A 70273-nucleotide genomic window follows, 5' to 3' on the forward strand; every position below is an offset into this window, starting at 1 on the left:
AGCTTAATAAAAACAAAAACTGGCTGTGGCTTAGCTAAGGTTAAGCCCAGGATGCGAAGCATACTAGCCTTTATTTTAACGCGACAGCGTTAAGGAGCTCGTGTCGCAGAAAAGCCGGTGTCGTCGGCGTCGGCTCAGGCGTGCGGCGCTTGCTCAGGCGCACATTTCGTTGTCGCGCCGAACGCTGCGTTGCTCGACGCTCACCGCGTCCGATGCGGGGCGCGTAGTCGCTGCGCCGTAGCAAAGCCACCTAGAAACAGTCTCTGTAGCACGCCGCAACCTTCGCTTCTCATTCCAACGAGCAGCTCTGTCTCCAGGAGTTATCTCACTTCGTGAGTGTCTAGCAGAGGCAAGCGCAGCTGCTTATATGCCGCCGCGACGCCGCGAGCGACGGCGCGAGTTGGAGCCCCGTTTCTTCTCTGTCGTGACGTCACGGTGTCACGTGGTATTGAAGGCGACACCAGGGGGGGGACACTCCTCGGTTCCAGTGGCGCAGGAAATTGGCGCCATCTGTGTACAGGGCGACGCAAAAATCCGTTTCCCTTGCATGGCCTCGTAGATCATCGCGCGCACGCGCGCCGATCCAGGTGGCCAAGCCCTTCCCCCCGCTAGGCTCCTCTCCCTACGCCCTCTCTCGTAATACACTCTCAACTCCCTCACCTTCGACTGTCTACGCGCCGCGCCGCCGTGCCATCCCCGCCGGCCCGGCTGCTGCTTAGTCCGCTACGTAACGCTTTATTTTTGTTATCTACTGTCATCGAGATACGTGCGCTGCTGTGCGTTTACCGACGTGGCTAGTTTAGTCAGTTCTGTGTTCCTCGGTAGCTGTGTGCTTGTGCTCCGCGATGTTTCACCCGTTTCACGACTCGTACCGCTCGTGCATCGTGCAGTGGTGCACAAATACCTCAAAAACAAGCCCTGCAAGTTTGTTCCGGGTGCCCAAAGACAACAGGTGAGCGCTCAGACCCAAGGACATCAGAAGGCGCATGTACACGAACACAGCCCTGTCCATTTGTGTACTCCATGAGGCTCCGGACGTCGTTGCGCCTTGATTGTGCTACACTTGCCTCTTCCCGGTAGAGAAAGCTGACAAATAGATGTTCCTCCTCATTGTCACCTGGTCTGTGACTTGTGTTTTTCTGTGCCAAGTCTCATTCTGCAACTTCAGTAACTTGCCCAGCTTTCCATACCGCCCTCAGTGCTTTTTCTGTGTATCACGTTCTACAAACCAACTAACAGCTGAAAAATTACTGTTAGTGTTTGTGTACTATCTCAGTAACCCCCGATGGGAAAACCGCGCGAACAACCTTCATGTGTAGGCATGATACGCTTTTTTTTCCTCTGGAAAGCATGAGCATTGCAAGTGTCCTACATGCAGATTTTTGCAGTTCATGTTTATTATACAAGGGACAGCCCAGTAGGTACGACTTAGTGCCTTAAGTGACGTAATTTTACTGCTAAGCATTGCATTCGGGTAGAAAGAAGGGTCGTGTTGGCTTGTTTTACCTGGTCTTTGATTGAGGAATACGCCTTTCTGCGAATGTTTTCTATGTGCTGCTGCAAAAGCCGACTATCTCCTGTTCCCTTGCCACCTTTACTCAAGTTGCGACCAAGTGCGAAATAATGTGATAATGTTTGTTTCAGTTTTTAGTACGATGTTATTTTTTTCTGCCATGTTTTTTTCAATTTGTTCAGTAGTAATGAACATGTCAAGCATTTCATATATTTTCGTGCAGATCTATAAGTGAGCTTTCTTTTGGTATGGCTCTCAATCAAACAATGTTAGCATTTTATTCTATCTTTCAGGTGTTTTGCGTGTCCTTGTTTTTGCCATTACTAGTGAGTTTTCCCTTTTTATAGTTGTCATGACTACGTCATACACGTCGTCCAATTTTGTGCAATATCTTAGTGCACATATCAGGAGCTCGTCTACATTTAGGTCTTGAGGACGTTATATAAAAATGTTGTTTTTATATGTGTGTACATGGAATGGCCTTCGCGTTTTCTAGCGCTTTCACTGCACGCTTTCTTTTGTTATTTCACCATCTGTGAACTTTTGTCTTTAGTACTCTTGTATATGTCATGCACCTCTCACTTTTGCTCATTTTTGGAGCGTGTATCACACCACGTTGTAAGAAAAATCTCTTTTCGGAAACGAAGTCAATAAAGCGAGGCTAAACATCTGTTGTGTTGGAAGTAGAATTTTTTTTATGTCCCGCCACATGCTGGTATAATATAAGTATGGGCAAGACTGCGTGCGTGCCAATGCATAGCCCACGGCGCACCACGCGCCAGCTCGCAAGCAATGCCAATGCGCCGCGTAGCGCGCGCATTGCTTGCGAGCTGGCGCGTGGCGCGCGGTAACAAGCGCGCTATAAAAAAGAAAAAACGCGCCGCTTACGGGTAAAAACAAAAAAAAAAGTGAGCGGCGCGCGCCACATGGGGGAAAGAGAGAAAGAGAGTGGAGCGGGTCGGCATAATAAAAACAAAAAGGAAAGAAAAACGTTTGGGAGAGGAGGCGCCGCGCGGCTGCTGTTGCTGTTGCCATGGCAACGTAAACAATCATGTGCGCCGCCATTTTGCCTAATGCGTCGCCCCTTCATTAGGGCCGTAACTGAAGGGGACCTTGGCGCTAGCGTCGAAAGAGCGTCTGCTCAAAAACGGCCAATGGGATGTATACGGAGTGTCCGCCCCCTGGCGACACCGCCGCGCCTGAGGAGCTGGGTTGAGCTCCAGTAATATGCTTCGCATAAAAACCGCAGCAGCCCGCTTGCCGATGCTGTGGAAACACGGCGGGCTACGAAGACCGGATGGTGCCGCGGCACCCACCTGCACTGCAGCGCCCCTAGTGGCAGCCGCCGGCATACATTGCATTGGTGGTGCCACCCGAGAGGCCGCGGACGGCACACTAGCCAGTAGATTCTAGGCACTATTAGCGGCGAGAATTAGGAGTGGCACCCTCTCGCGAGTGACGTCACGGCCAGGACGCCGCTCGCTCCGGCTCGCTCGGCTGCCGCGCGCGCTCGTTCCCTTCGTGTATGCTTGGGGTATGGGTGGCTCGAACCGTACGTATTGAAGAATACGTCGGCTTCTTTCAGCTGCCATACCTTAACCACAGTTTCTTCTTCAAAAGCGTGTGAGTCGAGAAACTTTGCGGCTTGGATATCGCAAGCTAAGTAGCGTTAAAGGGGTCTACTAGGTTTTGCAATGCATATATTCGCCGTGTCTATCGGTAAATTTTGACTAAAAAAAGATTTTTTGCAAATTCAACGCGCGAAGTCGTGTATGATGCTTCGCTAAACACTTAACATTCCTTCAGTATTTAGCTATGAGAGGCATTGCATTTTACGTGGAAGAAAAATTTGGTAATTGGCGTCAACATATTATCCGATGTTAGAAAGACACTGCCCAGCGAAGCTGTCATCATGATTCTTATTACTCTGGTGTGTTGTTCTATTCAAATATGGCCATTCATTAATGCGTAAAAAATAGTTAGGCGCGCACTTCTTATGAAAAAGTTCGCTGCTACTTTCATCCCCCTCTAAAACAGGCCTCCAAAAAACGAATTGCTCATGGCTGCTAACACGACGGCGCGTCATGTAGAGTATTTACATAGTTAATTCACAAACACCATAGTAGCAATCACCTGAGAGAAAAGTTTCGTTGTTAAGATCGAGAGCCACTCAATTGAAAGTGATGAAATGTTTCATAGTGGCCCTCAGTAGCCTTTATCGACATTATGGCACACCCCTGTTCACGTAACGGTAGCAATCGACTGTCCGTATGGCGAGGCACGCTATGTTCGCGAAACCCATCAGTTCACTACAACATCGAATTAAAACCAAAAAGCATTTTTTTACAGCGCCAACTGGAATGGCTAAAGTATTCCCGAGCTACTACACCGCAGCTTAGATTGCCTACAAAAGGAAAATTCAAGCACCTTCTGTCTCACCATGTCTCGATCCAGCGTTATTTAATTATACAAACGGATAACTATTCGCTTCGTCGGTACATAAAAGAGAACCTTGCAGGCTAAATTAAGTTTGCTCCAATCCAATCGCAAACATTCATAAAGAAAGCACCACAAGCCTTTCATATACTTTCACTTGATTTCTGACCTTCCACCGGGAGAATTTCGATATCTTCAATATGTCCCATACTACTAGTCATTGACGCTTCGACTTCTTTCTGGCTGCAGCTATGCGGTCCAGCAGGCATACTTCACTGAAAAAATTGGGCCGAGCAGCCTGTGTCAGTGCGCCAAACAGATTCGTCATGTATATTCCTCAAGCAACAAGCACCAATAAATTTCTCAAGTGAGTTTGATTTGATTTGATTTATTAATTTCCATTTACACACACACATGTACAGAGGAGTGGTAAATGGAGGTCGATGAGGGAAAAAAGCCGCACAGACGCGGCTTGAGGTAACCTCACCCCCTTAGGTACAATATGGCTGCACGGGGTAACACGTCAAGCGCCATATAAATTACATTTATATAGTGGCCATAAAACCTTGCAGTTATACAATATATGAAAGAACAGTGAAATATTTCCACAATAACAATGCAAAACACACTGCGGCATTGAAATAAATAAATGATATACACTTGGTAACATAGACAAAAAAAGAGGAACATAACATACATTATTAGTCATTAACAAGCGCGCTCTAAAGAGGTGAGTTGAACGTGTAACACGGGAAAGGAAATATATATTGGTACATTCCTATTTGTACTCTGTAAATAGCTGTAAGCCTTCATTAACATTACTTCAAATTTCCGCCGCTTAAAAAAAATAAACACGTGAAGAACCGCCTAATGTTGACAAGCAGTTAAAGAAGCAAGCAAGGCGTGTAGAATCTAAGCTCCAGTATTAGTTAAGTCCCCGTGCTACTGCCGAGCATTTCTGTGAGGAAATGCAAAAATTCGATATTATACCATGAACTACTCGTCGTGAGCAAACCTGTTTTAGCGGAATAAAATCAACGTAACTGCTGTAGAAGTCATATATAGCCAGCTTTGTGACATACTTGTTGCACCGCGGCAGGTATGGTATCATAACTGGAATCCTATAGGCTATGCTTTTGCGATTGTCTATCCGCGTATGAAAAACCCGCAATGGGCTGGTCTGCGTCGCTTCGGCTGGCACTGTAGCGTTGCCTTCGAGAGCTGCATTGTTGTCTAAGAAATTAGCTCTTTGAATAAATGTTCGCAAAGGAAGACGTCGTAAAAATATATTTGAGACGACCACCATAAGTTTACAAGCAGAGAGAACGAGGACGAACAAACGAAAACACCGCAGAAAGTGCCCGGACAACGCCCAAACTGTAGCAGACGATAGGGGCGAGTCCGTGCCCTGACGTCACGCGAGCGGCGCTCGCAGCGCCGCTCGCGTTCGTTTTCGGGCTAATAGCGAGGGCGTGATGCGAGAGTTTACAGTTTCCGCCGTCGGGGCGCCACTGCTCCGGGACGCTTTGCAGGAGGAAGAGCGCCCGAGCGCCGCAGAGCCAGTGGGTCTCACGCGTCGCAGCGGGTTTCTTTATGATATACGACTGCCGTACTGGATATGCGCACGTGTGTGATCGTCTACGGCGTCAACAGACGTTAGCACAGACGGTGCCATGCCGCGCAACTGCTGTGTGCCGCTGTGCAGCACCAACGCAAGGAAAGATCCGACGATCCGTTATCATGGATTTCCGTGCGATCCTGAACGGCGGGCAGCACGGTTGAAGAACATGGTTTCGCCATGTTTGGCGAAAAGAGCCGTTAAACTTCCCATTCAGGATGGTGAAATGTGTGTTGCCAGCTGCCATCTCATCTGCAACCAGTGAGCTCTCGAGTGAGCTTCAATTCATCACTATGTGGAGTGAGCTAGTAGCTGATATAGAGTTAGCACCAATTGCATACCTGGCCGGCTACGTTGCACGTGCATGTGAGGAAAAGGTACAGTTGTTTTACAAGTTTAAAAAATTGGATTAGGCGTGCATTCTTTTGTCCTATGTTTAAGCGACTAATTCACACACACACACACACGCATATATATATGTATATATATATATTGAAGTATGTCTGTGGTTGATTTCATTACGAATATAATAGATTATGTTCCTTTAGTACCGTTTTTCAAGCTAAATTGTTATGCTCGTCTTCAGGTGGCTTGTAATTCCTTCAAACTCCTATTTCAAGCAGCGAGGCCAGCTGAAGCAATTTATAGATTGATCCGCAACGTTGATGATGGACGGCTAAGGTACCTAACAATAGAAGCAGTCGGCCTCTGTAGGCTTGTATGCACCTTCGTCACCAAGGTCATGAAGTGCTCAGACGTGAGACGAACCAGCAGGCTATGCAACACCTTGATGTCAGTACTACTTCCTCATTTCACACAATGTCCGACGCTGACTTGTGAAAAAGAGGATCGCAGCCGCGCTGAGGACCTCTGCAAAGTATTTTTCAGCAAGCTCATAAGACGATTGTTGACGAACTGGGCTAGCAGCCTGAATTCGACAGTGGAAAAAATTTTGCTTACACATAAACCTCTCTCGAGGAAAGTTCTGCGCCAATTGTAACGCTTTCAGATTCAATGTATGTATTCAATGTAGATTCAATGTATTCAATAGATTTCAATGTACATGAACATTGAAATGAAAAGAAAAACTGGACTCAACCTACTGACTTCCGGCTTTATTGTTTTCTTTCCGACCATTGATGTAGGCTAGTAGTGCCCATTTGCAAAATATTTCCCGCATATACCCGTGAACCGGCTGAACTATAATGCAGTACATTTCTGCATGTCCAGAAACGTAAAACAGCGTTAATCATCGGCTTTAATTGTGGACCATACTGATCAGAGTTCGGACTTCTTAAAACGAGCATTTTTATGCTAACCAACTAATTATATGCAACAAGTTAATATAGTGGATAACCGGCTTCGTGTGTGTCGAACGCTCGAAGAAGTGCACCTAACACAGGTGACTTCCGACACAAAATGTCGCTGACAACTGCAGCGATGCTGACGTACTGCTATCAGTAGCAAATCGCCAGTTGACATTACGATTCATATTGTGTGAAACACCGATACACAGCTCTTTATCGGAACAAATCCAGCGCTGACCGCGCCGTCGCGGCGGGCGGAGCACAGCTCTCCCCTTGCAACTGTCCCGGAGCAGTGGCGCTGCGGCGGTGGCGATGGGAACTAGGCGCGTCACGCCTCTCTCAGCCGACGCGACGGGCGGCCGTGGCCGAGTGCTCGCCCTACTCGGCGCTGCGAGCACCGTACCAGCGCGGCCTGCGCCCTTCGTGAGCAGCCACTGCGAAGTGAGAATCTCCCTTGTATATTTGTATTCCTTTAGAAAGGCCAGGATTGGCAGTTAGAAACCTTCACCTGTCCTGTTGCCTAGTTTAACTAAGCAGTAAGGAAGGGCATATCGAGATTTTGTAAATAAAAGTAGTAGGCAATAAACAATGCTGGAGCACAAGTTTAAATTACAAGTGAAGGCCTTGGAGGCAATGCTGTACCTAAAAGAGCAAAGCCTACTGCATTGCACAATATGCTTCACCTTTTGTAACTATTTTGACCAGTGTCTGCATCTCTTAAGCTTAACAATTTGTTTTTCGTTAATGCAGAGCGACTCCCAGCAACCTCAATCCTCAGCTGTGACTGAGGTGTCACAGCCAGGCGACGCCTCAGTTTCTGAGCACCGACTGCCATCTGCGAGCACCGGCGTTACAGGAAGCAGGAGTACTGCCAGCCGTAAGTGTGTGGTGTATGAACGTGTATGAACGTGTATGAAAGTGTGTGGTGTATGCACGGAATTGCGACCTCACGTCAAAAATGTGTGCATTGAATGTCAGCATAGCTGTAATAGTGATATAGAAGTTCCTTATACTGGTCACTACAGATGAAAGGCACCTTGCAGTACTTTATGCATGTGAGGCAAACATGTCAAGTGAAGAAAGGAAACCACACAGAGCAGGTATAATCAAGAGAGGTACTACAACCAACTGATTTTATTGCTGCTTGGTCAGTACCAGTGTACAAACAGAGGCACAGCAAGGCAAAAAAGAAAGTAAGCACAAAAACGCTGTAGATCACCGAATAAGTTGACGTGGCATATCCTTGTTGCACGCCCATGTTGATATTTGTTTTTTTAGCTAGGAACCTATACTTCATGACACAATTAAATTACGCAAAGGTTCTATGTGCACTGTGTGTGCACAGTAAATGTGTACTGGTTAGTGGTATGTCAAAAAAATGCAGTAACCTTCATAGCGGTGTTGTGATGAAGAGACTACGCAAAACCTTTTTTTTTAATTCGGGACACGATAGATTGAATATAATGCCCTGAAATAAAAGATGCAATCATTACAAAAATGAGAAAGCCCGAAAATGGAATGCAACATTTCGAAAGTGCAAACTCCACATCACTGCACAACTCAATGTTTCCTCTCAGCTGCGGTGACACTGATATGAACGTGTTACACAATTTAGTTTACTGTTATTTATTTGGCTCAATGTTATCTTGGTGTCCAAGAAAGGATGCCCGAGAGCGAAAGAGGATTGGCGACAGGTGACACAAAACATATTAACCTCAACATCCAATTTCCTAAGAATATTGTTGGCATGTGCAAACACAATGCAGTTTTTGCATGGGCGTGGAGTATCGTTCTGAATGCTTATGAAATGGCTAGCGTGAATTGGCTCTCACCTTAGCTTTTATGTCATTCATGTTCACCAAATAGCCCGCCGCTGAAACATGTATAAGTGAGCAAACTACGTAGTACTGAGTAACGTAGTAGCAATGTAGGCAGGCGCTGTCGCGTTGTTCCCTCTTGTCTGCTGTGTATGGTTCTTTTACGCCTTAAAAATTTAGTATAATGTAGTAGTAGATGTAACGAACTTGTTGCGTGCAGTCAATTACTGGGTTACATGTGCACGGCAGCATAATATGGTGGTAGCGAACATTTTCCTCCTATGCTCTAAGAGGTATAGTGTCTCATTTACTTGTCATGCTTTGCACGACGTGCATTCATTGTGAAGGCAGCGACTGTTTAGAAGTGGTTATTTTAAAACAAGAATAGTACAACATACAGGGACAAACGAAGGAAGACACACTTTTCACATGTGTATAATGTTGCTTGTCCCCGTCTCCCACGGTGTTATCATACATTACTTACCGATATGGCCGATTATACACGCTTCATAGCAACTGTTTAAATGTGAAAGGCACGTAAAGTTTATTTGTCCACGTGGCGTATTGGTTAATAGGAAAACTGAAGGCATACAAGGAGCACTCGTTTGGACAGCACTGTAACCTAGTGGAACTGCTCATGAACGCTATACACACAGACACCGAAACAGCACTGAGGACAAGGTGTGTCAGCAAGGCATGCCATACATTTTCTGCACGTATATTTGCTATTGCTTTCCTGAAGCAGTAAGATGTGCACCTATTTGTAATGATGCATATGTGGTACGTCGTTATGCTGCAATATCAGAATTTCACACCATGGCAGTGATTTGATAAACCTTTCTTTTTGCTTTTTGGGGGATCAACTTTATGGAACAGGACATGTAGTAACGCACCACTGTAAACTCGTTGATCACTAGATGCTTGGTAAAGGTCCAAGCATTCGCATTGACAAGGCAGTTATGTTTGAAAATTTCACCTGAAGCCACATATGCTTTTTTCATTTCATGTGATTTTCTTACAGACCGCAGAGTAGGAATAGTACATAAAGGGCAATAACATTTGAACAAAACAAGCCTGCTCATATGTGAACATGCGGTGCGAGGAGACCAAGTGGATGTAAAATGCAATTGGGTGAGGCGTCTGAGTAATGCATGTAAGAGTCTTGGTCATTAGTGGGTATGTTATATGCTATGCGTGTGCTTGAGGCAACTTCATGTTTCACCTACTCTCAGCTGTGCAGCAGAACGTTTAGCTATCAGTTTTAATTGGAGTGGTGAAGAGTCGAACAAACTGAACGCATACTTCATGGATACTCTGTTATTGAATGGTAACGCTACGTATGTTGTACATGATAAGTGCAAATGAATGTTGTATGGTTCAGGTAGTTCGGATATTTAGTAATGAGACAATACATGAATAAAGAACTCGTCCAGAGAGGTTTTTAACTGTTGAGCAGAACAAAGGCCACTGTGCAAAGTCACTTCGAAGGTATGTAGTATTACTGGTGGGTAGACAAACCCAACGCATGGGAGATGCCCACAAAAAGGTAACGAAAATTGAGTGAAGGCAACAACTACATCACACTCTGCATGTACACCTGCATGCTATGTATCTGTTGAATGTTTGCAAAAATATTGCACTGATTTTCAGTCATGCATGTCCGATTGCCTAGTGGCTTGCTAACAAAGCTCGCCTATGCATGAAGCTAGGAGTGTATTCTAGGGGGCCAATGTCACTTCTGTTAACTGGCAGAGCTTCATATAGAAAAGTAATTTTGGACAACTTGCACAAATTTGAAGTGATATTGTGAAGACTGAAAGGCAACAAATGTAATTATGCAAATGCCATGTCACACAACACATACATATAGTCCAGCAAAATGAATACTTGCATGATATCATGTAATGTGGTTGCTGGCTGAGCACTCGTGAATGGCTGTTTCTCTCTACGAGGGGTACGGAAAAGAAAGATTACAAAAGAATGAGAAACGTCCTATGTACCTGAACTGTGCATGCTATTGTCGACTGTTGGGGAATAGGATTTTGTGGGAAGTCGATATATTACAAGAAAGGTTAAATGCACAGTGCAAACACTGCACTCCACATAAAAGAAACGATGAGCTGCATTAGTTGTGTGGCTGTAAAAGGAACTGTATTTTCCAATTTAACACGCTTCTATAACGATTCCAAGGTTTATGCTCCTCATGTGAGACCATGAAGTATTCCTGTTTCAGGTATGAACTGTATGCACAGTCAAGTACAACATGAAACCTGGTGCAGATGAATACTTGCATTACCTTTTGCTAATGCTGCCATAATTGCACTGCTCTTCCTTAAACAGCATAGTTACATTTTTTTTAGTCGCGCAGCTTAGAAGCTAGTGTGCTTCCGAAATTATGCAGGGCCTTCAAGAGCTACTTCAAGAGGCCGCCTGCTGCAGCAGGCTGTGGGGGACACAGCGAAAAGGGTCACCCTTGCAGCTGCACGAAACGAGCTAGCCGAAAAATTATTGGAGGAGTCCCGCAAGGTGAGATGGCAGTGCCGATAGAGTGTGTACGTGTAATTAAACCCGAGCGAATGAATTTTTGCCGCGGCCGAGTACAGATGTGTAGTTGGTGGACAGAAATGAAAACAAGGAAAAAGTTCCTACAATTTAGCATGTTAAGCAAACTAGTAATTCTCACAATTCACACTAGTAACTCAAATGCAGAGACACAAGGAATGTATGTTACGAATGTATGAATCTTCATTATGTACGTAACATCTGACATGAGAAGTATTGACCATGTCTAGGGGATTCTGGAACGTGTTGCACTTTTCTAGACGGTATGAACATAACTTAATGTGCAAAACAAAGTTGCCCATCACATGCAAGTTTATGCCCCAAAAAAGTGGATTGAAGTCTTGTAACAAGCAGCTTGTAGTGCTTAGGCAGCCGCAATACCTTCTGTCACATGTAGTGCTGTTCAGTACATTGTTATTCATGTACGCATAGCTAGCATAACATGTACTGATTTCTGCAATACAAAGTGATGAACCCTTTCATTGTTGTTTTCCTTTCGGGCATGAAACACCCCCAGCGGTTTTTCTTTCTCAGATATTGCAAACAAAATGCCAGTTTCTTTTTGTTTGTGCAGAAAGAAAAAAATATGATGCCACCTACAATGGCAAATGCTCCCTTTCTGTGATCCTCAAATCAGTGTCACACAACAGCAATGTCAAAGAAAAGCAGAAACACATCAGTACGTCGACGGCACTGAAAGGGTTCAGGTGATAGCTTATCAGGACCTCACGGCCTCCAGTACGAGTTTTATACACACTTCTGTAATCAGTTCAAAAGCACTGTGATGCAGCTACATGACATTTGCCAGACATATGGATAAGTGTAGCGTATCGAAACAGGGCGATGTTTATGTGAATTTGAGACACCTCATAATTTTCACCAAATCCCCCCCCCCCATGACCCCCTTTGGCATGGCTGAGAACCTTTCGTTATGAATAGCAATGTTGCACTTGCAACGGCCAAAATGCGAGATACTTTCTCCTGGTGTCAGGGGCCACATCATGCCTGTGACAACAGCAGTCTTTATAGTGGTTGTGCTTCCAAACATTGAAGCGTTATTACTGGCACATTCATTTAGAAAACATACATACGTTTGACAGAAAATGCAAGATGTGCAAGTGGAACAATACAAAACTGTTTTAACTAGCTGTTAGTTGCATACCAGTGTGTGCATAAGCAACCCTACATATCACAATGTTACTTTGAAATTGAGTGCATTCGTTGCATACCAATCGTGACAAGATAGGCACACGCTTAAGTGTGGTAACATTGCATTGTTTTACACTGCACATTTGTCATTCTGTGGTGGTGACCTAACATGTATTGTACATGTGACATTTCAGTGATGTTTGCCTGCTTGCAGCGTTTTCCTGGGTCTTGCACTCTGACCATGCAGTCCTGCTTGTATATGCACTCTGTGAACATTTCCCGGGTCAAGCATTCTGTTGTCAGTGGCCCCTGAGAAATGTACCAACGCAGTTATACTGTGTCTCGTTTCAAATGTTCTCAAAAAAGTTTGCTCTGCTCGTAAATGCGTCAAGATGCCATGTATATCGCTGAACATCTGTACCCAAGCATGCTTTTCATTAATCTATAACGGCCGCTATAACTGTGCTGTAACCACACATCTGGCAATATCTGAATCTCATGTGAGAGTTCATAAGGTCAAGCAGCCATTGTCGATTGCTTTGTAGCACTTCATCTTTTTATTATGTTATTTGTGACGGCACATGTGTCCGTAGCAGCACACAGCACATTTAAAAGATTTATGCCAATTATGATGACAGAAATCAGCATGGAGCGACATATGATTGCATCAGAAAGTTTTACTAACATGGCGTTGACAAGAACTGAAAAAAAAACCGGCAATGCTACATAACAAGAGAGACGGACGACCAGCACATGACAATGTGAGGTACAGCTGTAGTTTTTATGAAACGAGACACCCGAGCGCGTTGCTAGTAAGGCAAATGAATAGCACCAACAATATCAATACAAACAAACATGTGAGTTACAAAGCAGTGACGGTGCAAATAGTAACATATGCGAATCATTACAAACCGCACACTGTTAATGAATAAGTCCATTACAACGACATGTGACTATCAATGCAATACATGCTTGCAGGTTTCGCAGAGAACTTGGCTAGCACAGGAACATGCATTCCATTTTAATTGTGGATCGAGAGCTATAGCGCAGTAGCAGAAATAGTTGCACCAAAACCTACAGGTAAAAGGTGGGTAGTACAGAGCAGCCAAACGAAGCTACGAAAGCTTTGATTCGCAGAACAGGCTTGCATATGTCCTGCGTCATGAGGTCGACATTACATAGATTGCATTGTTCACTTGTCTATGTATCTAACAATCAGACATGTTGCAGTGCCTACCCAACATTTCCCCCTCAGACAACAATACGTTGGTACGTCCTTGCAGTGATGCAAGCAGTACCGAGATTGAGAGTGCACAGATGCAAGTAGGAGTCACATTAGGCAAGCACTAGCAAGTTGACGTGATGTGCTGCCATTGCGACACTTCACCCAAATGCGGATGCAAACATCATTGGGCAACGTCACCATGGCGAAACAGCACTGGATGAAATCTATACAAGAGCAAGGTTGCGCCCAACCTACTACTAGGCGTGCAGTCCATTTCTGCAGTATGTGAAACCAGCTGTCATTCTGCTGACCCAGAGGCACAGGCCAGACTTGCATGCCTGTCAAGTCACACCTGCACCATGCCAGATGATCAGTCGCCGAGACGCTATGAAAACGCTGCATTAGCCTGTCCAGGCTGGGCCGTAATTGACAAATTAATCACATGCGAATTGCCGCCTGTGCAAAAAGCACAGTTTTGTGCCTGTGAAGGCTAGCCATGTTCACTTACAATACATGGTTCAAGTGACAACGCCACTAATGGTTCATTAGATTGTCTACACGTTTCGCATGCCTGGCTTTGACCCAACCATACTCTTGTGATCCCAGTGCAATTGCATCCAGTGCTGCTTCACATTACCAGTTATCCTCACATATTCTTGTCGTGATGGCGGCAGTACATTTCATTAGAAGCGAGGCTGAACGAGTGCTGCTGCATGCTGGTAGAGTGAAAGTAGTAGCCTCGTTCTGTCCGTTACATTTTCGCAAGATTTAATGACAGCAAGTCAGAACGTGGCAGCACGTTTGTTAGGCGGATGTGTACGAAAGAGCCCAAGTTTGGATGAATGTGTCGGTGCTAGTGGAATTGCATGGCCATGTGCTTTGTCGTCGAAGACGACTGCATGTTCAGCAAAACTCTGCCTTTCACAGTAACATGCGTAGAAGCATTGCTGATGAAAGATTTTCATTGCAGCAAACTGCTGAGCTACAGGCGCTCAACGACCAGGTTAGCAGGCTGGCCGACGCAATGGAGTGGCAGGCAGACGCCCTGCAACGGCTGCTGAGGCCAATTTAGGAGTTGGCCACAGTCATGGCCTCATTTATTACAAACTATAAACCACAAGTTTAGTGTTGATTTCTAACTAATGTGTATGTATTAAAACTTCTTAAAAATACCCCAGCTTATGTTTCAAGGTTTACTAGTAATGTAGTGTGGCAATGTCACAGGTGAAACTGCCCAAATTATTTTTCAGCAATTCTTGGAGCAAGTAACATTGCGTGTTAGAGCAGTCTGGAGCAGACAAAATTGTATTTTGGATCAATTTGGGGCAGAAAATATTCATTTTGATGCAGTTTGGAGCAGGCCAATATCAATTTTGGTGGAATAATGGAATCTACAGGGCACTTCGAAAGCACATAGGTATAATAAAGACCAACACGAAAACAACATTACAGTATGTAAAGAGGCAGCATTGTGCATGTTTTTCTGCATAAAGGCAAGAGCATTGGTGGCACTATGATCTAACTACACATTCCCGTGCCAAAGCTGATAAATGCAATGTTATTAAATCATGTGGCGCAATCAACGCGGTCACACAGCTTCTAGTTCACGATATGTCACTGCAGACGCAGAGAGCCGCGACCAACTCCGGGCTGGTGAAACTTCTAGCAATTCCAATCTGTTTTTACCACAATAGCAATTATATGGACACTGTAGGCGCATTTCTGCCATCGCAGTAGCCGTGATGTTCCAGATTAATTCCAGGGGCGATAACGACGTCGCCGTGTACTGTATGCTGTAAAGTATGTGCGACTCAAAGCGTGTGAGGATGGGCCGACGATGCCATTTGACGAACTCAACATTTAATGAAGTACATTCTAATTACAACCTCCCAAGTGTCCGTGCATGCGCCAGCCACTTGCAGGAAGCGCTGAAAAGTCCGCTGTTATGAGCGCAAAAATTCATGTGGGAGGCACGTTGGCTAGGTGTGCAGCATGTGAACAGCTGTTCCCCCCCCCCCCCTTTTTTTTACATAGAATTCGCTCCCTGCTCATGGCACAATCCTCTCCACATTTTTGTCTTTGGCGCAGTATGGAACATGAATTCGCCTTTCTGTCAAGATCGTGCAATTGACAAAGGAGTTCCAGCTTTGCAATAATGCTGTGAGGTACCATGCACTTCCAGTGCTTTTCAAGTATGGATAGGCACCGCACAACTTTGTTGTGCCATTGGAGTATAGAAAAAAGCCGATTTTTAAACTAATTCTTGCACCCTCACTGCCAACACAACATCACGTATACTTCGTGTAGATTACACAAATGCATGCCAAAGCTAAGTCATTAAAAAAATACTGCATCTTCCGTACGATTACTTTAAGCTTTTGGATATAGTTACCATTCAACCGCTCTCCACTTGACGTTCCCGCATATAGCCTCCCGTACTTTCTCAGCTTTGTTTGGAACGGTGTGCGAGTATGACTAGCATATGCAGAGGTAATAAGGTGATCTTTGATACGCCTATAAATGCCGCTGAAAACGGCCACGCTTCGAGATTGCTTGTTGCCTTTTACCATGTGCCGCGTCATGTACAGTCGACCAAAAAAGTTTACGGACCAAGAGACTTGACAAAAAGCGGAATATCTCTGCAGCCTCCAAATGCAGCCTGGTATACCCATTGCCAGCATTTACTGGTATATACGAACAATATTGTGATGTACGGTTTTACTGGCTACTTTTAAAGGCAGCTCGTATATTTAGCATTTTCTGAGACCCCATGGTCCGTAAACTTTTTTGGTCGACTGTACGTGTAGAGCTTCCAGATCCCACTTAGAGTTACTGTATATGCTAGCATATACAGTAACTCTAATCCCACTCCAGCCTGAGCGCCGCTGACGGAAAGCATTCTTATGTTTCTTTTTTCCACATCACCAGGTATACGAAGCGTTTCAACTCCATGCTATTTTCACTCTCTTCCGCAGTAACATTACCGAAATCAGGGTCAACGTCAAATCACAAACACTTCTTGCCTAAATCCCTGCCTGAACATGCGGGTAAAGTATTGTCACCTATCATGCGCAAACTGCCACTTACGCCTTTCGTTCGTGGTGCAAGTAAGTTAGCAATTCAAGGTAAACGCTACACTAGGCAGGCTTGATCGAACAGCAATCTAAAATATTTTATAAGGATTACGCGCAACAAAAACAGGGGGGGGGGGGAGGAGCAATGCGCTTGCTTGCTTAAACAGCTCCTGCGCAGGGCGTAATATATCTGCTATTCAAGGCCGTATCTAACAAAAATGAGCTGACAAGTGGAATCGTACCACCACACATGCGAGAAGGTGGCTTATCGGCTGTGAAAAATTTTAGAAGAGACCAAGAGTAGCAATGTAAGGTTTTGGTAGTACGCCAATGTTGTATCTAAAGGACAAACACACGGCAAGGTGATACAGCGGGTCACCAGCTATTTGGTTCTGTTTTACTGTCGTGTTTAGGTTTCAGTAATAATGAGTTTACAGGACCCATTTAATGGCTTTCACTTTTCTCGTATGAGGCGTTTGCGTTTACGGTTCTACGAAACCGCTAGCTTAGGTCTGCGTTAAAGGTGCTGTAGTTGCCCACGATGGCATGCGATGCCCACTGAGCCTCTTGGAACATGCCGAAGATCGGGTCGCCAAGCACGCACGTCAGTAGAACGGTGACCGCCATGGTGATTGTTTTGGCCAGGAATCCGGGTAGCAGCTGCAAAGTGAACAAGCGGCCGCACATTGTAAGGACACTTTTCGTCCCATTCTCACAGTATACAAAGATTCAAAGCCATGGACCACCTTGACCAGAACCGAACATTCTTCCCGTAGCAACGCTTCCGATTCCGTAAGTGCCCGTGCTGCATAGATCGTCGATTGGAGCGCGAATGAAATGGGCATAGGTATACCACCACAAACCACGTACTTCCACGCCTAATCAGAGATAACAGCAATAAAAAACCCGTTCGACTGACTGAAGCTCGAGGAGGACGAAGAAGATAGCGAGCTTAGCCAGCCTGTAGACCTACTGGCTATCAAGCGCTGCGGAAAAGGGAGTAAAGGGGGAGTATTTATGTGATAAAAGGATAGGCGATATAAAATAAAAGAAAAACGAAAACGAATGCACATACATGCGATGTAGCCCACGACATCTCTTAAAGCCGGTCACTCAGTCCGCATGTGCGCAATAAACGCAGCAACGCATTCGACGTCTTCTATATTGGCGAAGATATAGAGAAGTCTCCAAGAATTCTTTCTTCTCACAAGCGGCCATTGTTCAGTCTGTCTATCGCGGTAAAATTTTTTTTCTCGTCTCACTGTAGTGGAGGCACAGTTGCCCAGCCAAATTTGCCGCACGTAGAGCTGTGGACCATTTCGACGTCGACGGAATAGCTATTTGGGAATGCTTCGAATTTGATAATTTCTACTTCTTATGTATTTTCCTCCACTTTGGCGGCTTCTACGAAACTGATTTGTAATATGGAGACGAGTGAGTTCTGTCGACCTCCACTTTACCAGTATATAAGATCGGGCTCTTTTAGTCGAAATGTCGAAATGAACACAGTAGCTGCATCGGTTGTAGACATTAGCATCGCTATATTTGGGTATAATCGCGGGCAGATCGCGGTCGGCCTCATCCGCAATGTAATTACCACAAATGCCTCAACAGTTTGTTATCCATTGATGTGCTATTCGCATTCAATATCTCATATCTCGATGTTTTCAGCGTGTCTACCTAGTTGACATTATCAAGTTTTCAATGAGTGCTCTTGCAAAATTCCATGAGTGACACAGAACCTTGTTTTATTTCAAGATGCGTTGCTACCATGTCGCCCGATGCAGCCACTCTCTAAGTAAGCATGTTAAAAAACTTTAAAAAACGAGTTAATCCAGTTTTAATAGTAATGACTATTCTTAATTTTATTCAAAAAGGAACAGAGGGGCGGTGTTTGTAAAATGAATACCGAATAAAATATGTTTACAGAAATCGTAAAATTCATTGCTAATCGAGTCGAACATTCTAAAATACGAATAAAAAGGAGATGCCTACAGCAGCAAATATTTTCGAACATGAGCTATTTTTAGCAACTGATAGCAAGCTCATTCGTATGAGGCCGGAACATTGTTGTTGTTGTTAAAAACTTTAATCAAACAAAGGTGTTCGGGGCACGCAGGCCCCTGGGCCCCCGCACGACCGTGCACCACTCAAGTCTTTATGTTCCCTAGGTCCATAACACTGGCAGCCCGGCAGGTCGCGATGCTCTGCGTTGCCGGGTCCTAAGAGCGGAGCACGGTCTCCCAGTCCTCCCACGATGGCAGGTGCTCCAGGCCCCGCGGGGGAGGGCCCGCCGGGCAAAGCGAGAGGATGTGGATGGCGGATGCGAACGGTTCGGGACAGAGGGCACAGGCAGGGGTGGGGAAAGAGGGATGGTAAAGGGATAGGGTGACAGGGGAGGGGAGTGTGTGGGTCTGCAGTCACCTCCAAATTGTCGCATGTCTGTTGTCTAGGGATGGGTGAGGTGGGGGTAGATCTGAAGTGCGGCTCTATAAGCCTGCGTCAGATCGCTGAAAGAGTGCATGCGCTCCTTCGTGAATTCCGGATCGGAAGCCACCTGAGCCCGGTTAATAGAACCTCGGGCTAAAAGGGTGGCAGCCTCGTTTCCGGGATTCCTGGAGTGCGCAGGCACCCATATCAGCTCCACATGGCGGGATGGAGGTGCAACGGGCGAGTCCAGTATGCAAAAAGCGGGCGCATGGACTCGGCCTCGTACAAAGTTTAGTATAGCTGTTTTTGAATCTGTTATTATGTACCGGGCTTCCGTATGGGTGATGGCAATGGCAATCGCAGCTTCCTCTGTAGCTTCTGGGGAAGTGTGTGGGGGGAGGGGTAGTGTGATGAGTGGGGAGAGGAGTCTACCACGGTGGCAATCGCTTGCTCTCCCATGCATGCGGCGTCCACCCATACGGCGTCCCGTTCGGGACCGTAATAGCGATGGAGCGCCTTAGCTCGAGCTCGGCGGCACTCCTCGTGATGTTGTGGGTGCATGTTCCTCGGGAGTGGCCTAATAAGGGGGTCCCGGTGGATGTGGCGTGGGGTAGCGAGTAGTGTAGGTTTGTTGGCCAGTATCCGGATCCCGAGGGAGTCCAGGATGTGCCGCCCAGTGGATGTCTGCGTCAGGCGAATGCATTGCGCCTGTCGATGGGCTTCTACAAGTTATCCGATAGTGTTGTGGATGCCCAGGCCGAGTAGTCGGTCTGTGGGTGTGTTAAGGGGTAGTTTTAGCGCTACTTTGTACGCCTTGCGTATTAAGGCATCTAGGGCATTAGTATCGTGTCGAGATAAGTGTAAATGTGGGGTTGTGTAAAGCACACGGCTGAGGACGAAGGCATGGAGAAGGCGACATAGGTCGCGCTCCTTCATGCCTCTGTGGTGGGCGGAAACCCGGCGAATGAGGTGTGAAATCGCACCTGCAATCTGCTTGAGTTTCTTCAGGGTGGTGGTGTTTTTGCCATCATTCTGGATATGGAGTCCCAGTATGCGGAGGGTTTCAACCTCCGGCACTGGGCGTCCGTCCAGCTCGATCGTGATGGGGGAGCATGGGGAGCAACGATTACGAGGTCTGATGAGTAGTAGTTCGGATTTTTCTGGGGAGCAAGAAAGACCGATACTGGCAGCACAATTTTGGGTCAGGGTGGCTGCAGACTGGAGAGTGTCCTCTATGCCACCATCACTGCCGTGGGTAGTCCACAGCGTGATGTCGTCGGCATAGAGGGTGTGTTTGAGATGGGGTATGATTGCCAATTGTTGAGCCAGGGGGATTAAGGTGATATTAAATAGAAAGGGGGACAGAACGGACCCTTGTTGAGTGCCAACAATCCGTAAAGTAAAAGAGAGGGAGGTGAGTGAACCAAAGTGTATCTCAGCCGTGCGGTTGGTCAGGAATTCTTGAATGTAGGTGTACGTACGTGCACCTACATTCAGTGGCGAGAGGGCAGTCATGCTCGCTTGGTGTTCTACGGGGCCAAAGGCTTTGGAGAGGTCCAAAGCCAAGACTGCCTTTGTGTGCCCCGGGATAAGGGGGTCGAAAATGTCGTGCGTAAGTTGTAGCATGGCATCCTGCGCGAATAAAGGGGGGCAGAAGTCCACCATGCTGTGAGGGTAAAGGTCGTTTTCCGCCATGTGTTGTGTGAATCTCGATAATACTACATGCTTGAAAAACTTTCCGAGACATGAGGTTAGCGAGATCGCGCGAAGGTTTTGGAGTGGAAGTGGTTTGTTGGGTTTGGGTATGATAATGACCTTCGCATGCGCAGGACTGGGGGAGGGTGCCCTCCCTCCAACACTGGTTGAAGTAGTCCGCAATCTGTGTGATGGATTCATCCTCCAGATTACGAAGCATGGATTTGGTTACCTGGTCGGCGCCAGGTTCGGAGCTGGTACGGAGAGTCAGGAGGGCCGCTCTGACTTCCGTCTCCGTTATGTCCCTGTCGAGTGTGGGGTTGGGCTGCCCTGTATAGGGAGGCAAGCGAGTCGGTGTGCCTGTGGAAGTGTAGGTTTTTTGAAATGTGTCTATAAGGCTGTCAGGGTTGTCTGTGTGTGCGTGGATGAGTCTTGTTACATGGTGTTGTGTTGCTGTTTTTGCCTGCATTGGATCTATAAGGTGGCGGAGGAGTTTCCAGGCCCGCTTGGTGGACAGGTTCCCAGCAATGCCGTCGCATATCTGGCCCCAGTTGGACCGGCAGAGCTCCTCAGAATGTTGTTGGATTTGGGTTTGCAGCGCGGCCAGCCGCTTTTTAAGTGTCCTGTTTAGCTTATTCCTCTTCCACCGTTCTAGGAGGCTGTGATAGGCCTCCCAGAGGTGGGCGAGTCGAATGTCTAATGTAGGGGTTTCTTAGGGGTTTCAATGATTTTTGTGTTGCGTTGGACGTCATCTTGGATTGATTTCACCCAGGTGTCGATATCGGAAATAGGAGTATCAGAGCGGGCCGTCCGAGCGGTATGGACAGAGTCCCAGTTTATGAGTTTGTGTGTCATGTAAGTGTGACGGGGTTGTTTGTATGGGACAGTGACGTGATAATGTAATGATCACTGCCTAGTGTGTACTGTGTTCTGGTCCAGGCGACGCCGCGGAGAGAGTGGGTCAGCACCAGGTACGGGCTGGTGTCCATACTGACGCTTTTGCCGATCCGAGTGGGCGTCAGGAAGTTGTGTACGGTGAGGTGGAGGTTCTGGAGGAGCAGCCAGAGCCTGCAACGTCGGTGTGTTGTTGTTTTGTATCCCCAGTCTGTATGTTGACTGTATGTCTCCGCCGACTAACAGGGGGTGCTTTCCTGCCAGCCGGTGGACCGATCGAAGTAGGGACTCTAGAGACGCCATCGGGTGTGATGGGAGGTGATAAATGTTGACAATAAATATGGATGGTAACGTGTGTTTATGGTGTATGATTTCAGTGATCACGCAGGGCGTATCTGAAGCGATATGGTGTACCCTGTGAGTGATCCTACGTTGTATGAGTGTGGACGCTCTGGGTTTGTCTGTGGCGTCCGAATGTACCGAGGTGTAGCTGGGAAGTGTTGCGCCATGTGCAGCGTCTTGGAGTAAATGTATTTGGGGCTGAGCAGTGAGTGTGGGAAGTAAAAGCTGCAGAGGTGCACGCTTGCCGCGAAAGCCATGGCAATTCCAAGTTAGAATCTGTAGGCTATTATTTTCCCGCGCCGCCATACGGGAGCGTGGGGGGGGGGGGGGTCGGAGAGTGGGGTTAGTTGCGTGTCCATTGGAATGTGTTGGTTAGGAGGGATGAATTGTGTAGGCTGAAGGGTGGGTTGCGAGGGTATGGAAGGGCGCATTTGGGTAAAGGGGTGTTCTATGTTTTCGAACATCTTGTTAAGCATAACATCCACGCGTTGCTCTCATTTCTCCGTGAGGGTTTCTACGAGGTGAGTGAGTTTAGCCTCGAGGCGTGTTTCGAGCTCTTGTGGTTTACGATCGAATTCAGCCTCAAGCGCTGCGAGTTTGGCATCTATGTCTGTCAACTGAGGGTGTGGTATTCCCTGTGTCGTTCGCTGTCTTTTCGTGGGAGGTGAGGTGGGAGATTCCGTCTCGGGGGGACGAGTGGAGTTAGGGAGGCCTGATTGTGTCGGGGTTTGGGTATGGACGAGGGAAGCAAGGCGACTTACCTCTTCCCTGAGGGCCCGGAGCTTCCGTTCCTGTTGTAGCGCTTCGGGAGGCTGGGTGAACGGGGGGGGGGGGGGGGAGGGTGTATGTCTTCCGGCGGCCAGGTCGGCCCATGTGAGATGTCGAGCGTCCGAAGGGCGAGAAGCTGTGCTGCCGGAGCGTCGACGCGGGCTGGAACTGGATCGACGGTGTTCACGATGTTCTGTCTTCTTTTGAGTGGACCGCGGCTGGCATGTAGTAGGACTTCTTCGATTTCCTTTGCATCCACTTGTTCTGGTCAGGTGTCCTCCACCACAGAGAATGCATTGTGGAGTGCAGGTTGGGGGGTCCACCCTTTCATGAGTTTCGCCACATCTTGGGCATCGGTGGGAGCGGGGCAGGGTAGATACATCTGCTCGGTGCTCTGGTTTTCTGCAGTTCGCACAGGCGTCGATGTGTCCCCGGTAGACCGTGCATAGGTGGACACCGCCGCCGTAAATGATTTTCCTCGGAATTGGTCCGTAGGCGAAGGTGATAAGGATAGAGCGTGTTTTCCCCATACGTCGGGCATCAATGATGGGGACTTCGGAATTTCAGGCCTGAAGGTCTGCGATGACCTCGCTGGGGGTTTCATCGCAAAATGCGTTCGTGATCACTCCGCGCACCGCCCCGGCTGGTGGGGCGATGTAGGCTGTGATAGCATATTTCTGGTCGCGAAGTGTAATTTTCTTGAGATTGACGAGTTAGAGGGCCGTCACTTGGCACGTGGTGGCGATGGTGCACGTGTTGTCTGTGGGATGTACTCGGATCTGGATGTCTTGTTGGCCTTGTAGCTGCGCTGCTTGCATGATTGTGGCGAGTAGCAAGCGCGAGCCCTCCCTGTGATCTGTAGACAATTTCGTAAGCGTCGGCAGGCAACGGCACGAGTTGGCGATGTTTGAACGCTGCTGCTCTCGCAGCGCGCAGCTGTTCTTGGCGAGGCTGGAACGCGGGCGGCGATGGCGTCGTGGCGTTTGCGTTCTGCGGCGGCCCCATGCCGACGATTTGGAGGCTCCGGTCGTGTTCCGTCGGGACGCGTGCATGGACAGGACATGCTTCCAGTCCCGGGTGTTGTATTCGGACGTGCTCAAGTCCTCTGCGGACACTGTGACCTGCATGCTGGAGTCTAGGAAGTGGCCGCGCGAGGCCTAGTGCGGCGGCTGCGCCGCGGCCAGAAAGGAAGGCTGTCGGCTCAGCCGGAGAGCGTCGGATCTCCAAAAATGTGGGGTCTTCGGGAAGCTCTCACCTTGCTGCGCTGATTGAGGTGGGCAGTGGAGTTTCACGGCGGGTTCGCTGACCGCTGAACAGGTCTGTGTGCGGAGCCGATGCGGAGCGTGTCCGCCCTCCGTCCTCGTCGTCGTCTTCCTCCTCTGAACATTCTCACAAGTGATATTCTCTCTCAACAGTTCGTAAGTCAAACTCAACTGTCCGGACATACTCTCAGCCCGCGCAAAACGCCTCAGTGTTGTGTTTCATTGCCTTAAAGAGTTTACTTTTGTTTGCAGGAAGGACACGTGTATCTAGGCATCAGCCAAAACTTTCCTTTTTGAGCTCAAGCTCCTTCAAAGAAGCGGTGGCACACTTCCGTTCAATACTGTATGCCTAAGTCGCTTCTGTTCTCGTCCTCCTTTCGCCACGCGTTCGACCCGTAGACCATTTGAAGCCTTATTTTTGGTGAGTTATACAGTCGACGTCCAATTTTTTAGACTCACTAGGGGCGCGCGAACGTCCGAAAATCGGGCAGTCTAAAAAAAAATAATGCATGTCTTTTACTGTCATTAAAGGGCCCCACACCAGGCCACACAGCAAAGTTCGGTTATAAGCTGGAAGTTGTTGCGTGCCTTCTAAGGAGCGTTCTGCCGGAATAATTTTTCAAGTTGGTTATTTAACGGCCGAGGAGAAATATATCAGTGCCGCGAACCCATGATTTCAGGAGGCGAGGGCCACTGCCTAGAGAGGCACTCTCTCCTCTTTCCTCATCTAGCCTCCGCAAGTGAAATTCCTTGGCTGCGTTCTCCCGAACCGGAGCTCGAGGATCACGTGACGCATACGTCACGGGTCCTGCCTTCAGTTTTTTTCTCTCGCTTTTTTGCCACGAGGCGCTGTTTCGCTGACGGCGTCGCGCGCAAGCTCTTGCGTTCGTCTCCTTTCGCGCAGCACATGATTTTGCAAGATGTGAACGAGAACACCTGACCAGCGGTATAAGCCAGTGCTACGCGAATACCGAGGCACTGTCTGACGCAGACACAAGCGAATCATAGAGCATGATCGCGCGACGGAACATGGCAGGAAATGACAAACTTTTGTTACCTGCGCGTGCGACTGCACGACGTGTGAACAAGCAGACAAAACGGAATTACATCTCTCTTGTGGCGGTGCGAAATTATTATTTCTCGAAGCTTATTTTCATCTATTGAAGCAACAGGTTACACGAACAACAGATGTTGCTTTAAATAAATTTCGAAATCACGTGTCAGTACGAGCGAAGTCGCAGCAGTGCGATATGCGTAGGCGTACTTGTGCGACATACGTCGACTCTCCGGCTGGCAGCGCGGCGCCCGCAAGGAGAAGTGCTGACGGTCTTCGATTTGAAATGTCAGCTCTTCCCGCGGCGCGTTGCGATGTAATACATGGCAGACACGATCGTTAGCGAGCATAGTAGGCGCGGCCCTTGTCAGCTCAATGTGGCCAGACCTGGTGAGGGGCCCTTTAAGGATTCAAATCACCACGGGCACACTCAAAAAAGCTCTGAAGGCCTGCCAGTACACTCATTGGGCATATCCGTACTCATAGTGTGAGAGGTGGTGGCGGGTGCGCGCGTGTATAATTTTCCTTATACATACTGTGTTGACAATTCATCGTGATGATTGATTGATGATTGATTGTGATGACTGTTGCCCCTACCCACTCTTGTTATGCTTCATCGCAATACGTTTGCGTATGCTTCACCACGTAACAATAATCTAGCGAGGCAAAGCTGACTTTCAAGAACCAGCATTAAACAACGCGCCATGCTTTCCAAACTTCGAAGCAAATCGCGAGGACCACAAAGGCGGAGTCGGTGCCACTGCTGACAGTGGCGAATTTTTCAATGAAAAACCCGACACAGAATGGCAAGAAGCTTAACAGCGAACGTCGAAGTAGCTAGGCCTAGCGTTGCCATCGTGGTGGCTACGGCTGCCTGCAGATATGCGTGCAAGAGCGCTGGTTCGGAGGCAGGAAGGCAATAAAAATGGCGGCGATGATGGTGACTTTCTTTATTGCCGTTTCGGACTGGTGGTCACGGCAAAAAGTCAGGAAAATCGGGCGGCGAAGGGTTCTCACGTCTAAAATTTCAGGCGTTCTCATACATTGACTCTATGGGAGACGTGGCGGGGCCGCGAAGCCGTACGAACTATCGGGCGTCTGGAAGGTCGGTCATTGATGGTACCCTGGCAACTCCTCCGGTGGACGACACGGCGTCAAAGAGGATTCGGTACGATTCCTCTCTGTTACTCGAGCCAGCATTACCGCGACTTTCGTTCCCTTGGAATAAACTTACTGCTCATTTTCCCTTATAGAAGCAGAAATTTCATGAGTTTTCCCTCAGTATCTCCAAACTATTCAAAATCCCTGAGAATTTCCGGTTTTCCCGGTTGGCAGACATCGTGTGCTTTCCTATGTCTGTGTCCAGTGGTGCTTCTCTACAGTATCACTCGCACTATCTGTGAAGCAGAAATAAACCTGAGTGCAGACCGACCTAAGCATGCGTCTACAGTAAATGCAGTTGTACTTGATAGCAGCCGAAGTTGAGATTTAATACGCCCTTGTGGGCTGCAAAGGTTGGCTTTCATTAGGCTGTCTTCCTAACTATGCAGAATGTAAGTAAAAACATGGTCCGAAACATGATAGAAACCCTGCACTGTTTCCAGTATCTTGTACATAACGCGATACCAACAAGTCAGTCCGCTATCCATCCCTAAGTACACCGACACTCTGAAACATTGAAAGCTCATTGGCTGCGACAAATGGTGCGATGGTCAAGTGTGTTCTCTCGCATGTCCGAATAGTCGAGCCACGGCTGCAGCTTCCCTATGTCCGAACAGCAGTGATTAAGATAGTCGCGTAATAATACGAAAGCATCGGTCCGTGTTTTCTGATATTAACTTACCATTTCCATCAAAGTGAGCCGACCCTGCTCGTACACCATGGCGTTCGCCGGCGTTCCCACGGGAAGTAAAAAGGCGTAGTTGCTAGCAATGGTTGCCGGAATCAAGAACAGCAGCGGGTTCACATGCAGATCCTTGGCCTAGTGGAAAACACACACACAAAAAAAAATCCAGAGAGCATAATTTCAATGAAAGTGTTCGCAGCTTCAGACAGGTGATACCTTGTTACTGAATTTTCTTTCTGCATACGGCGTGTTTCTCACGCCGAAGTCAGTGGCTAGGCACTCCAGTTTTTTTTATTTTTCGTAATAACCACCCTAAACTGTCACGAAGTACGTTTACGATGTTTACTCTAAAAAAATTCAGCACCCTTTGGGGCTCATTTTATCCCACAACAATAATCGGGATGCATCTGGCGTGCATTAATTTCTTTAGCACTACCCTCCCGGTAGTTTCCCTGAAGGTCAAGAATGGAGTGAGCGTATGAATACGACATAGCGTTCCTGAGAGGAAAAATTGGAGGACGCTTAAGCTTCGCCTTCAAGAGTGGGACGCGACAGCGTTCCCGTCGACCCGCCAAGGGGTATAAGACAATGCGCTACGGCACAGCAATCACTTACGATGCGCCCCGCATCGGACTTAGCGCCCACCTATCACGCGGTGAACGTCGAGCAACGCAGCGTTCGGCGCGACAACGAAACGTGCGCCTGAGCGAACGAAACGAACCAAAGAACTCGGTGTCTCGGAGGGGAAACGATCTACGCCAGCCAAACGTCGTGATCGGCACGGGCAGAGAGATAGATAGTAATCTAAACCGGGAGCCCGGCGAAGCGTCGTCAGGGGAGAGGGAGTCCCGCGACGCGCCTGGCAGCGGTCCCAATGCGCGCGCGGCGCGCCTCCTGTCGGGGCAGCGCCGTACATTGAGAGGAGGGGGTCTTCTGTGTTTGCCGCAAGATGGCTCTGCGTGTGCGGAAAGCGCAAAAGAAATGCAGCGGAAACGCACTTCGCAACTCGTGTAATTGTGACTTCTGTACGTTACATGTTCATAATTACCGATATACACCGCAGTATAACTTTCCACGGCTGGTTTCGAAGGCAACACCGCATTCACTAGAGGCGCGTTTGCACCGCTTGGAAGCATCGAACTCGTGGCTGAGTGGTAGCGTCTCCGTCTCACACTCCGGAGACCTGGGTTCGATTCCCGCCGGGCCAATCTTGGAAGTTGCTTTTTATTTATGAAGCGCCTGCCGTGATTTATCGCTCACGGTCAACGCCGCCGACGCCGACACCCGACGCCGACGACACCGGCTTTTCTGCGACACGAGCTCCTTAACGCTATCGCGTTAAAATAGCAACCGCTCAGTCCTAGGAAAAGAAGCGCACGCAAGATTGATCTCGACTATCACTGGAGGATACATAAGATAAACCTCAAAGAGTAAAACTTTTTCTGATATGCTTGAGTATCATCTTATGATAATTGCAGAGAATACTGAATTATCGTTGTCTTTATGCAAACCTAAATTTTTACGTGAGGGGTTCGAGATATTACGTGAGCAATTACTTCGCTGTGTAATTTTCCCTGCACATTATAATCCCGTTTCTTTTTTTTTCTTTTTTCGTGTGCCAGCGTAAACTCCATTTCGATTTAGCTTGCGAAATTTGCATTGCGCCGTAACAGAAACCACAGCGATGCTCCATAACTGTTAACTTACCAATTCATCAAAAACTGGCAGGATAACGGTACACGTTGCCGAGTTGCTGACCAGTTCAGACATAAAAGAAGAGACGATACTGAGGCAGATCATGAGTGGCACGGGAGGCATGTGGCCCAAGGTGGCGAGTTTCTGGCCCAAGAGTTCCGGCAGCCCAGAAACCTGGAGATGTTTAAAAAGCGATACGAGGGAAAAGGGGCAGTTTTGAAGGGACTGCCTGGAAATATCGCTTAGGCCGCGACCTCTTCAAAAATATTATTTTTCTCAAATTATATATAAGGGGTAGAATAAAAAAAACTACAGAATTTCCTTCTCATTCCTCACGCTAAAGTAAGCTGAAGCAATAATTGTTTTGACATTAACATAACCACACAATTCATCTATACCCAATTCCGGTGAACGGACAATGTGCCAAGCGAAACGTGCCTCACAATCTATAGCTGCTCGCTTGGCGCGACGGTAAACGATTTGTTGAGCTATAGTAAACCATGCCCGCCGAGAGTCCGAGGTCTTACGCGCCAAAACAACGATATGATAATAAGGTGGGTGCACAGGTACTCTTGCAATTCACCCACACAGAAATGCGGCCGCCGCACCGGGATTCCATCCTGTGCCGAATACCATTGAAGTAACTGCCGTTCACATTATGCTTAAATAAGCCTTCACCTGACAGTTCCAAGCCTCTCCCGCAATTTAAAGGTGACTTTCTTAGACACTGGAAGGCACTTGAAGCTACAGAGCGCTAGAACAGAGGAGTTGCAATGTACGGGAAATAAATCGTCATCAATTTAAACGCCACGTTTTGAAATTCTCATTGCCACAACAATGCACGCAACAAGGCATAGTCGCTTCTTCACAACTACGTACGAACCGCATTCTTCAAGTTACTGATTTGTTTAACTATCATTTAGCAATATTATTTTTCAAATTACTAACCCAACAAGTTTCTTACAAACTCGTTGATTCTGATCTCCTTTTTAATCCCTATACCACAAAGTTTGCAGCACAAGGAAATTTCTTGTTGCTTTATGTCATACTAATTACGGAAAGATGGCTTCCTCTTTTTGCGCGCCTAAACTTTGGGACAGTCTTCCATATGCCATTAAGTTGTCATCTACATTGTACTGTTTTAAATACGAACTCAAGAATTATTTGCTCTCTGATTCATTTCCTACAATGTTATTTTGCTATTTAGAAGCTGTGTAATTACCACTGAGTGTGTACCTTTCCTCTTCCTTTTGTGTTTTTTGTGTGTCGTCACTCAGTTTCTTGGTTATATTTTGCTTATTTCATAATTTGTTTCTCTGCTCTGTATTCCGCTTTATTTTTTATATAACTTCTAACCTAAGGGTCCCGGTGCAGTCTCTGACTTTGGGACCCTTGTCTGTATACCATCTTATGAAACAAATTGTTATGAGCCAATAATAAACTGAAACTGAACTGAAACGTCTGCGGGCTCACTCCTGGTTTGCTTAAGATGCCGACACTGAATGAAATAGCAGGGTCAGCTGTAAATATTACATTTCCCAAATGACTGCACCTTCTCTGACAAATACACCTACACCAACTTTGCACTCAAGTCAACAATTTAAAGGTGCCCCTCTTGCGACCTTCTTTAGAGCTAGAACCAAAAGAAGACATTATATTCGAAGACATCGCGTTAAAGAAAACACACACAATGACAAGCTCAAGTTTCAACATGTTGCCAAGCATGGGCCCCCCATAAGGTAAAATTATTTCATTTCCATTTTATTCCAACCGCCTGACATCAAATTTGCGTAAACGCTGACGCAAGCAACGGCCGGTGACCCACAGCGTTAATTCAACAGCCCAGTGAAACGCTCTCTTCACTTATTGGACGACACTTCCGTTTGCTTTCAAAGTGAATAACGTTGCCTACCTTTACAGGCTTTTCTTGCCTGAATGGCTGGCAAGAAAGCCCGCGTAAATGAATAGGGTGCCGGTGGAGCCGAGTTGGTTCAGTGACAGCCGATAAGCGGTGGAGGGGAGTAGTGCGGGTGTCGGCGATTGGTCAATTTCCGCGTGCTTAAGCTGCGGGGGCTGGTCGAAAATCGCGGCGATATGCACCGGGTAGGGAAATTGCTTCTGAAATGGATCTTCAGCTAAGAAAAGTTGACAAAGAGATGGCGTATACGTGGGGCCGAAATCGCTCGATAATTTAATGCTCCCACCCAAATATTTATTGCAAATAAAGAAACGCATGTTCCCCGGCAGCTTCGATTAGGCAATGCTAGATCGATCGGCAGGCAGTCATCTTCAATTCCTTTCTGAAACGTGGGCATCTCTGGGTATGCTGAAAATATTGCAGTTTTATTTGGTATATTAACGCATCTTTACTGCGTACACGTCCCTTTGACGTGGTGAGTTCTCACGGGTTTGGGACGTCGCGTGACAAACAGGCGAACTTGGCGCAGACACACGATTTTTGCCAATAGCGGGGGGCTAAGGGCAAAAAAGGCGTAGAATTGGAAAGAATTATTACAGCGAAGATATATAGAACGTTTTTTCATGGGCGCCACTATATTGCTGCGCAGTGGCGCCATCTATGGGCAGTCGGCATGCTGGCTTGGGCGAGCGCTCCGACTTTTATGGCAGGTATATATTCGCTCGGCGGTAGTTTCTGAAGTTTGTTTTCGTGCTCGTTCGGTATATTTAGCATGACGTGGCGTCTTCTACGCGCTAAACGGTTCTGTCAGACGTACTGAAGTGGTTTAAGTCGGTATGGTGTTATATGTAAAAGGCATGGGGCACCAAAAGAAAAGAAGAGGACGATATGCGCCGATCGCTCCGAAGGAACACGAGCCTTCGAGGCGTTTGACCCGAGGTGCGATCGGGAGGGAAGTGGCGCTAAGCTGGGATTATCGACGTGGCTCTGGGCCAAGAAGATTGGAGCGTCAGCATCGCACTGGCGACGGGAGCCATGGAGGTTCGGGCATGCCCGTGACGCTGGCGATCCAGGGTGCGGCCATCGACCTGGGCGACGTTCGAATGAGGTTCCTTGGACCTGCTGCACCCTCTCACGGTGGTGCCAGGCACTCCAAGAATTGGGTCCCCCTTCAGAGGCAGACCAGCACGAACGGTAGTCCCCGGGGCGTCTAGTCGGCACTCGGAGAAGTAGCGGCGGAGTCCGGCGTTAGGCCTAATCAGGGAGGCCGGAGTGCAGCGTCACCGACATAGTTTGGGGCACCGAGATCCGAGACGAAGGAGCTAGTCGGTCGATACCAAGACAACAAAGCTTCCGAAGTCGGCAGGAGCACCGACTGGGACCAAGAGCTGACGCACATCGGACTCGGAGACACGTTCGACAACCGAACTTCGTAAGAGCGTTCCTTTTTGTTAGCGTGCAGCCATAGGCTAGGGTTGCCAGACTGTTGCGCGAAACGTGCGAAGGACGCGCGTAAGCGAGGATAAATAAGGACATTGTTTTCGCTATGCAAGTGTGGAGTTTTATTTTTTGCCCATTGAGTTTTGACTTTTCCATTTCGAGTTTGGGTAAATTAAAATCGGTTTGCTGTGCTCGCCTGCATCTCCCGACTCCATCTCTCCCAACATCCGCACGGCCCCGAGATCAGTGACATATGGCCGGACTTTCTGCTGGCGTTGAGGCGGATGGAGCACGCAGCGCAATGTGTGGGAGCATATTTGAGCCTACAGTCAGCCTCGGAAATAAATTGTGTATTTCTGAATGTTCCATTCACTGATGTGACCTTATTGCAGTATTATGCTCCAGTTCTAAGCTGCGGTTTAGTAGCAATGAAACATACGCGACTATCGTAACAGCGTGGGTACCATTTTGCTACGATAGGAGCAGTACTGTTATTCTTTGACAAGCGTTCGAACTGTCAGCTTCAGATTACATTGCACGACTACTTGGTTCGGTGGATGAGGTTTCCAACCATGAATAAATTCGTTTTGGGTAGTAATATCAGCATACCTTACAGTGTGAATTAAGCTTGTCCAGCAAATCGACCGTTTACGAACTGCGCGAGCGTCCTAAGCAGCTAACATAGTAGGTTCTGGATTACAGATATCTTTGTTCTATATACTGCATGGTCCAAGCATACTGCATCAACGTTTAAAGATTTATAACCGTTGTACGGCGTGACTATGCGAACTCGTATTGCTGAGTCAGCCCGTGTTCTCCTTCTTTTTCAAGAAAGAAGATGATAACCGAATTTTTGTTTCTGTTGTGTTCGTTCGTTCTCTACTAAGCGCTTATACTTATTACGGAAAATTTTCCTCATAAATAGCCTTCGCATTCTTTTTATGCGATCCCTCTCATATATTTTGGCTTTACAGTGCAAAAGGGCAATGACGAAGCACGTGTATCATGCTGTATATGTATATGTATTATGCTGGTTCACCAACCGCAGTGATCGCTGTGCTGAGCAGCGCCATAGGGCTCATGCAGGAGGCTAGCGTAGACATGTAGTGATTTGAAGCTTACTAGACTTGAAACGCGTGAGAACGATGCCGGTGTATATGAAATATTTGATAGCGCCTACCGCTTAGATGTTTCCTGGTTGCCTTAGGTTGGCCGTACACGAGCATGCACTCTTATGTTTTACTCCCTACGCCAAGCGATCAGATAGTGAGCAGACTTACCATTTCATGCTGGTTATAATACAGAGACACCGGAGCTCTCCGTTGAATTAAAACCTATAAATGCAAAATAGTTCAAAACACATACGTACACCACGGCTAATAATGCGCGCCACATGTTCGCGCCCCCAAGAGATATTTCCGCGTACTGTTGTTACCGATGCACTGAAAGGCTTCCCTAAATTAAAAATTAAATTATGGGATTTTACCTGCCAAAACCACTTTCTGAATATGAGGCACGCCATAGTGGGAGGCTCCAGAAATTTCGACCACCTGGGGTACTTTAACCTGCACCTATATCTAAGTACACGGGCGTTTTCGCATATCGCCCCTATCGATATGCGGCCGCCGTGGCAGGGATTCGATCCCATGACCTCCATGCTCAGCAGCCCAACACCATGGTTACTGGTTAACCACGGCGGGTGAAAGGCTTCCCTGACGACCTTATATAAACGGACATCTAATATATTTCACAAAGTATGAGCTAAAACATCTGCAAATCATTCGACAGCACGCGAAAGCAATACTTTCAAGCAGCGCTGCACCGGATCGCACAAGCAAGAGAGGACGAAAGGCTCGCCGCGCGCCCTTTTCTCTTCGCCCGATGAAAAGGTCTCCACGGTTAGCGGATTCGCCCGTCCGCTCCTGTGTCGCCTGTACGTCGAAAACTCCTTCGGCGCAAACCCATGCGCATGCGCAGAAAAAAACACGAACAGAAAGCGAGGCGAGTGATTGTCTGCGCCAGTGGTTACGTCGTTGCTCTCCGTTGCAGCCGAGCGCACGCGCAGTGGTTTCTCTCCGGTTCCAAAATGGGTTTGCAACGCATCATACGTTCTACTGAGGAGCGGGCAGCTTTCGATTAGCAACGCCGCGAGTAGAACCGGGAACGAGCTCGTCTACATCATGCCGATGTTGCAGCCCGGGCACGAGAACATACTCGCGCAGCTGAGCGCAAGCAGCAACTGCGTACCGAGGATCCGGCATCTTACCAAGCCGTCGTTTAATGAACCATCGGGATTAACGCCATGATAAACACCGGGGCCGCACGTTTCAGTTTCGCTGTTTAACCATGAATGCAGAGTGCTTGGGTGGTGTTTTTCTATTTTTATCCCTTGGGTCTAATCTTGCGCAACCGCTGTGCCACGCTCTATCACAAAACCCTCTTCGTAGTTTTCAGGATGTCGCGTGACAGACACGCGATGTGGGCATGACACGAAAGTGTTTGACCAATTGTGAAGGGCTAATGGGAGTAGAGAAATAGAAGCGGATGAATAGAAGCGGATTCGAATAGCTTGAGGTTATAGCACCCCGTTTGTTGCAGCTTGAAACACGTGACTACCAGAGATCCAGGATTCAGAATGATTCAGCAGCTGTCTTCAGTAAGGTAGCTGGGTGGGTTAGTTCGTAATCCGTATTAAACGTAAACAGCGTAAAAAGAGCGCGTCCCGTGTTGTTTCCGTCCCCGTGCTGGTTCTGCGCTGTTCAAGTTAGGCAGTCAGCTTTAGTCGCCCGGTTCAACCACCGCAATATCTTAGTTCGTCGATATGTTAGGCAGCTACGCATGATACAAAACAAAAACAAAGAAAAAGAAATATCCCTAAATCCTTACGTGGGTAGTGCATTCAGTGTGCGTGGGGCATCGCATAAGCGTATCGTCACTGCCATACCACGGGAACGCAGGCAAATTCACATGTCACCGTCTCGTCAGCATCAATCTTACCAGGGCGCACAGAACAGCGCAGCTTAATAAAATTAAATTCGCTGTGAGAGTACGCTAGGACAGACGTCCGAGGACATCTTCACTGTCGAAGTAAACAGTTCTTGGATGTATCATCATCATCATCATCATAGTCAGCCTGGCTACGCCCACTACAGGGCAAAGGCCTCTCCCATTTCATATAGGAGCTTGTGGCCAAGTACTGCACCAGGGTGGCCAATCCTGCTCTGGTGAGGGAGTGCGATACCGCTTCTGATCGCCGGGATCAGGCCGCACCCCAGGCCTGTTTATCACGCATTGATGGATGCGAGAGCTACCACTTTTCTCTGTGTGGTATGACGACCCTTAGGAATATGCATTCTGTATAATATATGTAAATCATGGAACTCCGTTAGTCGCGAATATTTGCCAGAAGTCTTCGCAATACGGTTTTCATCTCAGTACAGCGCTTACAACTGTCATTGTTCAAGAAACTTCAAAAGTAAAGACAGATTTTCTTTGTATTAGACACGTAATACGGTAAGATGAATCTTTATTCAGCTGTACGTATTCTAAATACTGAGGAGTTACCAAAGAATGGTACTGTGATTTTTTTTTCTAACACGATTAACACCGAAAGCAGTCTTATCAGTGCACATTTCAAAAAGTGAAACTCGCCGTCGCATTACTAAAACGCAATGTCATCAGTGGGCGGCAGCGTAGGCGTCAAAATAGCGTTCCGTGCAGCACATCTGGCCAATTGCGAAATTCTTACCCTCATGCCTTCGGCGATGGCAAACCCGCTGCCAATCAGTAAAATAACGCTCCACGGCAGCTTGGCTTGGACCATTTCCCAAGGCAGCAATGAAGGACTTTTCGCACCCTCCCAGGGCTTCGATGGAATCATGAACAGCAGGATCACCGGTATGGCTACCGCTGTGGCGTCCTTGGGCTTTCTGCAATTTGCAACACACGCAAAAGCCCGTTTAATATGGAACTTCAGCATTTCGTGTATAATTCTTGCTCTTCGTACGCCACATTTCGCCCCTCAAGGCCAATCAGATATAACAAGGTGTAAACTCGTGCATATTGCCAACGTTTTGACAACGAAACCCATTACTTTGAGCACTTTCGTAATTACGTCACTACAGAGGAATTATATGCCAAGGCGGACATCGTTTGCAAGAGAAACCATAGCAATTTATCCACTATACAAAACTAATTACATTCTATTCTATTAGGGGTTTTACGTGCCAAAACCACTTTCTGATTATGAGGCACGCCGTAGTGGAGGACTCCGGAAATTTCGACCACCTGGGGTTCTTTAACGTGCACCTAAATCTAAGTACACGGGTGTTTTCGCATTTCGCCCCCATCGAAATGCGGCCGCCGTGGCCGGGATTCGATCCCGCGACCTCGTGCTCAGCAAAACTAATTACATTCATAACATATTCAGTTCCGAACTTTACAGCACATCCTTACATAATGTTGAATGTACATGTCATAAAAGTCTAACTAAAGGTTTCTTCATTTAGAAATGGCGATGGGAGCCGCAATACCTGGCATTGAATTATTCCTTAAAATCACATATGCATGCAGCAACGCAAAAACCGGAACTTCGTCCAACCAATTTGTGACGTAAAAATGTTGCTTCAAATGAAGGTACCAACGCATGGCCCTCTTTCCACGAGCTCAGTCTCATTAGCGGTGTGCGAAACTCGAGCTTGGCCGCTTAGTCACTTTATCACCAGGGGTGACAGCGGCCGATTTATCGCGCAACGGCGAGTTTTCGTTTCACGCTGCCCCACTGCATCTCAGGTAGGTTGCAGCACGAGCTGCCCTTCGCGGTGCCGTTAGCGTAACCGAATAAATCGCAGGATTGATTTGACGCTCGTTATTACGGTCTACGTCACCACTTCTAAAGCTACAAACACGGAACAACACGCTAATGACGATTCTTCTCAAATCTTCAATATAAAGATATGCCCTCAAGTTTATTAAAATATCAAGTTGTGGCCTGTTACGCGCGCAAGACACCATCTGGTTATCAGTCCCTCTTTGTGAGACATTTGACCACCAAGGGCTCCGTAACTCGCACCGAATGCACAGTACACGGGCATTTCGGCAGGGATTCAATCCTACCACCTCGTGCTTCGCAGCGCAACGTTGGAGCCACTACGCCACCATGGCAGGCGTCATCAAGTGCGTGGCTAAGAAGCCCATATAATCCAAACTAATATGAATTATATAACATGAATATAATCCAAACACGAGAAACAATTTCAAACTTTGTGGTGTATATGGCTTCTGTCCTTTTATTAAAAGCTACACTAGAGAACTTCAATGCACTGCTTTATTTCTCAAAATTGGCATGGCGTGAATTCGCGACACTGAGCACTTGGTCCTTCTTCGCCACGTGGTCAAAATTTACTCATACGGGCACGTACATAGCCAATGGCTGGTTCTTGTCTTCTGAAACGCTTATAAAATCAGTCTTACTGGTCACAAATGCTGACGAACATTGAAGAGGGCGTTCTTGTGTTTATTGAGGATGAATAGGGCATTTTTTCACTTGGAAAACACGAGAGCCATCTGTTCGTCACAGTCTGACTACACCACTGCCGCGTGCCTTTTACGGGTGCCCTTTGCTCCGCATGGTCATGCTGGCGTCTGAAGTTGTCTTCAGAAAACGCATTCCCTACGCCAATTGTATGTTTTCGTGGCCGATTCTTTCACGGAGAACACACAAAGACCAAAACTAGGGTGCTATGCAGGATGGGCCGAGTTTGGCGAAACTCGGTATCTTCACGAGCTCTGGCGACACCCCAAGAAGAAAGCACAAATAGCACCGAGACACAGTTTATCTTTCGACAAGCCTCCAGTTTCATTGGTTTATCTCTGGGTGGCTATCATTCCTTGGGCGTTGCCCTCTGGGCGGTCGACAAACTAGGGCTCACGTGATCATACCGTCGGTGCATGGTCGTGCTTTCTTTCACTTGTTTGTCGTTCCACCGAGTGCATTACATGCACAAGCGAGTTGTAAAACAAATGCATTTAGTACAATATTATTAGTTAGTTTAACATGGCTTAAAATCATTTTAAAGCTTGCAAGATGTACACTGAATGTGTATTTGACTAATTTGTAATTTAGTACGCTTCGCATTATACCACGAGGGAACGCTGTGGTGGCGTCATCACATCCATTCACTGGCGAGCGTGGTGGCTGAACATAGAAGCGGCCCAGTGCAAACAAACTTGTACAACGAGCTTTCAGTGGGCGACGTAGTGATCAGGCTTGACGATGACGACTATTTCTTGGATAGTTCTGTTCCTCCGTGAGCAATATTTCCGTACACCCCGTAAGACTGCCAATAGCTTTGGTGATATTACAGATCGCAACGCGCACCTACTGTTCACGGCCCAATCCTGAACAAAACCCTTATCCGGGGCTGCTTCTGTGAGTGCGCTGAGTTCCTACATTCTGCGTGACTGCGAGCGTCACGAATATTGCATAGTGTGTGCAAAAGGAACACAGCTGATATAGCTACGATGCGACAAGGAGGTGGTGCCGACGATGGATCTCGCTACCAACACAGTGAAGGAGACATCGACAAACTGCAGATAAGTATACTTCTACTGTTTCATATTTAGCATAATAATAGTGCACGGATTAAGTCACTTTCGTAGTAATGAACTGAATGTCTAGCAGTTTAAAAAAGGCATTGAGAACCAATGAGCGTTCGTGCTTTTACATGCACGTGTGCCCGCGAAAATATGGAAAAGATAAACGTACCCTTCACTAACTTTGTGAGGTAACAGAAATTCATCAGTGAAATTCAGCCCGCAGAATCTATGGAAGAGTATCTTTATCCAGGTGAAATATCAATAGCAGGTACTTATATAAAGCAGGAAACGTATACAAAAATTTCATGGGTTGAACAGCACATGGGAGGCTTTACCGAATCGTGATCGCCACGTTACCGATATCCTTGAAATATTTAGAATCATTGCATTCTACCGGTTATGCAATATGGGAGATGACCCTGGAGGTTAATAAAGAAACTTGAGAAGTCGAGGACTGTGCAGAAAGTGAAGTAACAAAAATTGTTGGAGATAGCATTAAGGCAGGAAGACAGTGGCGCGCAGTAAACCGTGACAACTGATATGCTAGTTGAGATTAAGCAAAAAAATGGAATCGGCGGGCAGGCCATGCACGTCTTCAATCACATGTTGCCAATTCATAACACGTGATTACATAAGCGTGACAGAATGGATGTCAAGGAGAGAGAACTGCAGCCGAGGATAGCTGAAAATTGCGTAATGGGACAAAAATACGATGTTTGTAGTCATAGGATGCAATCAGCTCGCATAAGACGGGATTGTAGGGAGCGGCATTGGTTTTGCAGTGAACGAAACTAGGTTTATGGTGCTGACAGTAGAGACTCGTGAAGGTGCGGGGACACCTCAGCTGCTGGCACACTAATAAACATTACAGTTGGCTCTGAAAAAAAAGCAACCTGTTATGAAAAATAAAGCAACGTTGTCCCGACAAATTGTTTTATTATGCATACACTAAAGGCTTCCACAGTTAAGGGCATTTAGTACCAATAGTGCAACAAGCATTTTTCTTTGTAAATAATGGTTTATATGCGGTTGATTCATTCCAACAATCCACTTTTTTTGCAGCAAAACATTCTGCTGCTGGAGGCACTCAACCGCCTGGTGGCAGTAGACGAGCGCCAGGCACGTGCTCTTGAGAGTGTGGCAAGGTCCAGAGGGCTGCTCTGCAACAGTAACATCAGTGCCCTCACTGCTTTCCAGTCGAGCCCCGAGAACACACTTTATAAATGAGATTTCAGTTTATTATTTTGTTTATTATTCAATAGCATTAATAAAATTATTGCAGTAAACAATGTGCTGTGCATATTGGGACACTTGTAAGATGCACATGATGTCTCTTCAAAATGGGCAAAAACATAAGAACCTGTGCCACTCTTGGACCATGTAAATTAAAAAGGCACTAATGCAGCATACACGTCAATGTGCTGTTTGTTCTTTCTATGTGCAAGAATACAGTGGGTGTTGATTAGCCACAAGATGAACGGTGTGTGTATTTCACTATGAAAAGACAGGAAACGGCATGAGCTTAATAATGCTATCACCTATAGACTGTGGATATGAATGCATCACTCCCCGATTTAAACGTGCCATTGCATGCATGTTCGATACCACATATTCTTTAACAATGTTAACAATGTCATATATTTGCATGCACTAATTTTCACACAGCTTAAGCCCATGCATAGCTCACTTGTGACGTATCCATTTCATGGGCCAAATAATTGTACACTTTGTCGTTTTCTGTTGTATGAAAAGAGGCATCCTCTAGTCGGATACAACTTCAGAAGACAGGAGAGGCCCCGCCCAGATGACCAAAGCGCTGCAGCCGATTGCCTCCACGTCTAAAGAAATAGTCCCTCTCCAAATGAGCGGGTAGTATTAGTGCGTCCGGCGGCACGATGTCAGTGCAGAGTGTGTGCCCATTGGTGCAGGCTTGTGTTCACCTGCCGTTGAAGTGCAGATTATGCGGCCTCCTAAAGTTGTATCCGACTACATAATAACGTAATGCCTTGCACTGGTTGCATAGATTTTAGCAACTTGATAGCACACAATGATCAGGAACAGAAATCTATAAAGGCATCCAAGCAAAGCTGGCTGGCAACACTTCCATTATGAGGTGCTGTAAAAAAGTCTCGCCAAATATTCCCATGACGTCCTTGAAAAATAGGTGGTGTTTGGCACTTCTTTAGAATGAAAAACAGATTACAGTGAATGTTGTGTACTACGTTAAAACAAACTGAGCTTGGTTATCTGCACAGCATGTGATGAAAGCTTGTGCTTCACATAGGAAACAAACTGCTCTGTCCAGTACAATTGTCGAGTTCGGTCTGGCACCTATTATGTCATTACTGTCAACATACAAATTACACGTTTCAAAGGCCATTCATTTCACCATTATTTTTGCATGACGGTTCTTTCAAGCATTGTATTACATGAGCAGGTGGATTTGAAAGCAAAGCTTTGTTTGCAACCCTTGAGACTTCCATAATTGTGTAGCAAGGCACTGACATATTGTCAAATAGCTCACACTTCCTCGGTCCTGCACCAAAGAAGCCCGATGCTCTATTTGAAGTTGGATCGCACAACAATTCGACGGCACACAAATAAGAGTAACACACACAGCAGAGCATTCTGCTGTGTGTATTTCTCTTCTATGTGTCCCGTCGAATTGTTGTGCAACTCAACTTCAAGCTTCTATACCAATATAACCAGTCTTCAACCTCACCAATGCTTTAGTTATTAAGCCACAATGGCGCACATCTTTGAAATGTCCGAACACGAATTAGCTCCAACAATTGACCACAAGCGTAAAATTTTGCTGCACAGGTGTATGCACGTGCCATACTCTGTACCACTAAACTCGCAGGAATCAAATAGGCAAGCATTAACCAGCCTTACTGCTGCCGTTACCATCATCATCATGACACCAATGGAAAGACAGTGCCACGTTTCAGTAAAGGGAGTGCCAGAGGGAAATGATTTGAATGCAAAGCTTTGTTTGCAAACCTTCAGACTTCCATAATTGTGTGGCAAGGCACTGGCATGTTGTCAATTAGCTCACATTTCTCGTCGGTCATGCACCAAAGAAGCCCAGTGCTATGAAGTTGCTATAGTGCCCAGTGCTATATGAAGTTGGATCGCACAATTCGACGACATACAAAGAGTAACACACACAGCAGTTCTGCTGTGTGTATTTCTCTTCTTTGTGTCCTGTCGAATTGTTGAGCAATTCCACTTCAAGCTTCTATACCAATTCACGCAGTCTTTAACCACATAAATGCTCTAGTTATTAGGCCACAATGGCGCACATCTTTAAAATCTTCCAACACAAATTAGCTCTAAAAAATCAGAAGTGTTAAATTTTGCGGCACAGGTGTATGCACGTGCCACATTCTTTACCACTAAACTCACAGGAATCAAAGGGGCAAGCATTAACCAGCCTTACTGCTGCCGTTACCATCATCATCATGACACCAATGGAAAGACAGTGCCACGTTTCAGTAAAGGGAGTGCCGGAGGGAAAGGTGCGACAGCGAGACTTACAATAAAAATAGCGGTTACAAGGCATGTCCAATGCCAAAATATGCTGCATATCGTTCATCCTACTTCGGCATTGCGGCAAGCTTTTACAAGTTTGACTATGTCACGGTTTGTGTAATCATTGCTCTAAAGCTGTACAAAAGGTCTATTCGCTCTACAATCTTTATTTTTACCATGGCAGGTTAAAGACCCACTTTTCATTGGCATCTGCACCACATTTCTCCCGATATGTAATTTTGCCTTGGTGGTTCATGACATCTTCACGTACACCGAGTTCTGCAGAGCATTGGATCTGCATTGTTCTACTGCTGAAGAATTAGAGCCTCATTATGAGACGGAAATATATGATTTATCCATCCTGAATAACGCTGCCCCCTCCCCCCACCCCCATGAGAAAGTACACTGAACCACTGGCACATGCACCAACAGTGAACACAGCAAACACTCTTAAGTATTTTCTTCATGCAAGCCAGCGCACTAAGATTCTCGATGCATTTTCATTTCGCCATAAATGTATAGGCACAACCGGCTTGGTGTGACATCCGCATCTCGCACTGCAACGAATTGTGCAATGCCTTGCTGTTTCATAGCGCGGCCGACAGATGACGCATGACCAAAATTCAGCGTTATGCAAACTAAGTAACTTGTACTATGTACTAAGTAATCTAAAAAAAAAACAAGTTCTTTATGAGATTAGCATTCACAGGGTACTTTACCCAATTTGTGATATCCATTTATCTATTTATACTTCATTAACCTCTTTCCCCAAAAAGTGAGCCATTTGGAAGGCACCCTGACAGACAAGTAGAACAATCGGCAAAAAGTCAGCAGCCACCGAAAAAGTCAGTATCATAGGCTGCCGCATGTGTGATGTCAGTAACACAAAATTTTAAGTCGGCTACACAGAAGTGACAAATTTGGCAATATAGTGTGTCTAGACACTGATTCAATGCAAATCACAGTAACGCTGACATTGAAGGCACCTTAATTCCTACGTACGCTCCGTCAACACACCCGACTACGTTCGTAATGTTTCCGCGAAGTAAGAAGCGTTCTTTTATAAATGCCCGCTCAGCCGCAGTCTTCGGGAAATTCAGCCAGCGCTTCCGCACTGCCGCATCGATAAGCGCGTCAGACACATCTCTGACACAGAGGCTCACAGTAGTTTGATGACGTGCAATGTAACGCTTGGCGCCGACGTTTCCCTGAAAACTCCCAGTCCCGTAGAAACGGAGGGCGCAGAGGACTTGCTCTTCGACGGTGAGCGAATGAAGCCCGCCACGCTGTCTCTACAGACGAGAGTCTTCGCCTAGCTCGTCACACAGCCAGCGCACTGATGCCTTCGACAGGCGAAAATGACGCTGAAACTCCACGGCGGTCATGTACGCGAACGGGTCCAGACGGTCATACTGAAGCTTACTGCCGCTGGATGCAATAACACAGGCATTGACACAGGCTGCTGCCACCGCCATGTTCCCGAGTTGAACTCGAAGGGGCTTTCGCGATGTACGAGTTTAGCACGAGTTCGCCTGTCAATCAAAGCCAGAGGTCACGCCCGCGCGAGGCATGTAACTCTTGTGCGCGCACCCACCATGGTTGGGCCACGCCCAGCTTATCTTTCGGCAACAGCGACGCGGTGCCGAGCTGAGAGGCATCAACAATATTACCAACCGACATAAAACACGCACAACGCACTGTCATCGGTGATGTAATGCGCACTACTATCAAAAACAAAGCGTTGACTGTCGCTGGCTTATGCATATATCTTCTAGCGCTGAGATGGCCGCACAGCACGGTTTCATTGCCTGCATTGTGGCGACGCAGCGCACAGTAAACAATCATCGGCACGTCACTGTAGCTGCATGCAAGGCGTCAATGCGCCGAGCGCGACGACGATACTGAGGAGTGCGTATCGCAGCAGTCGTTTGGGATGGCTGCTCTGTCATCGGTGATGTATCGGAGCCACAGCGTCATAAACACGATCAGCGTCCGAGAATCCCTCGCTCTTCTAGACCCAGTGCAATGGCATTTCTCTATCACAAGCACTGCGCACTCAACAGTTCGGACACCTTCCTCAGTTCGAAGTCTCATTTCATAATTGCACACAAGAGCCCTCACCTGACAAAATGCGATTGCTGCGGTGTCGTTACAATATGCTTCTGCGATCGCTGCTGGCTCCAGCGTTGCTCCAGCATAAGTAATCCGCAAGCACATGGTGTGCACAAAACACTCAAATGCTACGTACATGCGCTCAGAGGCACTTTCACTGGGCAAGCGATGAGAAGCGATGAATTCTGTCGCTAGTAAGCACGCACTTTCTCGCAATGCATCGCCGAGGCTTCGCGCACAAAGATAAACTGGTACATTTTCACTGAACTGCGTCACTACGGACCGCCATTTTGCAGCGACAGCCCATAGAATAAAGAACAACTTTAGAGAAGGGAAACTGTACCTTCCACAGTGGTTCGAAAATAAGAAGCGGCAGCGCATGGAACTTAGTGGGGGGCCCGACAGATGGCGCTACATAAACAGGAAGCGGAAATGTCCTTTTGTTTTAGTACACTATTCAATATGGCCGCTTTACACCGTGTCGTACGCTGGGTACGCGCCGTGCTCGCCTCGCTGGCTTTGCGGCATGCCTAAGCTGCCGCGTTTTAAAGGTCAGGAGACTAAAGAGCCTCTACTGACGCCCATACAAACAAGCCACAAGTGAGTGAACAGGACGTGCGACTTTATTGGCAGAAGAAAACCAGTTCACCTTCTCATACAAGATCAGAAATAAAATTTGCATGTCCAGATGCGCTGAAACCATTAACGCGCGCTCGTAAACTGCTCTCTTTCGTCGCCGCACATGGCGATCTGGGAACGAGCGACAATCAGTAGCGCAAGCAAATTGGGCAGTGCACCACCTGTTTGCATTGACAGTCGCCGTAACTTGCAGTGCGAAGCAATCGGGTGACGCAAGGAATCTGCTGCCGCAAACAACACAGCGACATGTACTAAACGGCATTTTAGCGTTCCCGCCTTTCCAACCTGCACGTTTCTTTTTGTTCTTTCGGGGGCCACTAATGAGTAACTCATAGTTGGTGCCCCACATTCTCATAGTGGGCATCACCATTTTGCAGCCACTTTTGCAGGCCTTTCCACCCATGTGGCTATCAACTTCTGACCATGTAATAACGTGCGCTGTCTCCGCTCATGCCACATCACGGCCAATGAAGGCCCACAAGCATAATTTGCCGGCGGCTGCAGCAATAAAACGAATGAGCAGAGCACCAATTACGGTGCATGTAAATTGGGAGTGGACTGCTGGAGCAGATGGTTACCTCGGGAGACTGTTGCCCATGCAGCTAACCAGGTCGCCACATCGAAGAAACATAACACGGCGACCATTATCAAATTAGACTCTGCATTCAATCACCGCATAAGGTTCAGACAATACACTGTACATTGGCTAAGATCCGCATGAAAACAGTGGACATTCACGCACTACAAGTTGCATACAGCACATTCAGCTATCCGACTTCAGGCACAGTGCTTGCCTACGTCGCACATGGTGATCTAGTAACGAGTGACAACCAGCAGCACAAGCAGATTGGACAGTGCCCCACCTGTTTGCACTGACAGTCACCGTAACTTGTACTGCGAATCAATCGGGTGACGCAGGCACCTGCTGCCATAGCCAACACAGCGACATGAACTACCCGGCACCCTAGTGTTACCTCCTTTCCAACATGCACGTTTCTTTTTGTTCTTTCGGTGGCCATTAATGTGTCGCTCACACTTGGTGCCCCACCTGCTCTCAATATGGATGTGGTCTGTTTTGTGGGAATCGCCAATTCGCAGCCACTTTCACAGGCCTTTCCACCAATGTGGATATCAACTTCATACACTTCAAACCTTGTAATCATGTATGATAGTCTCTGTTCACGCCAAATCATAGCCAAAGGCCACAAACACACTTTACCCACGGCTGCAGCAGGAAAGGACAAACAGGGAGCACCAATCACAGTACATGTAAACAGGCAGTTTGTGTCACTGTGTGGACTGCAGGAGCAGGTGCTTTCCTCGAGAGGCCGTTGGCCAATACAACTGAACAGGCTGCGACATCCCAGAAATGTAACACGGCAACCATGACCAAGTGGGACAACACTGAAACAAGATTATGCACTCAAATCACTTCAGCATACTCTAACATAACGCTCAATCTATACATTGGCACTATGCATTGGCTACGATCTACATGACAACAGTGAGCACACACGCACACGGGTTGCTTGCGGCACATTCAACCGTCCGACTGTAGGCATAGCGCTTACTTTCGTCGCACACTGCAGTCTGGTAACAAGCAACGACCAGCAGTGCAAGCAGATTGGACAGTGTGTCCCACGTGTTTGCGCCGACAGTCGGCGTTGAATATGAGCAACTTGCATTGCGAAGCAATCGGGTGACGCAGGCATCTGCTGCCACAGCCAACAGCGACATGGAGTGCCCGGCATTTTAGCGTTACCGCCTTTCCAACCTGCATGTTTCTTTTTGTTTTTTTGCATGCCACTAATGTGTAACTCACACTTGGTTCGCCACGTGCTCTATATACGGACATGGTCGGTTTTGTGAACATCACTATTTTGCAGTCACTTTTGCAGGCTTTTCCACACATGTGAATATCAACTTCATACACTTAGAACCATGTAATTATGTATGAGAGTCTCCGTTGACGCCAAATCAAGGCTGAGGAAGGCCACAAGCAAAATTTTCACACGGCAGCAGCAGGAAAGGACGGAACGGGGAGCACCAACCACGGTGCTTGTAAATTCACAGTCTATGTCACTGTGCAGACTAGGAGCAGGTGCTTGCCTCGAGAGACTGTTTCCCAATGCAACTGACCAGGTTTCCACATATGAGAAACGTAACACGGTGACAAGTACCAAGTCACACAGCGCCGAAACCAGATTCTGCAATCAATCTCTTCAATGTAGCTTGCACAAAAACACAGGCTGTCGAGCAAGAATAGCAATCCTGAATGAGACCAGGAATTCAGTATGGGAATGAGAAAGCTTGCATTCAAGAAAGAAGCCACTCTACCTTGCAAGCATTGAAAACCAAAAACATTAACAAAAGTTAAATGCTACATAGCACACAGTGTAAAGGTTAATGCAAGACACACGCCAATGCCGCATCAGCTATTTCAGGAGAGGAATCGCACATGGCAACATACACTAGAAAGAACTACTACACATATGTTATGCTACTAGACAGTGACTGGCATTAAGTATGAGCAAAGAATCGGTTGACCTTTAATGTTTGTATGAGGAATAGGAATGATCTCTAACAAAAGTGTGGAATGAAGAAGCTTGCATTTATTGAAACAAAATTATACTTGGCAAGAATTGGCAAGGCCAGGAAGCTCACTAAGAAAGGGCAAGCTGACAGAACACTCTTTGCCATCGTCGTCTGTGCTTGTTCAGAGGTTGCAGGTACATCTGAAGACAAATAATTTTTGTTGTTGAGGTACCTGGATGACTCGGCCAATATCCGTGCTGGTGGAATGATGGCGTAGGCTCTTTTTACTCGTGAAGCAGTCGTCCGTAGACTTGATATCTCATCCAAATAATTCTGAAATGGCTTCTTTCTTCGTGGTCTTGCGAATTCAGCTCCAGCCCCTTCCTGTTGGCGTAGATGGGGGCTCCCGTGATGACCAAGATGTACTTGGCGCAGACTCCGTCGGGGCAGAACAATGGCACATGAGATACAGCAGAGATTATCCAAACTCATGCAGTGTTTTCTTTTATGTTCGATCCAATTATGCTGAACTGTAAACATGAACAAATGTTCATATCATCTGCTACAAACAAATGACATGTATCTCAAGACTAGCAAGCCACTACAGCATATATCAAGCATATTTATTTCTGAACCAGGTGTTGTTTACCTTGTAGTAGCAGCCAATGTCCACACAATGGCCTTGTTGTAGCAGGCAGCAGCTTCTGTTTAGTGCATGGAGTGTGTTGCTTTATACTGGTGCCATCCTCATTACTGCATGTCTGGAACAGAAATTTTGACTGCATCAGAAATTGAACAAGCACAATTTTGCAATATAAAATGTGAAAAGGTGCGACATATGCATTGCAATGGTTTGTGACTACAGAACACATGCAAATGTACACTGTTTGTTCTAGGGGTGCTTAAGTAGCATGGTAAATAAATATTCTTACTCTCCGTAAAAGTGATGTCTGCGTAACTACAATGCATGTCCACAGCTTAAGTATTATTAAGAGCACAAATAAGAACATTTGTACGCTCGTTTATACACTAGAAGAGATCACACTGCTGATTTCACAAGCAAATAGATGAAAGACATGAAGCTATTAGAATTGATGCATTCTTTTTGTGCATAAACGTGATGCACCGCTTCACTACTGCAAAAATAGATGTGCTGAGATAAGCCATACTGAACAGCAAGAACATTTGGAACCAACAGATACGAAATATGGGTGAATTATCAAGTGTGCAACTGTTTAATACATTAAATTCAGTACTTTAGCTTCAGTTTATCAAAAGGTTATTCGGTTCTGTGAACGAAAGAAGTTGCCGGTGGACTCGAAAAAAAAATATATTGATAAGGCAACTCAGTCACTTATGGCTACGGCTACAGCGCGATGAAAAATGTGACGTGCGTTCCGCTATCGTTTCTTTTTCGTGAATGTGTGCATAATGATGGCCTCGCAACTCCAAGTTTATTTCGGAAACAGCAACGGAGTTTCCTGACTGCCCTTATGTAATGCAGCATCTAGTTCGTTAACTTACCTCCGCCTGTAAGTTAACGAGACGAATAAATTACATAGCGATTGAAGCAGTGATGTTAAACGACTCACCGGTATTCCTGTCCCCAGTCGCAGCAGGACCCGGTTCCCATTTCGATGCAGACGTGTTCCACATGGCTCACGACTGAAACCTAGCTTTCAGGCTTACACCCCAAGTTAAATAACGCGAGATATCGAAGCGCAATAAACTGGTGTTAGCATAAAATAACCAACCAATCTACGAACCAAGGAATCCGTACCTGCCGTGCACGCGAACATACCGGTAAAAATTTTAAATCCAGGCCAGAGGTCACGTGGGAGGTCGATGATGCTGAACACTATTTTGCGTTTATAATGACAAACAACAAGAAAGTTGGTAACGAAAAGTACAATGTAAAATTAGGAATTATAATTTTGTAGTCTTTATCATGTAATAAAAGCGCTTCGTTTACTGTTGAAGAAAGTTTGTAGGTTAAAATTGCGCTTACTACGGCGCCTCTAGCAGGAGATAATGCGCTCAACGCGGAACCTTTTTAATTGGCGTAGTATGCCTGTTTCTTTAGCCCCGCCGCGCGGTCGATTTTTTCGCCCTCTGTGGCCATTTGTTGAACTTGAGAGTGTGCGGGGCCTGGACAGCCGTTGCTCCCGTATTTATGACTAGTGTCTCATTTTTAGTTGGCAAAGCGGGGGTCTTAAAGCGCCTGCGATGAACAGCCGTACCGCGGCGCTGCGTTTCTATTCCCCTAACAGAGAAATAGCGGTGATGACTGACTTTATTGAGAATAACACTGTAGCGCCCCTAGGCGACTTCTCACGGTATGAACTGCCTTGTGCGTGCGGCCCGCTTCAGTCTATACGCTTCTAAACTTTCGCCTCACTGTCGCCACTCGCGGCAAGACGTGCAAAATTTAATAATTTGCTCGATCTCCGTTTGTCATCAGAAATTTCTAGCATTCAAAACGAAAAACAGACAAAGAAATAAAAATGTTTGTTATTTTATTTGTTGTATTTTAACGTATTCGTTTGCGTGAAAGCGTACGTGCAAAAATGCGCCGCATGAACCCTGTTCGCATTCGATGGAGGATAGAAAGATAGTTCCCGAAAGAGGAGGCACGCCCTTGACGCGCCCGGGAAAGGCGTGGCAAGCGGCTCACGGCAAGTGTGCAGACACACAGGTACGTCACGGTATTGCTAAGTTGCGATAATCCGCTGATAAAAATACGCGGTGCTGGCGCGTTTCGTTGTGCAGCCGTCTGCGCTTGAAACGTGGAAGCAGCGTGCCGCGCAGGGTGCGCTCATGTTATCATACGCGGCTTTTTGTCTACATATTTTTTTGCCTGCAGCTTCGGCGCGTTGCACGCTATCTGCGTTCACTGAGTGCCGTCGAGCAAACTTGGGTAAAACTCAGGTGAACGAGAAACTCGGCGCATCCCGCATAGCACCCCTAGCCCGTAATTTCGGTGCGCTAGTTTGTAGTCCACAATTATTCGGTATGTCACAGATACGCGGCACAGAGTTAAAGGTTTAATTAGTGAATGAGTTGCTTTGGTTTCCTTTAGGCATTTTTAGTTGTTCCATGCAATAAAAGTAAACTACATATACTAAAGCACCACAGGATGGCACTATAACTGCTTGTTCGCAGATCAGCCAGAGAGCGTTTTGGACTTCGCAGGAAAGGTAGGAAGCGATAGAACAACGAACACTGGGAGCGCGCTAATGAATGTTTTAATGAGGAAGTGAATTAATAATATATGGACCAGAGCCCTGGCGGGCTCGCACGTCTCCAGGCGGTGGTTCCGCGATTCGAAAGCCACTTTTGCTGAACAGCCTGTCTCTCTGTCGGGACAGCGGACTGTGAGGTGGGCGATCGTGCTGGTGACGAGGGGAACCACGGGTACCACTTGCGACACCGACATTTCTCGACGACGCAAGGGACAGCTGCCAGATTCGAGGATCTTGCCAGCCAGCCACGGACGTAGAGGGAGCAAAACACGTGACGGCGAGGGCATTCCACAGGGTCTCGGTACACGCCAGTTCCTGCGGAGGCCTGGGCTCGAAGTTCTTCGCGTAGTAGACGGGCTGCTCACTCGACATATCGGCGCGCTGGGTCGCACTTCGGCTAGAACATGGCGCGGCCGGTGGCTGCCGGGCTAAATTGTCGAATGAGACCCATTGAGACGAACCCGAGGCCCAGGTGGTGGTACGCGAATAGCCGCTGCTAAACGCTGACTCGGGGAAATATCCGCGGCTCCCGTACTGCGATGCAGAGCGCCGCTTACGCGAGTCTTCGTCTCCGGCCTCGCGTGGTGAGGACGGAGGAAGACAACGATGGCTCCTACAGAGCAATTTCGACAATAATCGCTCTCTTGCTCACCGCCTGCAGAGTGTGCCTTAGCTATGCTCGGTAAAGCACTCGGACGATGAATAAATAAATAAATGGAAAAGGAGTGGGAGGCGTTCGGAATGCTAAGGAGACTTTGCAACAGTCGATCGGGGCTGCGGAGGCACTCTCTTGTGATGACGCATAAAGTGTACACACGGCCATTTTTGTAATTTGGATGCGTTCTATATTCAGGTGCGCAGGCATGTAAATTACCTCTTCTTGTTGTTCTGGAAGAGGAAGCTTTACGCCTGCGCCTTGGTTTACCGAATTTCGTTTCCGTCAATGCATTATACGTAGAAACTCATTTACCATCTCTTTTGTGCAAATTTCGGTTTCGTACAGTCTAAACAATTCTAAAGATGTAGGAATTTCCTATAAAATTACATATCATTTTTATTTCTCAACCTGCAATATGTTTTAAAATCTAGCTGGTCTACGTTCCACACTCCTTGCGTCGTCTTCATTCGGGCACTTGTTTGTCATTTAGATGGACGCTTAAGTGAGACCCCTGCTATTGGCAGACAGAGACAGAATTGGATTGGATTGGAAAAACAATAATAAAAGTCCTGCAGGACGCACGTCAGCACGCAGTGGGCGTCTCCCACGCAGGGACCGTCAGGGAGTACCTGGCGGCCGCTGCGCGAGCCTGGTGGACGGCCCATTGCTGGTCTTGTAGGAGCGGGCTTCGTATGGTCTTCTCCCACTTGTCGGAGATCGAGTCGTGCGGAGCGTTTCTGCACTCCCAGAGCACGTGTGCGAGTGTCGCCGTGGTCCCGCACGAGGGGCACGCATCGTCTGGGTAGACGTCCGGGCAGATGATGTGTAAGGTGGCGGGGTTTGGATAGGTATCTGTCTGTAATAAGCGTAGCGTTAGCGCCTGCGGCCTGTTTAGTTTGGGGTGCGGGGGCGGAAAGAGACGTCGTCCCAAGTAAAAGTGTTTGGTGATTTCATTGTAGGTTACTGGGGCGTCCCTGTTCGCCTCCAACTCATCGAGACGTGGTTGCCCGGGGGTGACGGCGCGGTCGGTAAGCGCGCGCGCAGCGTCGTGGGTTGTCTCGTTGAAGTTGGGCGGGGCGCCCGGGATCCGACCCAGGTGGGCGGGAAACCAGATCACGGTGTGGTGTTTGAGGGTGCTTGGATCAGCGCAGCGGAGGACGCGTAACGCCTTGACGGAGACGACTCCTCTCTCGAACGCTTTGATGGCCGGTCTCGAGTCGCTGAATATTGTCGTTCGCTTATCGTCGAGCATTGCCAGGGCTATGGCCACTGGCTCCACCACCTCGGGATCACGTGTGCGTACCGTGGCGGCGTTTAAAGTCCGTTGTGAGGACGAGACCGCTACCGCAGCGAAGGCTCGGTTGCATCGGTAGGCGGCGGCGTCCATGAAAGCGACGTCGTCCGCTTTCTTGTTTATTCGTTTGAAGAACGCGGTGGCCCGGGCTAGGCGCCTGCCTCGATTGTGTTCCGGATGGACGTTTCGCGGAATGGGTGCGATCGGGATCAGGTCGCGGAGCTTGCGGGGAACCAGCGTAAGCTACGGTGGATCCTGGGTGTTCGGTGGGAAGTACCCGAGCTCGCGCAAGATGTGACGGCCAGTCTTCGTCATCGTCAGTCGTATCATCTGCGTTCTCTCTTGAGCCTCAGCGATCTCTTCGAGGCTATTGTGCACACCGAGCTCAAGGAGTCGATATGTCGGCGTCGTGATCGGGAGCCCAAGGGCCCGCTTCACTACCTTTTGGATGAGTGTACTGAGCTTGTCACGCTCCGATTGTTTCCGCTTATGCATTGCTGCGACGTAGGTGAAGGAGCACCTAGCTGTTGTGGAATATAGAATTGAATCAGGAGGATTTCCTTGTTAAATTCTTAACTTTATGAGACTTCATTTTTTTAGGAATTTCTCAATAGTGGTTATTTTCTGACACGGATAATCTTTTTTCTAAATCAGCCAATTTTTGGCCAATCCCCAATATTGTATTTGAGCCACTCTCGGAGGCAAGCACTCAAGCAAGCGTTCGGACAGATACTCACATGGTGCCAAAATAGGTTGCCCATCCCCTGGCGAACATAGGGTCTCGGAAGAGCCAGAGAAACACCAGAAGAATACAAAGCAGCAGAACGGCTACCTCGTGGAACCTGCGGTGTATACCACCAAGATATTATTGTTTGCACAGGAAGGCTCAAACACGAGGAATGTTAACTACTATTCCAACTTTTGTTTTGCTCATGAGGTGAGACTGAGAAACCCGTCTGGCAATCGACACTAACCGTCTGGGCGTCCTCGGCAGCACCTTTCTCTTCCGAAATATGTGCACGTATGCGTACCTCGAGACAGATGTGCCTATCTTTTTTCACTAATGAACGTCCATTGCTGCAGCCCCAATTAATTAGTCATTGATTACGCATTCCTTAAGCTTCGAAAAACATATTACCTTAGGTCCTATCAACTAACTCGTATGAAACCAAACAACCCAAACGGCAGCCCCAACGCATTCTCTTAGATCTAAAGTTTACATAACAGTTTATAACAGAAGGACATTTCTAATTGATAACGATTTATAATCTTTTCGATGCCAAGACACTGCAGCTGTGACGCGTGTTGCCTGCCCAATTCTGATTTAGGCGCAAGTGATATTACCTCCATGCAGGTTGTCTATAGACAAATTCGTAATTCACGGTGAAATATCGTTTACCTCCGACGTTACATTCATACAGTTTCCTGCTAATGTGACCATTACCTATTCAAAGCCTTCCAAATTAATTGCTCTCAAGCAACCGAGAATGTTGCGGATTATAAAGAAAGAAGCCTATATTACAATATATATATAATGATAGCTCGATAGATAGAACAAAATATGTACACGCACTTTATATTTCACCTAATTTGTAACATTTGCTATCCAGTGTGACCGTTTAGCTAAATATGTTGCTGTCATGTTACGATAGTTGAGTCGCTTTAACTTCAAGGTACCTTTCCCTTGAAGCAACTGCTATATATATCCCCTTGGAGCCACTTGCAAGCCCATAAATATAAGTGTGTGAAATCCAAGTGATGCACAAACTCCTTATTTGATGAGTTTAACCAGTATAGGATTGTCATGAACACGGTATTGTGCCCTAATTATTGTGTATTTTCATATATATATTTAGAAAATATAGTTTTTCATCTGGAACAAGTTTTGTTTGAATTTTTTCTTGAAGATCATACGTAGTCCAGCCCCTAAGAGACTTAGCTCATGATATGACATTAAAGCTGTGCTATTCACCTGATTTTTCTCATTATCATTCGCATAATTCGACCCTTCTATGTAAGCGTGCCTGTTACCTGTTTTTCCCCGAAGAGTAGACAAATTACTTTGATATTTATGATGGGCACTGTATTCACCAGCTGATACTCACTCTTGAGAAGAATAAACGATAGCGCCCACTGCAATGGATATTCGGGAGGGAACTGTGAGAGACAGACAGACAGATGCAACAACAAAAAAAGCAGAGAGGTTACCCAGAACAAAAATCCGATTCACTGTTTTGCACTAGAGAGTGGCGTAGGGGGACGTAGAAAGGTAAGGTGGAAATGGCAATTTCAGGGCAATTCCCCGTTCTATTCAGACGAAAGCCTTCCCCTGCGCCCCCTGAAAACTAGCAACACTAAATACATTTCTCGCTGAGCAATATCTTGGCACCGTGGTCTCGTACACCACAGCTGCAGAAGGCTACAAGATGACAGCTACCATTCCTGAAAGAAGCCGGAGTGGATATACAACACTGTGGTTTCCATTACGTCGGCGACTCCAATACACATCAGCACTGAGCTTTCTTACTTTCCTTTAATCTCTTCTTTTCCATTCCCTTCCCCCCATGCAGGGCTTTGCTCTTTCTCTTTGCGCCTAAATTCGGATATTTAGACGCAGAAATAAGGTCACGTTTTATTTGTTTCCTTAAATGTGTCACAACTGACCCATCACCACGTACCTTCATGCATCTTTTACGGCCATTAGCCACAATACGTATGTAAATTTATACCTTTAGATCCTGTGTCTGAAAACACAAAGACTTCAAGCGCTGTAATTAACCGAACGAGCCTACATTGCTCAGTAGTTTCTTACCCACGGTTACTGTGTATGCACTTGCATGCATATATGCTACATGTTTTTATGCAAAAGAACCTCGAGTATAATACTGCACGGAGTGGACACCGTATGCGTTAGAATTAAAGCATGGGTAAATTGGTTTATTCTGCTCAGCAATAGGGCGGCGTAAAGACAAGGAAGTACAACTTATGGTCGGGAAATAGCTAGTTGCAACGTGCCGCCATCATTCTTTTTATTTGTCGTGCACTTTCACCCCATATATACTCGTAAACTTTAAAAAAAATCGCATCCGCGGTGGCTTGGCGGCTATGATGTTGCACTGCTAAGCACGAGGTCGTGGGATCAAATCCCGGTGAAGTCAACATGCAAAAATTTCTATGAGGTCAATATGCAAAAACGCCAGTGTCCCATGCATTGGCGGCAGATGAAAAATCCCCTGAGATTTATCCAGAGTGCCTTGCTACGGCGTATCTCATAATCAAACCTCGCTTTTAACTAACACCTAAAACGTGGGATAAAATTGAAATTAAAAAAAACCAAGCGCTCAGATTAGCACTCTTTGTAACGTACCTGACGGGCCCCAGCGAAGCGTAACTACGACGAATGGCGGCCATGGTGTGGCTTCGGCTTTCTTTTCCCAGGTCTGGGCTGAAACGGAAAAGCCGGGAGTAAACGTTCATGAAGAAACTTTACGCTGATCATGTCCGCGCAAATTAGGATACATTACAATCGAAAAAGAAAAATACTCAAATGGGTCCATGCGAACATACATGCCACCGAGTCCTGCAACAGCTAAATTGTGCTACGCGGTGCCAATTTCAATGGCACCACTGTGGTAGGTAAGACAGCGGTAAGATGACGAACCGCTCAGCTCGTACAAATACGGGGTGATCATTTCCGAGTTTTAGGCAACTTCTAAATATCGCCTATTGAAGAGAGTAATAATAATCCATGAGCTTCGTTGTTCAGAGACTCGGACATTACTTGCACGAAAAATTAAAACACATGTTCCCGCAATTAATAAAAGCTCAATAATTAACTTCTTGAATAATGACCTTAGGCACACATTGCACCTTACAAAATGTAGCCGGCGAGATTAGAAAGCATACCCCCTCGGATTGAATTTCCATAATGGCACCAGTTTGAAGTTGTGTGTCATCAAATTCGCCATAAAAATGCACACTGGTCTGCTAACTTTTTGACAAAAAGTTGTTTCATGCATTCTAGGAGAAAAGCTACTAGAACGCCCATGTATCTTGTATCGCACTGAGGAAAATCACACCTTAAAATTGCTGTGATCCTGAAAACCCATTTCAAGTGCATCCTCATTGCAAGTTCCCAGGCTACAATTCGTACGTTGCAATTTGTGCCGTAATGTGAATATGTAAGAAATTATTAAGTCTTTTTTTTTCTAATTGCTTGAATATGTGTTTCGATTTCGCGTGCTATAAGACTCCCCTCTTCGAATAATCCAGCTCAGCGACAAGAATTGTGCTATCTGCCCCAGGTGATGGTTAACAGTTACGTGAAGCTAAAAATGATCACCTTGTTAAAACTCTCCAGCGTTAAGTAGGTCTCATAACTAAATACAGTCCTATAACACGCCACAACGGCACCCCATATCAATCGTGTATACATACCCACGGATAAGCACTACACCACCACAAGCGGATTAACGCGGCCCCTCGCAATGGTACACAAAACAAAAGCACGTGACAGGGAGGAGGGCAACGTTCCGTTGTTTCCCTCTCCGTAGGCGCCGTATATCGCCGGCGCCCCCATGCGTTGTTTTGCCGCTAGAGGGCAGGAGCGCCGCAGGTAGCCCTACGCGGGTGGAGCTCTGTGTCGGCGAACGTGCTCGGGTACTCCGACTTCGCAACTTGCAAACGCAGCAAGTGTTTTCGCCTATGCGTTTATTAATGTTTTTATAGTCTCACGTTTAGCAGATTGATCAAGAATCATTACGTAGCTGTGAAAATGCTGCTGCCCTCCCCCGGAGTGAGCTGTGAAGTCCTTAGTCCAGTGCCGCAGCAGCCCTGGCCGTCCACTGCGCTCCACTAATCAGCTGTAGTCCGCTGTTGCTGATTATTGCTAATTAATTATTAATGCGAACGCACTGTGTGGCTCATGAGGCGGCGTTAGCGCGACCACACGATGGTCCAGAAAGTCAAGGGAGCCCAAGTGAGCCAATCGAGGCAGTTGACAGTGTCAGTTAAGGCGGAGGGATTAGGGCAGAGTTAATTTGGCGAAGTTAATCAAGGCACAGGTAAATGAAATAGAGTTAAGGTACTCGAACCCATGACCATTGATGGAAGTCGAACTCGCTATCGTTGGTGTTAATTAGGCTGATGTCAAGGAAGACTCAGTTTCTAAGATATTGTTAACAAACTAGAACTTCCGACCTTTAGTGGGACTCCAACACGCGGGCTTTGGTGTTCATTAAAGCAAAGTTAATTAAGGTAGAGGTAACAAACTCATGGAGTATAATTACGATAGAGTTCATGATGACACTAACTACCATTAGTAGGAGTCGGACCCACTTACGGTTGTGGTAATTAAGGCGAAGTTAATAAACATGCAGGTAATTAAGGCACTCGAATTGCACGATCGTTGGTGAGAGTCGAACCCTCGACCTTTGTAGGTGGCAATGCTTTCGCATTCATCCGCCTAGGGAAAACTAAGCATTTCTTTCTTTCTTTATTAATACATAAGATTACAAATCAGATGTTTCGTCAGCGTAGTGCCCCTCGAATTTTAATTATTTACTAACAATTAGCAAACGATTAGTTTATTAGTACTAAAATTGCTATAAGCAGCTGTTGTAGTGGTCCGCAGCTCTATCGGGTAATTGATTATTTAATTAGTACTAACAGGTGCTACTAACCGGCAGTTGTGCATGTCAGCAAGCCGATCGGTGCACCTTTACAATACCAGGAATAAATCCAAAGCACCTTATTTCGATATACAGGGTGTCCCAGCTAATTTTAGCCACAGTTTAAAAATATGCGAATACCACGTAGCTGGTCAGAACCAACGTGATGTTGGTTCCTGTCGCTTGGAGATACTCAGATTAGTGTTTTCATAAAATCTCATTAGATAATTAGTATTAATTTAATAATGATGAACTTCTCGACTATTACGATTCGATGAAAAGTGTCAAAAATAAAATTGTGGAGCGCCATGAAAAACTCCTGAGACAACTTTCTGTTGCCCAATACGTGCTACATAAAGGTGCTTTTTCCAAGCCTGAAAGTAGCCCGGGAATACACGCAAGCTGCCTCGAGCGGCCATCCGCGCTGTAATTCTGCGTGCATTTGCAGGCTTCTTTCACAGTCGGAAAAACACTTTTATGTACCAGGTATTGAGCAACAGAAAGCAAGTATCGAGAGTTTTTCATGTCTCTCTACAATTTTATCATTGACACTATTCATCTAATTATAATATTAAAAAAATCATTAGGTAATTAAGGCTATTTACCTAACTAGGCGGAAGGAAAGAAATAACGTATCACCAAGCGACGGCAAACAACATTACCTTGGTTTCGTCCAGCTACGGGGCATTTTCATATTTTAAACTCCGGCTAAAGTTAGCTGAGACACCCTGTGTATACTGTCACGTGGTAGTGACGTTAAAGAACACAGTAGCAGTACTGTGAAAGACAAAACTAACTTTTATTGGGCGAACCTGTGCCCACAAAACAGGGTACACTTAAAGCACAACGATAGCGGCGAACACAGTCGGCGATCGTCGAAAATCTGATCAGCGGGTCGACCGCGTCGGCTTTTATACTGCAGTCGTCGAATGTTCCAGACTAACCGTTCGGACCCGCGTGCCTTCCACAAAGTTCTACACCATTCGCGTCACGCGATGAAATCAGATAAGACAGGGTTCGGCGACAACAGACAGCCGGATAGAAGCATCGATGACTTTCCAGAAACTTCGGATACATGCAGGCGCATCCCGCACTGTGCGATTACATTTGTTAGGCGGCGAAACGTGGTCGCCCGATGAAGATAAGCACACGCGTCAATACTCCCCTCTTAAAAAGCATCGTCCCGATGCTACAAATATAAGAGAGCGAAACACAAAATGACACATATTAAACATAAGTAACAAAACAACGAAAAGAAACAAAGTCCAAAGGTCAGTTACGCGAAGTCCCAAAGTTCATTATCGCTGGTAGTACGGCTTGAGTCGCACAACGTGGACTATTTCAGGTCGTGAGCGGCGCCGCTGTGATAGCGAAATGCCGTCTGGCACGACCTCATAGTACAGTGCCCCAACACGTCGGATGATCTCGTACGGTCCGAAATAGCGACGCAAAAGCTTCTCGCTCAGTCCTCGTCGGCGTATAGGGGTCCAAACCCAAACACGGTCACCGGGCTGGTATTCGACGAAGCGTCGTCGGAGGTTGTAGTGTCGGCTGTCGGTACGCTGCTGGTTCTTGATCCGTAGGCGGGCGAGTTGTCGGGCTTCTTCGGCGCGCTGGAGAAAGGTCGCGACGTCAAGATTCTCTTCGTCCGTGACGTGCGGCAGCATGGCGTCGAGCGTCGTCGTCGGGTTCCTGCCGTAAACCAGCTGAAACGGCGTGATCTGTGTTGTTTCTTGCACCGCCGTGTTGTAAGCAAAGGTTACGTACGGCAGGACCGCGTCCGACGTCTTGTGCTCGACGTCGACATACATTGCTAGCATGTCGGCTAGGGTCTTGTTCAGGCGCTCCGTGAGACCATTCGTCTGCGGGTGATAGGCAGTTGTCCTCCTGTGGCTTGTATGGCTGTACTGCAGAATTGCTTGGGTGAGCTCTGCTGTAAACGCTGTTCCTCTGTCGGTGATGAGGACTTCTGGGGCACCATGTCGCAGAAGAATGTTCTCCACGAAAAATTTCGCCACTTCGGCTGCGCTGCCCTTCGGTAGAGCTTTAGTTTCAGCAAAGCGGGTGAGATAGTCCGTCGCCACGACGATCCACTTATTTCCGGATGATGACGCCGGAAACGGTCCCAACAAATCCATCCCGATCTGCTGAAATGGTCGGTAAGGAGGTTTGATCGGCTGTAGTAATCCTGCTGGCCTTGTCGGTGGTGTCTTGCGTCGCTGACAGTCTCGACATGTCTTGACGTAACGAGCGACGTCGGCGGTCAGACGCGGCCAGTAATACCTTTCCTGTATCCTCGACAGCGTTCGGGAGAATCCGAGGTGCCCAGCGGTTGGATCATCATGTAGAGCGTACAGTACTTCTGGACGCAGCGCTGACGGAACAACAAGAAGGAAGCTGGCGCGGACTGGTGAGAAGTTCTTCTTTACGAGCAGGTTGTTTTGTAATGTGAACGAAGATAATCCGCGCTTAAATGCCCTAGGTACTACGTCGGTGTTCCCTTCCAAATACTCGACGAGGCCTTTTAGCTCCGGATCTGCGCGTTGCTGTTTAGTGAAGTCTTCTGCGCTTATTATTCCGAGGAAGGCGTCGTCATCCTCGTCGTCTTCCGGCGGGGGATCGATGGGGGCGCGTGATAGGCAGTCGGCGTCTGAGTGTTTTCGTCCGGACTTGTAGATCACCGTGACGTCATATTCTTGCAGTCTGAGGCTCCACCTCGCCAGCCGTCCTGAAGGGTCCTTTAAGTTAGCTAGCCAACACAACGCGTGATGGTCGCTGACGACTTTGAATGGCCTGCCATATAGGTATGGGCAGAATTTTGCTGTAGCCCAAATGATGGCGAAGCATTCCTTTTCAGTCGTAGAATAACTGCCTTCCGCTTTTGACAGCGACCGGCTAGCATAAGATATCATCCGTTCATGTCCGTCTTTCTTCTGGACTAGGACGGCACCGAGGCCTAGGCTACTGGCGTCAGTGTGGATTTCGGTATCGGCGTTGTTTGAACCGCACCGATGGCACCGGCTGTTGGAATCTCAGTGCTGACGCCCGTTATTGCAACTGGGTCGCAAGCCCCAAGGGTAGCGTTGGCCTGGCGGCCTGGGGCACACTGGAAGCATCCGAAGGTCCCAGCAAAGCATGAGGCGACTGCTAACAGAACAACTTGTTTATTCTAGCATCGCAAAGAGCGGGCGGTCAGGTCGACCGAAGTAGAGAGACGGGAGAGCACGTTACTCAACAGAAGAAATCGGAGCCTCTCTCCTGGCGTCCGGGGGCAGCTGCTCTTATACTCTTGGCGTCGCGGGCAAGAAGGAAGGTCACGAGATGACACCACGTGACAGCGGCGACGAACGGACTGAGAGACACGTTGGGACAAGGAGGTGACGCATCAGCCGGGCCGGCGCCGGTCAGACCTCCTCGCTTCACACTGGGGGAGCTCCTCTCCCCGGCTGCCGCGCTTTGACAAGCGTGGGCACACACACACACACGCACACACAAAGACACGTGGCACTGAACATGCCGGGACGCGCTCGGCGGGGATGCGTCGCGGCCGCTCCGAACGGGCCAAAATGTCCGCCGCTTTGAACGAAGCCCCGGCGACCGTTGAATCCGCGCCGGCCATATCGCGCGTCGTAGGCGAAACGTAACAGACCGCCCCGCCGGGGGAAGGAGATCCCGATGGTCAGGGGACTGCATCCGCTGTCCGGAGGGATGTCGCTCGATGATGCTCATAACCGAAGTCGGTCGACCCTCGGCGTTTCTTGAGTGCAGTGCACCGAGAAGGCCTCGTTCTCACGTTCAGGTTCACACAGGACACTGCAAAGTGACTTCCGGAGAGTTGCCATTTTTGTTCTCTTTCCGAGCAAGCGTTAGAACTGCGCCGAAACTCAGCCGCTCAGTCAGCAAGCACGGCACAACCCTCACTAAGCCATGCCAGGCTCTTTCCCCTTTTATACTACTGCCTAGTTCCTGACAGTAGTCTATAGCAGCACTCAGAACGCGTCCACAAATCGGAAAATTGCACTAGAAAGCACATCATCACTTTGAAACACTACACAAAAGCAATATGTTAAAAATCCTGCCTCAGGAAGAAAAACATAAATAACAAACAATTTTGAGGCTGATTCCCACGTTAGGGGCTTCGACTTAAGCCATCGGCGTTACCGTTGAGACTCCCCTTTTTGTAACGCACCTCAAAGGAATGTTATTGCAAAGCGAGGCTCCAGTGCAGGAGGCGGCCATTTGTGAAAGAGATGGTCTGCAGCCATTGGAGAGGGCAGTGATCCGTTTCGAAGCATGCGAAGCGGAGATCGCAGCGAGCGACCGTACACTAGCTCAGCTGGCGAAAACCCCGTAGCCGCATGCGGCGCGCTCCTCAATGCAAACACCACCACAGGCAGAAACAGCTCCCAGTCAGTTTGTTGTTCAAACCACAAGGCTCTCAACACGCGCTTCATGACGGAATGGAGCTTCTCAACAGAATTCGACTGGGGGTGGTGCACTGAGCTGTGTAACAGCTTTACCCCGCACCTTTCGAGAAAGGCTGTCGTCAAAGCGCTAGTAAACACTGTGCCCTGATCTGATTGGGTTTCCGCAGGAAAACCAACTCGTGCAAATGTGGACAGTAGTGCATTGACTATCTCAACTGAGCTGAGTTCTTTAAGCGGCACTGCTTCAGAGAACTTTGTCGCTGGGCAGATCACAGTCAAAATGTGTCTGTACCCCGTGGCTGTTACCGGCAGAGGTCCCACTGTATCAATAACGAGCCGTCTAAAAGGCTCCGTAATGATAGGTACCAACTTCAACGGCGCCCTCGATTTGTCCCCTGGTTTGCCCACCCGCTGACAGGTGTCGCATGTCTTCACAATGTGGTCTGCGTCCCGAAAACACCCTGGCCAATAGTACTCTTGCAAGAGACGGTCCTTAGTTTTCTTAACTCCTAGGTCTCCGGACCACGAACCCCCATGCGACAAGCGCAACAGATCCTGACGGTAGCACTGAGGCACGATCAGCTGATCGAACTCCACTCCCCTGCGGTCTATATACTTCCGGTACAGGACCCCACCTCTTTCCACAAAGCGAGCATTTTTCTTGGCGATACCTTCCTTGACAATGCAGCGTATGTTTTCTAGGCTGCCATCCTTCTTTTGCTCGGCTATCAAAGCCGACCGGCTGACTTTTAGCAATCTATTAAGTCCGTCTGACGTAGGCGCGATGAGCAAATCTGCAGATATCTCTTCTAACTTTCCCGCATCGGGCATTTCCGCTCCAGTATCTGGTGCCTTTAACGCTACAGACTCAGTTTTATTCAGCTCGGGCGTGCTCTGAATATCAGCTTGCTGCGCCTCTGACCCTTTCTCATCGTTCGACAACGTCGGCCCCGCAACTACCGCCTTTGCAGCGAGCTCCCGAACCTTCGATCTGGTTAAGGCCTGAACGCTAGCCTCACCAAACAAAAGCCCCTTCTCGCGCAGGAGGTGATCGGACCTGTTCGAAAATAGGTACGGGTACTGAGGGGGCAGCATAGATGACACTGTGGCCTCCGTCTCAAGTGCTCCGAAAGGTCCTTCAATAAGCACTTTTGCTACGGGCAGACACACGCTATGAGCTTCCACGGCTTGCTTGATCCATGCGCACTCGCCCGTGAACATATCGGGTTCTACGTAAGAGGGGTGAACTACATCCATCGTAGCTGCGGAATCGCGAAGCACTCGGCACTCTTTCCCGTTCACGAGGAGGTCTTGCATGTAAGGCTCGAGAAGCTTCATGTTCTCGTCAGTGCTGCATAACGACAAAAACACGACTTTTGTTTTTGTTTCCAGACACTGCGCCGAAAAGTGACCCGGCTTCTGGCACGTATAACACACGCGCGCTTGGCTAGTCTCGAACCGCTTTCTGCGTTCGGCTTCGGTTGCCGCCGTCTCCATACGTTCGGTCGGACTGCTTTCACTCGCATCCGCACTACGTGTGTCCCCCTTTGCTCTCATGGGCGTGAACTTCGGCCTCTCAAACTTGGAGCCAAATTCACCCTTTTGACCGTCCTTAGCTCCGCGAGCCCGACGCGTCACAAACTCTTCGGCTAGCTCAGCGGCTCTAGCCACCGTACTAACGTCTGGCCTATCCAAGACCCAGTACCGCACGTTCTCAGGTAACCGACTATAAAACTGTTCTAGCCCGAAACACTGCAGAACTTTCTCGTGGTCACCAAACGCTTTCTCTTCTTTGAGCCACTCCTGCATGTTTGACATTAGCCTGTAGGCAAACTCTGTATATGACTCACTTTTGCCTTTCTCATTTTCTCGAAACTTCCGACGGAACGCCTCCGCTGACAGCCTGTACTTTTTTAGCAGACTCGATTTCACTTTGTCGAAATCCTCTGCCTCCTCTCTCTCCAAGCGAGCGACTACGTCGGCCGCCTCGCCGGGTAACAAAGTGAGCAAGCGCTGTGGCCATGTTTCCCGAGAGAACCCCTGCTTCTCGCACGTTCGCTCAAAGTTAACCAGGAACAAACCAATGTCCTCTCCAAGCTTAAACGGCCGCATCAGGTCAGTCATTTTAAACAATACTCGTTCTCCTGCACCGTGTGCCTGACTTCCATTACGAGCGCGTTCCATCTCCACCTCGAGACGCTTCATTTCCAAAGCGTGTTGACGGTCGCGCTCTTCTTTTTCTTTTCGTTCTTATCGTTCAAGCTCATCTTTCTCTCTCTGTTCTTTACGTTCAAGCTCATCTTTATCTCTCTGTTGCTGTTCTTTAAGTTCGCGTTCCTGTCTTTTTGCCGTCTCCCTCTCCTCAATGGTCTCAAGGCATTCCGACAGCTCGTCATCCTCAGCTCCTAACTCAAGAATAGCCCTTAGCAGTTCTGGTTTTCTGAGTTTGTCTGAGACATCCAGACCCAACTCTCTTGCAAGCTCCAACAATTTTGGTTTGCGCAACGACTTCAAATCCATGGCTGCTCTGAATGCTGCTTTCTCTACTGCCTACTATTGTCTTGCCGCAACTAACCCGGCAGCAACGACAACCCCAATTACCAGCTCTGTTTCTGACACTAACAAAAGCCTGGCAAAACTCAGAAGAAGAAAGTCCCGCACTCACCAAACCTCGCAGCCAAGAATTCAGCGCAGTCGTTCCGCTGCAGGCAACCAGTCATCACACAGGGCTCGTTGCACTGCTCCCGGATGGTCGTTGTGCTGCTCAGCATACAGTCAACCGCATATCTTCGCTGCTGGCCTCCGTTGTCGCGATCTCACCGCTGGCAACCAGATGTTTGAACCGCACCGATGGCACCGGCTGTTGGAATCTCAGTGCTGACGCCCGTTATTGCAACTGGGTCGCAAGCCCCAAGGGTAGCGTTGGCCTGGCGGCCTGGGGCACACAGGAAGCATCCGAAGGTCCCAGCAAAGCATGAGGCGACTGCTAACAGAACAACTTGTTTATTCTAGCATCGCAAAGAGCGGGCGGTCAGGTCGACCGAAGTAGAGAGACGGGAGAGCACGTTACTCAACAGAAGAAATCGGAGCCTCTCTCCTGGCGTCCGGGGGCAGCTGCTCTTATACTCTTGGCGTCGCGGGCAAGAAGGAAGGTCACGAGATGACACCACGTGACAGCGGCGACGGACGGACTGAGAGACACGTTGGGACAAGGAGGTGACGCATCAGCCGGGCCGGCGCCGGTCAGACCTCCTCGCTTCACACTGGGGGAGCTCCTCTCCCCGGCTGCCGCGCTTTGACAAGCGTGGGCACACACACACACACGCACACACAAAGACACGTGGCACTGAACATGCCGGGACGCGCTCGGCGGGGATGCGTCGCGGCCGCTCCGAACGGGCCAAAATGTCCGCCGCTTTGAACGAAGCCCCGGCGACCGTTGAATCCGCGCCGGCCATATCGCGCGTCGTAGGCGAAACGTAACAGCGTGCTCGTCGAAGAGCGCAAGTACGGGCGGCGACTGCATGCGTCGTTTGAGTTCTTGAAATGCGTCGGCCTGCGCCGTTTGCCATTTGAACTCGACATCAGATTTGGTTAGATGCGTTAGCGGCTCAGCGATGCGAGAAAAGTCCTTGACAAAGCGCCTGTAGTAGGCACACATGCCAAGGAATCTACGCACTGCCTTCTTGTCAATAGGCTGCGGGAACTTTGCGATGGCAGCTGTTTTCTGCGGGTCTGGGCGTACTCCGGATTTGCTGATGACGTGGCCTAGGAACAGAAGCTCGTCGTAAGCGAAGCGGCACTTTTCTGGCTTCAGAGTGAGCCCTGATGATTTGATGGCCTCTTCTGATGGCCCATCTGATGGCCTCATCGGTTGCCACTTCAATCCTGCTAACACCGTGTCCATGACGCGCTGGAACGTTGCAGGCGCCGAGCACAGTCCGAATGGCATAACCTTGAACTCGTAGAGGCCGTCTGGCGTGATGAAGGCGGTCTTTTCGCGATCTCTTTCGTCGACTTCTATTTGCCAGTAGCCAGACTTTAGATCCATCGACGAGAAGTATTTAGCGTTGCAGAGCCGATCTAATGCGTCGTCTATTTGTGGGAGGGGGTATACGTCCTTCTTCGTGATCTTGTTCAGACGACGGTAATCAACGCAGAAACGCGGGGTTCCATCCTTTTTCTTTACCAGGACTACAGGGGTTGCCCACGGGCTTTTCGACGGCTGGATGATCTCGTCGCGGAGCATTTCGTCGACTTGTTGACTAATAGCTTCACGTTCTCGCGTTGAAACTCGGTAAGGGCTCTGGCGGAGTGGTTGAGCGCACTCTTCGGTTATTATGCGATGCTTTGCAACTGGTGTTTGTCGAATCTTTGATGAAGTCGAAAAGCAGTCCTTGTATCGTCGGAGAAGACTTCTGAGCTCTTGCTGCTTGCTTATGGGGAGACTTGGATTTACGTCGAAGTCTGGTTCGGGGACTATGGTCGGCGGGGTAGATGCAGCAGAATCTGTGAGGACTAAGGCATTGCTCGTTTCCACAATTTCCTCGATGTACGCGATTGTCGTGCCCTTGCTGATGTGCTTGAACTCTTGGCTGAAGTTGGTTAGCATCACTTCCGTTTTCCCTCCGTTGAGTCGAGCGATCCCTCTTGCCACGCAAATTTCAGTCTAGCAGTAGACGTTGGTCACCCTCGATGACGCCTTCTACGTCGGCAGGTGTTTTTGTGCCGACGGAAATGACAATACTGGAGCTAGGCGGGATGCTGACTTGACTTTCGAGCACGCTTAAGGCATGATGACTACGAGAGCTCTCCGGCGGTATTGCTTGATCTTCAGACAGGGTTATCGACTTCGACTTCAAGTCGATGACTGCGCCGTGTTGGTTTAGGAAGTCCATGCCGAGAATGACGTCGCGTGAACACTGTTGGAGGATAACGAAGGTGACAGGGTAAGTCCGGTCGTGAATGGTAATTCTTGCCGTGCACATTCCAGTCGGCGTTACGAGGTGTCCTCCGGCGGTACGAATTTGAGGGCCTTCCCACGTAGTCTTAACTTTCTTCAACTGGGCGGCGATGTGTCCACTCATGACGGAGTAATCAGCCCCTGTGTCGACCAAGGCGGTGACTGCGTGGCCGTCGAGAAGCACGTCGAGGTCGGTGGTTTTTTGTCTTGCGTTACAGTTAGGTCGTGGCGTCGTATCAGGGCTGTGTCGCGTTGACCTGTGGCTGGTATGGGACGTCGTCAGGTCGTCTTTCGTCGTCGTATTCTTTGCTTTCACACTTCGTCGGGACGGCGGCGTGTCGGTATGTCGTCGAGGTAGTTTCTTCGGCGTCTTCGTTGGCGGCGGAGGATCTTCGTCAGTTCAACGAACAGCAACCGCACCTCCATCGGTTGCTGCTTTTAGTTTTCCGGATATGGACTCACTGACCGGACCCGAGCTGGGCCAGTGTATGTTCGGCGCTGCGGCGACAGGTAGCGGCCTGGTGATGGTGAACGCGACGGTCGTCGAGAGCTCCACTGAGTAGCCGCGAGGTAGTCAGCGATATCGCGAGGGCGTTCACCTTGCTGCGGGCGCGGAGCGTTGACGGCGAATCCTCGCTGTCCCATTTCCCGGTATGGACATCGTCGGTAGACGTGACCCGCTTCCCCGCAATGGTAGCAGAGCGGGCGGTGGTCAGGAGCGCGCCAAACGTCGGTCTTCCTCGGGTAGCTCCGCTGGGAGACGGGTGGGCGCGCTGTCGGCGGCGGCGGGGGCCGACGGAATTGCGTCGTTGCAGGGCCCTGGCGTGGTCGCGGAGGGGGACCTTGATGGCGTGCGACGGCGACGCATGTCATCGCTTCTGGCCGGGGCTGCTGTAATTGTGGTTGCAGCTCGGGAACTCCAAGTGATCGGTGCACCTCTTCTTTCACGATGTCGGCGATCGAAGCCACTTGGGGCTGCGACGAAGGCAGGACCTTGCGCAGTTCTTCGCGAACAATGGCCCTGATGGTCTCCTGAAGGTTGTCGGAATCCAGTCCTTGGATGGCGTACTGCGGCGTGAGCCGCTGGCGGTTATATTGCCGGGTGCGCATCTCCAGAGTTTTCTCGATCGTCGATGCCTCTGCAGAAAACTCAGCTAAGGTCTTCGGCGGGTTACGGATAAGCCCTGCGAAAAGTTCTTGCTTGACACCCCGCATCAGGAAGCGGACTTTTTTCTCCTCTGGCATTTCTGGGTCGGCATGCCGGAAAAGACGGGTCATCTCTTCCGTGAAGATCGCGATCGTCTCGTTTGGCAGCTGCACTCTGGTTTCTAGTAGTGCTTGGGCTCGCTCCTTTCGTACGACGCTTGTAAACGTTTGCAAGAAGACGCTTCGGAACAGGTCCCACGTCGTTAAGGTGGCTTCCCGATTCTCGAACCAGGTCCTGGCGGCGTCTTCCAGTGCGAAATAGACATGCCGCAGCTTGTCGTCGCTGTCCCGATTGTTAAACGTAGCAACCCTCTCATACGTCTCGAGCCAGGTTTCCGGGTCCTCGAATGTTGATCCGCGGAACGTCGGAGGGTCCCTGGGCTGCTGCAGCACGATGGGGGACGCTGGGGCTGCCATTGGGGTTGCCTTGGCCACAATCTTCTTGGTCTTCTCAGGCAGAAGTCCGTGCTCCGGGGGCAGCTGTTGAAGACGGCGGCTTGCTCGATGCTCCGGGACTACGTTGGTGTTGTCTTTGCGGTCCGGGCTTGTATCACGGCTTGTCGGGGGCGTCCGGTACATGAACAAAAAGCACCTACACCAGATGTCACGTGGTAGTGACGTTAAAGAACACAGTAGCAGTACTGTGAAAGACAAAACTAGCTTTTATTGGGCGAACCTGTGCCCACAAAACAGGGTACACTTAAAGCACAACGATAGCGGCGAACAGAGTCGGCGATCGTCGAAAATCTGATCAGCGGGTCGACCGCGTCGGCTTTTATACTGCAGTCGTCGAATGTTCCAGACTAACCGTTCGGACCCGCGTGCCTTCCACAAAGTTCTACACCATTCGCGTCACGCGATGAAATCAGATAAGACAGGGTTCGGCGACAACAGACAGCCGGATAGAAGCATCGATAACTTTCCAGAAACTTCGGATACATGCAGGCGCATCCCGCGCTGTGCGATTACATTTGTTAGGCGGCGAAACGTGGTCGCCCGATAAAGATAAGCCCACGCGTCAATACACTCCAAGCACTTCATTTCAGGTTGAAAAAAAAAAACAAGCTAGCATTATTTCTTTCATCAGAGCACCACATTCACCAGTGGGAGGTTAAAACCTACGAGAACCTTGCTCGCTTGCGAGCAGACTTGCACATTTAAGGCAGGTTCTCGCTACAGGAATGGAGCATGAATGCATGCGTTCGCGTCACTAAATAAAATTGGATGACACGGGCCGTAAACTCGTCAGAATGCAAACGGTATCTAACACGCACAAGAGTTTTGCAAAAAACACCGAGGCTGCAGCAAAAGACGCCTGCAATACATACCGCCAAAACTCGTGAACAGCCGCG

At 48.0% G+C, this 70273-nt stretch overlaps 1 protein-coding gene across 1 annotated transcript; it reads right to left on the minus strand.

Annotated features, from left to right (window-relative positions):
* Positions 1-17202: 17202 nt before the first annotated feature.
* On the minus strand, positions 17203-56071 carry LOC139052625 (solute carrier family 13 member 1-like). The gene is made up of 6 exons (XM_070529698.1): positions 56024-56071; positions 53394-53498; positions 35794-35974; positions 28700-28861; positions 26990-27127; positions 17203-17361 (listed from the first exon to the last, which is right to left on the minus strand). The coding sequence occupies exons 1-6, from the start codon at positions 56065-56067 to the stop codon at positions 17203-17205; spliced, it is 789 nt and encodes a 262-aa protein (XP_070385799.1). The 5' UTR covers positions 56068-56071.
* Between the last annotated feature and the right edge of the window lie 14202 nt (positions 56072-70273).

Source organism: Dermacentor albipictus, unplaced genomic scaffold (assembly GCF_038994185.2).
Source record: "Dermacentor albipictus isolate Rhodes 1998 colony unplaced genomic scaffold, USDA_Dalb.pri_finalv2 scaffold_28, whole genome shotgun sequence".
In the NCBI taxonomy this organism is placed as follows: Eukaryota; Metazoa; Arthropoda; class Arachnida; order Ixodida; family Ixodidae; genus Dermacentor; species Dermacentor albipictus.

Coding starts and splice junctions, on each gene's coding strand:
- LOC139052625 (XM_070529698.1), bottom strand. CDS start 56,067: ATGGCCGCCATTCGTCGTAGTTACGCTTCGCTGGGGCCCGTCAG. Junction 53,499..56,023: donor GCTTCGCTGGGGCCCGTCAG/GTACGTTACAAA, acceptor TATACACCGCAG/GTTCCACGAGGTAGCCGTTC. Junction 28,862..35,793: donor CCATCGCCGAAGGCATGAGG/GTAAGAATTTCG, acceptor AAACATCTCCAG/GTTTCTGGGCTGCCGGAACT.